Below are 72,089 nucleotides of genomic sequence, written 5' to 3'. Positions count from 1 at the left end.
GTTAGGTTTGTGTTAGGTCTGGTATTTGCAATCATCTGGCTCATACTTTCGCATTTTTCGCATACAAGTTGGCCAGATCCTGGGTTTTTTATGGTTTGGATCACGTAGTAATGTGGTACCATACCGAAACAGTCGCTTTAACCTGGTTGCGATTAATATTTTAAAGGATAACGGCGGTTATGTCTGGGTTAGGACTGGTATTTGCAATCATCTGACTCATAATTTCGCATTTTTCGCATACTTGAAAGGCCAGATCCTGGGCTTTTTCTGATTTAGATCTCGTAGTAATGTGGCACTACACTGAGACAGACAATTATACCGGGTTCCGATTAATATTTTAGAGGATAACGCCGGTTATGTCTGGCTTAGTTCTAGTATGTGCAATCATCTGTCCCATACTTTCGCATTTTTCGAATACTTGTTGGCCAGATCCTGGGCTTTTTCTGATTTGGATCTCGTCGTAATGTGGTACTACACTGAGACAGACAATTATACCAGGTTCCGATTAATATTTTAGAGGATAACGCCGGTTATGTCTGGGTTAGTTCTAGTATTTGCAATCATCTGGCCCATGCTTTCGCATTTTTCGCATACTTGTTGGCCAGATCCTGGGCTTTTTCTGATTTGGATCACGTAGTAATGGGGTACTACACCGAAACTGTCAATTACACGTGGTTGCGATTAATATTTTAGAGGATACCGCCGGTTATGTCTGGGTTATGTCTGATAATTGCAATCATCATCCTTTTGTTTTAGCATTCTTCGCATACTTGTTGGCCAGATCCTGGTTTTTTTCTGATTTGGATTACGTAGTAATGTGGCACCACACCGAAACTGTCAATTAAACCTGGTTCCGATTAATATTTTTGTGGATATCAACGGTTAGGTCTGGGTTACGTCTGATAATTGCAATCATCATCCTCTTGCTTTCGCATTTCTCGCATACTTGTTGGCCAGATCCTTGGTTTTTTCTGATTTGGATTACGTAGTAATGTGGTACGACACAAAAACAGACAATTAATCCTGGTTGCGATTAATATTTTAGAGGATAACGCCGGTTATGTCTGGGTTAGGTCAGGTATTTGGCATCATCTGCCTCATACTTTCGCATTTTCTGCATACCTGTTGGCCAGATCCTGGTTTTTTTCTGATTTGGATCTCGCAGTAATGTGGTACTACACTGAGACAGACGATTATTCCTGGTTCCGATTAATATTTTAGGGGGTAACGCCGGTTATGTCGGGGTTAGTTCTGGTATTTGCAATCATCTGGCTCATACTTTCGCATTTTTCGCATACTTGTTGGCCAGATCCTGGGCTTTTGCTAACTTGTATCACGTAGTAATGTGGTACCACACTGAAGGGGTCAATTAAACCTGGTTCCGATTAATATTTTAGAGGATACCGCCGGTTATGTCTGGGTTAGTTCTGGTATTTGGAATCATCTGACTCATACTTTCGCATTTTTCGCATACTTCTTGGCCAGATCCTGGGTTTTTTCTGGTTTGGATCACATAGTAATGTGGTACCACACCGAAACAGTCAATTAAACCTGGTTGGTGATTAATATTTTAGACGATAACGCCGGTTATGTCTGTGTTAGATCTGCTATTTGCCATCATCTAGCTCATGCTTTCGCATTTTTCGCATACTTGTTGGCCAGATCCTGTGCTTTTGCTGATTTGGATCACGTAGTAATGTGGTACTACACTGAGACAGACAACTATACCTGGTTCCGAATAATATTTTAGAGGATAACGCCGGTTATGTCTTGGTTAGGTCTGGTATTTGCCATCATCTAGCTCATACTTTCGCATTTTTCGAATACTTGGCCAGATCCTGGGCATTTGTTGATTTGGATCACGTAGTAATGTGGTACCACACCGAAACAGTCGATTAAACCTCGTTGCGATTAATATTTTAGAGGATAACACCGCTTAGGTCTGGGTTACGTCTGATAATGGCAATCATCATTCTTTTGCTTTCGCATTTCTCGCATACTTGTTGGCCTGATCCTGGGTATTTTCTGGTTTGGATCTCGTAGTAATGTGGTACCACACCGAAACTGTCAATTAAACCTTGTTCATATTAATATTTTAGAGGATAACGCCGGTTATATTTGCGTTAGTTCTGGTATTAGCAATCATCTGACTCATACTTTCGCATTTTTCGCATACTTCTTGGCCAGATCCTGGGTTTTTTCTGGTTTGGATCACATAGTAATGTGGTACTACACCGAAACAGTCGATTAAACCTCGTTGCGATTAATATTTTGGAGGATAACACCGCGTAGGTCGGGGTTACGTCTGATAATTGCTATCATCATCCTTCTGCTTTAGCATTTCTCGCATACTTGTTGGCCAGATCCTGGGGTTTTTCTAGTTTGGATCACGTAGTAATGTGGCACCACACCGAAACAGTCAATTAAACCTGTTTCCGGTTATTATTTTAGAGGATATCTGCTGTTACGTCTGGGTTAGGTCTGGTATTTGCATTCATCTGAATCATACTTTCGCATTTTCGCATATTTGAATGGTCAGAACCTGGGCTTTTCCTAGTTTGGATCACGTAGTAATGTGGCACCACACCGAAACAGTCAATTAAACCTGGTTCCGATTAATATTTTAGAGGATAACGGCGGTTTCGTCCGGGCTAGGTCTGGTATTCGCATTCATCTGAATCATACTTTCGCATTTTCGCATACTTCTTGGCCAGATCCTGGGTTTTTTCTGGTTTGAATCACATAGTAATGTGGTACCACACCGAAACAGTCAAGTAAACCTGGTTGCAATTAATATTTTAGGGGATAACGCCGGTTATGTCTGGGTTAGGTCTGCTATTTGCCATCATGTAGCTCATACTTTCGCATTTTTCGCATACTTGTTGGCCAAATCCTGGGCTTTTTCTGATTTGGATCTCGTAGTAATGTGGTACTACAGTGAGACAGACAACTATACCTGGTTCCGATTAATATTTTAGAGGATAACGCCGGTTATGTCTGGCTTAGTTCTAATATTTGCAATCATCTGTCCCATACTTTCGCATTTTTCGAATACTTGTTGGCCAGATCCTGGGCTTTTTCTGATTTGCGTCTCGTAGTAATGTGGTACTACACTGAGACAGACAATTATACCTGGTTCCGATTAATATTTTAGAGGATAACGGCGGTTACGTCTGGGTTAGGTCTGGTATTTGCATTCATCTTAATCGTACTTTCGCATTCTTCGCATACTTGTTGGCCAGATCCTGCGCTTTTTCTGATTTGGATCACGTAGTAATGGGGTACTACACCGAAACTGTCAATTAAACCTGGTTGCGGTTAATATTTTAGAGGATACCGCCGGTTATGTCTGGGTTATGTCTGGTATTTGCCATCATCTGACTCATACTTTCGCATTCTTCGCATACTTGTTGGCCAGATCCTGGTTTTTTTCTGATTTGGATTACGTAGTAATGTGGCACCACATTGAAACAGTCTATTAAACCTGGTTCCGATTAATATTTTAGAGGATATCACCGGTTAGGTCTGGCTTAGTTCTAGTATTTGCAATCATCTGTCCCATACTTTCGCATTCTTCGCTTACTTGTTGGCCAGATCCTGGGATTTTTCCGGTTTGGATTACGTACAAATGTGGTACCACACCGAAACTGTCAATTAAACCTGGTTCCGATTAATATTTTAGAGGTTAACGCCGGTTATGTCGGGGTTGGTTCTGGTATTTGCAATCATCTGGCTCATACTTTCGCATTTTTCGCATAGTTGTTGGCCAGATCCTGGGTTTGTTATGGTTTGGATCACGTAATAATGTGGTACCACACCAAAACAGTCAATTAAACCTGGTTCCGATTAATATTTTGAAGGATAACGGTGGTTATGGCTGGGTTAGGTCTGGTATTTGCAATCATCTGACTCATAATTTCGCATTTTTCGCATACTTGAATGGCCAGATCCAGGGCTTTTTCTGATTTGGATCTCGTAGTAATGTGGTACTACACTGAGACAGACTATTATTCCTGGTACCGATTAATATTTTAGAGGATAGCGCCGGTTATATCTGGGTTAGGTCTGGTATTTGCCATCATCTGACTCATACTTTCGCATTCTTCGCATACTTGTTGGCCAGATCCTGGGTCTTTTCCAGTTTGGATTACGTAGAAATGTGGTACCACACCGAAACTGTCAATTAAACCTGGTTGCGATTAATATTTTAGAGGATCGTTATTTGGCCAGATCCTGGTTTTTTTCTGATTTGGATCTCGTAGTAATGTGGTACTACACTGAGACAGACAATTATTCCTGGTTCCGATTAATATTTTAGAGGGTAACGCCGGTTATGTCGGGGTTAGTTCTGGAATTTGCAATCATCTGGCACATACTTTCGCATTTTTCGCATACATGTTGGCCAGATCCTGTGTTTTTTATGGTTTGGATCACGTAGTAATGTGGTACCATACCGAAACAGTCGTTTTAACCTGGTTGCGATTAATATTTTAGAGGATAACACCGGTAATGTCTGGGTTAGGTCTGGTATTTGCCATCATCTGACTCACACTTTCGCATTCTTCGCATTCCTGTTGGCTCGTTCCTGGGTTTTTTCTGGTTTGATTATTTAGTAATGTGGTACCACACCGAAACAGTCAATTAAACCTGGCTGCGATTAATATTTTAGAGGATAACGCCGGTTATTTCAATTAAACCTGGTTCCGATTAATATTTTAAAGGATAACGGCGGTTATGTCTGGGTTACGACTGGTATTTGCCATAATCTGACTCATACTTTCGCATTCTTCGCATACTTGTTGGCCAGGTCCTTGGTTTTTTCTGATTTGGATCTCGTAGTAATGTGGTACTACACTGAGACAGACAATTATTCCTGGTTCTGATTAATATTTTAGAGGGTAACGTCGGTTATGTCGGGGTTAGTTCTGGTATTTGCAATCATCTGGCTCATACTTTCGCATTTTTCGCATACATGTTGGCCAGATCCTGTGTTTTTTATGGTTTGGATCACGTAGTAATGTGGTACCATACCGAAACAGTCGCTTTAACCAGGTTGCGATTAATATTTTAGAGGATAACACCGCTTAGGTCTGGGTTACGTCTGATAATGGCAATCATCATCCTCTTGCGTTCGCATTTCTCGCATACTTGTTGGCCAGATCCTTGGTTTTTTCTGATTTGGATTACGTAGTAATGTGGTACCACACAAAAACAGTCAATTAAACCTGGTTCCGATTAATATTTTAGAGGATACCGCCGGTTATGTCTGGGTTATCTCTGGTATTTGGAATCATCTGACTCATACTTTCGCATTTTTCGCATACTTCTTGGCCAGATCCTGCGTTTTTTCTGGTTTGGATTACGTAGTAATGTGGTACCACACCGAAACAGTCAATTAAACCTGGTTCCGATTAATATTTTGGAGGATATCAGCGGTTAGGTCTGGGTTACGTCTGATAATTGCAATCATCATCCTCTTGCTTTCGCATTTCTCGCATACCTGTTGGCCAGACCTTGGGTTTTTTCTGGTTTGATCACATAGCAATGTGGTACCACACCGAAACACTCGATTAAACCTCGTTGCGCTTAATATTTTAGAGGATAACACCGTTTAGGTCTGGGTTACGTCTGATAATTGCAATCATCATCCTTTTGTTTTAGCATTTCTCGCATACTTGTTGGCCAGCTCCTGTTTTTTTTCTGATTTGGATTACGTAGTAATGTGGTACCACAGCGAAACAGTCAATTAAACCTGTTTCCGATTAATATTTCAGAGGATAACGCTGGTTATGTCTGGGTTATTTCTGGTATTTGCAATCATCTGGCTCATACTTTCGCATTTTTCGCTTACAAGTTGGCCAGATCCTGGGTTTTTTATGGTTTGGAGCACGTAGTAATGTGGTACCATACCGAAACAGTCGCTTTAACCTGGTTGCGATTATTATTTTAAAGGATAACGGCGGTTATGTCTGGGTTAGGACTGGTATTTGCAATCATCTGACTCATAATTTCGCATTTTTCGCATACTTGAATGGCCAGAGCCTGGGCTTTTTCTGATTTGGATCTCGTAGTAATGTGGTACTACACTGAGACAGACAATTATTCCTGGTTCCGATTAATATTTTAGAGGGTAACGCCGGTTATGTCGGGGTTAGTTCTGGTATTTGCAATCATCTGGCTCATACTTTCGCATTTTTCGCATACTTGTTGGCCAGATCCTGGGCTTTTGCAAATTTGTATCACGTAGTAATGTGGTTCCACACTGAAGGGGTCAATTAAACCTGGTTCCGATTAATATTTTAGGGGATACTGCCGGTTATGTCTGGGTTAGGTCTGGTAATTGCAATCATCATCCTCTTGCTTTCGCATTTCTCGCATACTTGTTGGCCAGATCCTTGGTTTTTTCTGATTTGCATTACGTAGTAATGTGGTACCACACAGAAACAGTCAATTAAACCTGGTTGCGATTAATATTTTAGAGGATAACGCCGGTATTGTCTGGGTTAGGTCTGGTATTTGCCATCATCTGACTCACACTTTCGCATTCTTCGTATTCCTGTTGGCTCGTTCCTGGGTTTTTTCTGGTTTGATTATTTAGTAATGTGGTACCACACCGAAACAGTCAATTAAACCTGGCTGCGATTAATATTTTAGAGGATAACGCCGGTTATTTCAATTAAACCTGGTTCCGATTAATATTTTAAAGGATAACGGCGGTTATGTCTGGGTTAGGACTGGTATTTGCCATGATCTGACTCATACTTTCGCATTCTTCGCATACTTGTTGGCCAGGTCCTTGGTTTTTTCTGATTTGGATCTCGTAGTAATGTGGTACTACACTGAGACAGACAATTATTCCTGGTTCTGATTAATATTTTAGAGGGTAACGTCGGTTATGTCGGGGTTAGTTCTGGTATTTGCAATCATCTGGCTCATACTTTCGCATTTCTCGCATACATGTTGGCCAGATCCTGGGTTTTTTATGGGTTGGATCACGTAGTAATGTGGTACCATACCGAAACAGTCGCTTTAACCTGGTTGCGATTAATATTTTAGAGGATAACACCGCTTAGGTCTGGGTTACGTCTGATAATGGCAATCATCGTACTTTTGTTTTAGCAGTTCTCGCATACTTGTTGGCCAGATCCTGGTTTTTTTCTGATTTGGATTACGTAGTAATGTGGCACCACACCGAAACAGTCAATTAAACCTGGTTCCGATTAATATTTTAGAGGATATCACCGGTTAGGTCTGGGTTACGTCTGATAATTGCAATCATCATCCTCTTGCGTTCGCATTTTTCGCATACTTCTTGGCCAGATCCTGGGTTTTTTCTGGTTTGGATTACGTAGTAATGTGGTACCACACCGAAACAGTCAATTAAACCTGGTTCCGATTAATATTTTTGAGGATATCACCGGTTAGGTCTGGGTTACGTCTGATAATTGCAATCATCATCCTCTTGCTTTCGCATTTCTCGCATACCTGTTGGCCAGACCTTGGGTTTTTTCTGGTTTGATCACATAGCATTGTGGTACCACACCGAAACACTCGATTAAACCTCGTTGCGCTTAATATTTTAGAGGATAACACCGTTTAGGTCTGGGTTACGTCTGATAATTGCAATCATCATCCTTTTGTTTCAGCATTTCTCGCATACTTGTTGGCCAGCGCCTGTTTTTTTTCTGATTTGGATTACGTAGTAATGTGGTACCACACCGAAACAGTCAATTAAACCTGTTTCTGATTAATATTTCAGAGGATAACGCTGGTTATGTCTGGGTTATTTCTGGTATTTGCAATCATCTGGCTCATACTTTCGCATTTTTCGCTTACAAGTTGGCCAGATCCTGGGTTTTTTATGGTTTGGAGCACGTAGTAATGTGGTACCATACCGAAACAGTCGCTTTAACCTGGTTGCGATTATTATTTTAAAGGATAACGGCGGTTATGTCTGGGTTAGGACTGGTATTTGCAATCATCTGACTCATAATTTCGCATTTTTCGCATACTTGAATGGCCAGAGCCTGGGCTTTTTCCGATTTGGATATCGTAGTAATGTGGTACTACACTGAGACAGACAATTATTCCTGGTTCCGATTAATATTTTAGAGGATAACGCTGGTTATGTCTGGGTTAGGTCTGGTATTTACATTCATCTGAATCATACTCTCGCATTTTTCGCATACTTCTTGGCCAGATCTTGGTTTTTTCTGGTTTGGATCACATAGTAATGTGGTACCACTCCGAAACTGTCAAGTAAACCTGGTTGCGATTAATATTTTGGGGGATAACGCCGGTTATGTTTGGGTTAGGTCTGCTATTTGCCATCATGTAGCTCATACTTTCGCATTTTTCGCATACTTGTTGGCCAGATCCTGGGCTTTTTCTGATTTGGATCTCGTAGTAATGTGGCACTACACTGAGACAGACAATTATACCAGGTTCCGATTAATATTTTAGAGGATAACGCCGGTTATGTCTGGTTTAGTTCTAGTATGTGCAATCATCTGTCCCATACTTTCGCATTTTTCGAATACTTGTTGGCCAGATCCTGGTCTTTTTCTGATTTGGATCTCGTAGTAAGGTGGTACTACACTGAGACAGACAATTATACCAGGTTCCGATTAATATTTTAGAGGATAACGCCGGTTATGTCTGGGTTAGTTCTAGTATTTGCAATCATCTGGCCCATGCTTTCGCATTTTTCGCATACTTGTTGGCCAGATCCTGGGCTTTTTCTGATTTGGATCACGTAGTAATGGGGTACTACACCGAAACTGTCAATTACACCTGGTTGCGATTAATATTTTAGAGGATACCGCCGGTTATGTCTGGGTTATGTCTGGTATTTGCCATCATCTGACTCATACTTTCGCATTCTTCGCATACTTGTTGGCCAGATCCTGGGTTTTTTCTGGTTTGGATCACATAGCAATGTGGTACCACACCGAAGCAGTCAATTAAACCTGGTTGGCGATTAATATTTAAGAGGATAACGCCGGTTATGTCTGGGTTAGGTCTGGTATTTGCCATCGTCTAGATCATACTTTCGCATTTTTTGAATACTTGGCCTGATCCTGGGCTTTTGTTGATTTGGATCACGTAGTAATGTGGTACCACACCGAAACAGTCGATTAAACCTCGTTGCGATTAATATTTTAGAGGATAACACCGCTTAAATCTGGGTTACGTCTGATAATGGCAATCATCATCCTTCAGATTTCGCATTTCTCGCATACTTGTTGGCCAGCTCCTGGGTCTTTTCTGGTTTGGATGACGTAGTAATGTGGTGCCACACCGAAACTGTCAATAAACCTTGTTCATATTAATATTTTAGAGGATAGCGCCGGTTATATTTGCGTTAGTTCTGATATTAGCAATCATCTGACTCATACTTTCGCATTTTTCGCATACTTCTTGGCCAGATCCTGGGTTTTTTCTGGTTTGGATCACATAGTAATGTCGTACCACACCGAAACTTCGATTAAACCTCGTTGCGCTTAATATTTTAGAGGATAACACCGTTTTGGTCTGGGTTACGTCTGATAATTGCAATCATCATCCTTTTGCTTTAGCATTTCTCGCATACTTGTTGGCCAGATCCTGGGTTTTTTCTGATTTGGATTACGTAGTAATGTGGTACCACACCGAAACAGTCAATTAAACCTGGTTCCGATTAATATTTCAGAGGATAACGCTGGTTATGTCTGGGTTATTTCTGGTATTTGCTATCATCTGGCTCATACATTCGCATTTTTCGCATACCTGTTGGCCAGACCTTGGGTTTTTTCTTGCTTGATCACGTAGTAATGTGACACCACACCGAAGCAGTCAATTAAACCTGGTTCCGATTAATATTTTAGAGGATATCACCGGTTAGGTCTGGGTTACGTCTGATAATTGCAATCATCATCCTCTTGCTTTCGCATTTCTCGCATATTTGTTGGCCAGATCCTTGGTTTTTTCTGATCTGGATTACGTAGTGATGTGGTACTACACTGAGACAGACAATTATTCCTGGTTCTGATTAATATTTCAGAGGGTAACGTCGGTTATGTCGGGGTTAGTTCTGGTATTTGCAATCATCTGGCTCATACTTTCGCATTTTTCGCATACATGTTGGCCAGATCCTGGGTTTTTTATGGTTTGGATCACGTAGTAATGTGGTACCATACCGAAACAGTCGCTTTAACCTGGTTGCGATTAATATTTTAGAGGATATCACCGGTTAGGTCTGGGTTACGTCTGATAATTGCAATCATCATCCTCTTGCTTTCGCATTTCTCGCACATTTGTTGTCCAGATCCTTGGTATTTTCTGATTTGGATCTCGTAGTAATGTGGTACTACACTGAGACAGACAATTATTCCTGGTTCCGATTAATATTTTAGAGCGTAACGTCGGTTATGTCGGGGTTAGTTCTGGTATTTGCAATCATCTGGCTCATACTTTCGCATTTTTCGCATACTTCTTGGACAGATCCTCGGTTCTTTCTGGTTTGGATCACATAGTAATGTGGTACCACACCGGAACAGTCAATTAAACCTGGTTCCGATTAATATTTTAGATGATATCACCGGTTAGGTCTGGGTTAGGTCTGGTGTTTGGAATCATCTGACTCATGCTTTCGGATTTTTCGCATACTTCCTGGCCAGATCCTGTGCTTTTGCTGATTTGGATCACGTAGCAATGTGGTACCACACTGACACAGTCAATTAATCCTGGTACCGATTAATATTTTACAGGATAACGCCGGTTTTGTCTGGGTTAAGTCTGGTAATTGCCATCATCTAGCTCATACTTTCGCATTTTTCGCATACTTCAATGGCCAGGACATGGGCTTTTTCTAGTTTGGATCACGTAGTAATGTGGCACCACACCGGAACAGTCAATTAAACCAGGTTCCGATTAATATTTTAGAGGATAACGCCGGTTATGTCTGGGTTAGGTCTGGTATTTGCCATCATCTAGCCCATACTTCCGCATTTTTCGAATACTTGGCCAGATCCTGGGCTTTTGTTGATTTGGATCACGTAGTAATGTGGTACCACACCGAAGCAGTCAATTAGACTTGGTTACGATTAATATTTTAGAGAACAACGCTGGTTAGGTTTGTGTTAGGTCTGGTATTTGCAATCATCTGGCTCATACTTTCGCATTTTTCGTATACAAGTTGGCCAGATCCTGGGCTTTTTATGGTTTGGATCACGTAGTAATGTGGTACCACACCGAAGCAGTCAATTAGACTTGGTGACGATTAATATTTTAGAGAACAACGCCGGCTAGGTTTGTGTTAGGTCTGGTATTTGCAATCATCTGGCTCATACTTTCGCATTTTTCGCATACTTGTTGGCCAGATCCCGGGTTTTTTATGGTTTGCATCACGTAGTAATGTGGTACCATACCGAAACAGACGCTTTAACCTGGTTCCGAGTAATATTTTAGAGGATAACGCCGGTTATGTCTGGGTTAGGTCTGGTAATTGCTATCATCTATCACATACTTTCGCATTTTTCGCATACTTGAATGGCCAGAACCTGGGCTTTTTCTAGTTTGGATCACGTAGTAATGTGGCACCACACCGTAAAAGTCAATTAAACCTGGTTGCGATTAGTATTTTAGAAGATATCGCCGGTTATGGCTGGGTTACGTCTGATAATGGCAATCATCATCCATTTGCTTTCGCATTTCTCGTATACTTGTTGGCCAGATCCCTGGTTTTTTCAGGTTTGGATCACGTAGTAACGTGGTACCACAGCGAAGCAGTCAATTATACTTGGTTACGGTTAATATTTTAGAGAACAACGCCGGTTATATTTGCGTTAGTTCTGGTATTAGCAATCATCTGACTCATACTTTCGCATTTTTCCCATACTTCTTGGCCATATCCTGGGTTTTTTCTGGTTTGGATCACGTAGTAATGTGGTACCACACCGAAACTGTCAATTAAACCTCGTTGCGCTTAATATTTTAGGGGATAACACCGGTTAGGTCTGGGTTACGTCTGATAATTGCAATCATCATCCTTTTGCTTTAGCATTTTTCGAATACTTGGCCAGATCCTGGGCTTTTGTTGATTTGGATCACGTAGTAATGTGGTACCACACCGAAACAGTCGATTAAACCTCGTTGCGATTAATATTTTAGAGGATAACACCGCTTAGGTCTGGGTTACGTCTGATAATGGCAATCATCATTCTTTTGCTTTCGCATTTCTCGCATACTTGTTGGCCAGATCCTGGGTATTTTCTGGTTTGGATCTTGTAGTAATGTGGTACCACACCGAAACTGTCAATTAAACCTTGTTCATATTAATATTTTAGAGGATAACGCCGGTTATATTTGCGTTAGTTCTGGTATTAGCAATCATCTGACTCATACTTTCGCATTTTTCGCTTACTTCTTGGCCAGATCCTGGGTTTTTTCTGGTTTGGATCACATAGTAATGTGGTACCACACCGAAACAGTCGATTAAACCTCGTTGCGATTGATATTTTAGAGGATAACGCCGGTTTTGTCTGGCTTAAGTCTGGTAATTGCCATCATCTAGCTCATACTTTCGCATTTTTCGCATAGTTGAATGGTCAGGACATGGGCTTTTTCTAGTTTGGATCACGTAGTAATGTGGCACCACACCGAAACAGTCAATTAAACCTGGTTCCGATTAATATTTTAGAGGATAACGGCTGTTACGTCTGGGTTAGGTCTGTTATTTGCATTCATCTGAATCGTACTTTCGCATTCTTCGCATACTTGTTGGCCAGATCATGGGTTTTTTCCGGTTTGGATTACGTAGAAATGTGGTACCATACCGAAACTGTCAATTAAACCTGGTTACGATTAATATTTTAGACGATAACGGCGGTTACGTCTGTGTTAGGTCTGGTATTTGCATTCATCTGAATCATACTTTCGCATTTTTCGCATACTTGAATGGTCAGGACATGGGCTTTTTCTAGTTTGGATCGCGTAGTAATGTGGCACCACACCGAAACAGTCAATTAAACCTGGTTCCGATTAATATTTTAGAGGATAACGCCGGTTATGTCTGGCTTAAGTCTGGTAATTGCCATCATCTAGCTCATACTTTCGCATTTTTCGCATACTTGAATGGTCAGGACATGGGCTTTTTCTAGTTTGGATCACGTAGTAATGTGGCACCACACCGAAACAGTCAATTAAACCTGGTTCATATTAATATTTTAGAGGATAACGCCGGTTATATTTGCGTTAGTTCTGGTATTAGCAATCATCTGAGTCATACTTTCGCATTTTTCGCATACTTATTGGCCAGATCCTGGGTTTTTTCTGGTTTGGATCACATACTAATGTGGTACCACACCGACACAGTCGATTAAACCTCGTTGCGCTTAATATTTTAGAGGATAACACCGGTTAGGTCTGGGTTACGTCTGATAATTGCAATCATCATCCTTTTGCTTTAGCATTTCTCGCATACTTGAAAGGCCAGAACCTGGGCTTTTTCTAGTTTGGATCACGTAGTAATGTGGCACCACACCGAAACAGTCAATTAAACCTGGTTTCGATTAATATTTTAGAGGTTAACGGCTGTTACGTCTGGGTTAGGTCTGGTATTTGCATTCATCTGAATCATACTTTCGCGTTTTCGCATACTTGAATGGTCAGAACCTGGGCTTTTTCTAGTTTGGATCACGTAGTAATGTGGCACCACACCGAAACAGTCAATTAAACCTGGTTCCGATTAATATTTTAGAGGATAACGGCGGTTACGTCTGGGTTACGTCTGGTATTTGCATTCATCTGAATCATACTTTCGCATTTTCGCATACTTCTTGGCCTGATCCTGGGACTTTCTGGTTTGGATCACACAGTAATGTAGTACCACACCGAAATAGTCAAGTAAACCTGGTGGCGATTAATATTTTAGGGGATAACGCCGGTTATGTCTGGGTTAGGTCTGTTATTTGCCATCATGTAGCTCATACTTTCGCATTTTTCGCATACTTGTTCGCCAGATCCTGGGCTTTTTCTGATTTGGATCTCGTAGTAATGTGGTACTACACTGAGACAGACAATTATACCTGGTTCCGATTAATATTTTAGAGGATAACGCCGGTTATGTCTGGGTTAGTTCTAGTATTTGCAATCATCTGGCCCATACTTTCGCATTTTTCGAATACTTGTTGGCCAGATCCTAGGCTTTTTCTGATTTTGATCTCGTAGTAATGTGGTGTCACACTGGAACAGTCAATTGATCCAGGTTCCGATTAATATTTTAGAGGATAACGCCGGTTATGTCTGGGTTAGGTCTGCTATTTACCATCATCTAGCTCATACTTTCGCATTCTTCGCATACTTGTTGGCCAGATCCTGGGTCTTTTCCGGTTCGGATCACGTAGTAATGTGGTACCACACTGGAACAGTCAATTAAACCTGGTTCCGACTAATATTTTAGAGGATAACGCCGGTTATATTTGCGTTAGTTCTGGTATTAGCAATCATCTGGCTCATACTTTCGCATTTTTCGCATACTTGTTGCCTAGATCCTGGTTTTTTTCTGGTTTCGATCACATAGTAATGTGGTACCACACCGAAACAGTCAATTAAATCTCTTTGCGATTAATAATTTAGAGGATAACACCGGTTAGGTCTGGGTTACGTCTGATAATTGTAATCATCATCCTTTTGCTTTCGCATTTCTCGCATACTTGTTGGCCAGAACCTGTGTTTTTTCTGATTTGGATTACGTAGTAATGTGGTACCACACCGAAGCAGGCAATTAAACCTGGTTCCGATTAATATTTCAGAGGATGACGCTGGTTATGTCTGGGTTATTTCTGGTATTTGCTATTATCTGGCCCATACATTCGCATTTTTCGCATACCTGTTGTCTAGACCTTGGGTTTTTTCTGGTTTGATTACATAGTAATGTGGTACCACACCGGAACAGTCAATTAAACCTGTTTCCGATTAATATTTTAGAGGATAACGCCGGTTATGTCTGGGTTAGCTCTGCTATTTGCCATCATCTAGCTCATACTTTCGCATTTTTCCCACACTTGTTGACGTGATCCTGGGCTTTTGCTGATTTGGATCACGTAGTAATGTGGTACCACACTGAAGGGGTCAATTAAACCTGGTACCGATTAATATTTTAGGGGATAACGCCGGTTATGTCTGGGTTAGGTCTGGTAATTGCCATCATCTAGCTCATACTTTGGCATTTTTCGCATTGTTAGAAACTAAGGGTTCTAACCGGGGTCCGGACGAGGGAAATACTAGGGAAAGTGATTGATAAGTTTTTATTTGTAATTTTCGCTTGTCGCTTTGCGACAAGCCTTTTATTTATATTTAACAAAAAATGAAAAAAAAAAAAAAATATAAAATTACAAAAAGAGAATTAGTTTTTTATAATCCAGCGGGGGGTGTGGCTTCACCGGCGTTGCCGTGGTTGGGATGGACCTTGGTTGCTGTAACAAAGGTTCGTTCAGATTAAATACGTGCGTACACGTATCGTAAACACGCTCGTCAGCTGTTCGCCTCGCTCTCCTAGCGACTAGCGGTGCGCTGGGAGGGGGGAATCAGCTGTCGTTTAAGGTGAATCAGTGGACTGTAAATTTGTACTTGTACGCTGATAATTATTTATTGAAATTATCAGCGATACTTTTGCCCTGAACAGAATAGAATTCACTCGTATCTGTCGGGGGCGACTTAGCCACGGACGGGTCACCAAATGGAGGTCGTAAAGCTCCAAATGGGTGGATCCCGTGAGCACGCTCTCCGTGCGGGTGACGTAGGTACGTCGCGGCAACGACTGCAACGTACAATCCTTCCTAGCGAAGGCGGTCGCGTCACGCGCAGCGTGTATTACGACCTCCCTTTTGTCGCAGGTAGATTGTTCTGGGAAACTCTAACCGCAGCAACGGAGAGAATTCTTTGTTATACAAGTCCGAATATTATGTGAGTCCGTACTTGAGGAGCGAGATCTTCTGGGATCCGCTCCCGTTGGCAGTCGGCTGGTGAATAATTGCGAATATCGTCGCGGATCGACAGACGAAGACTCGGTCGCGCCTTGTCGCCACGACGCGGCGCTGCCGAATTCAGCTGTCGATCTCTTTTCAATATATTATACGGTTCTCTCTCTCGACGCTGACGTCACGATACCGTTTAAACCGGTGCGAAGCGAATCTTCGCGTGAGGTCGGCGTACAAAAACACGTAAACGGCCGCGGTTTTAAATCGTCCGAACGTTCAACGAACTTGTCGAACGCTTAACCTTCCGCAGTGTCACGTACACAAACGGATACGGGAATCGCAGCCGAGAATTTAATATTTCAGACTAACGCGATTTTAAATAGTTTTTTAACATATTTAAACACGCATACTTGAATGACCAGAACCTGGGCTTTTTCTAGTCTGGATCACGTAGTAATGTGGCACCACATCGAAACAGTCAATTAAACCTGGTTCCGATTAATATTTTACAGGATAACGGCGGTTATGTCTGGGTTAGGTCTGGTAGTTACAATCATCTGACTCATACTTTCCCATTCTTCGCATACTTGTTGGCCAGATCCTGGGTATTTTCCCGTTAGGATTACGTAGTAATATGGTACCACACCGAAACTGTCAATTAAACCTGGTTCCGATTAATATTTTAGAGGATAACGCCGGTTATGTCTAGGTTAGGTCTGGTATTTGACATCATCTGACTCATACTTTCGCATTCTTCGCATACTTGTTGGCCAGATCCTGGGTTTTTTCCGGTTTGGGGTACGTAGAAATGTGGTACCACACCGAAACTGTCAATTAAACTTGGTTACGATTAATATTTTACAGGAGAACTCCGGTTATGTCGGGGTTAGTTCTAGTATTTGCAATCATCTGGCTCATACTTTCGCATTTTTCGCATACTTGTTGGACAGATCCTGGGCTCGTGCTGATTTGTATCGCGTAGTAATGTGGTACCAAACTGAAACAGTCAATTAACGCTGGTTTCGATCAATATTTTAGGGGGCAACACCGGTTATGTCTGGGTTAGGTCTGGTATTTGCAATCATATGCCTCATACTTTCGCATTTTTTGCATTCTTGTTGGCCAGATCCTGGGTTTGTTACTGGTTAGGATCACGTACTAATGAGGTGCCACAATGAAATAGTCAATTCAACCTGTATTCTATCAACATTTTAGGGGATAACACCGGTTAGTTCTGGGCTCCGTCTGGTAATTGCAATTATCTTCCTCTTGCTTTTGCATTTTTCGCATACTTGAATGGCCAGAGCCTGGGCTTTTTCCGATTTGGATATCGTAGTAATGTGGTACTACACTGAGACAGACAATTATTCCTGGTTCCGATTAATATTTTAGAGGATAACGCTGGTTATGTCTGGGTTAGGTCTGGTATTTACATTCATCTGAATCATACTCTCGCATTTTTCGCATACTTCTTGGCCAGATCTTGGTTTTTTCTGGTTTGGATCACATAGTAATGTGGTACCACACCGAAACTGTCAAGTAAACCTGGTTGCGATTAATATTTTGGGGGATAACGCCGGTTATGTTTGGGTTAGGTCTGCTATTTGCCATCATGTAGCTCATACTTTCGCATTTTTCGCATACTTGTTGGCCAGATCCTGGGCTTTTTCTGATTTGGATCTCGTAGTAATGTGGCACTACACTGAGACAGACAATTATACCAGGTTCCGATTAATATTTTAGAGGATAACGCCGGTTATGTCTGGTTTAGTTCTAGTATGTGCAATCATCTGTCCCATACTTTCGCATTTTTCGAATACTTGTTGGCCAGATCCTGGTCTTTTTCTGATTTGGATCTCGTAGTAAGGTGGTACTACACTGAGACAGACAATTATACCAGGTTCCGATTAATATTTTAGAGGATAACGCCGGTTATGTCTGGGTTAGTTCTAGTATTTGCAATCATCTGGCCCATGCTTTCGCATTTTTCGCATACTTGTTGGCCAGATCCTGGGCTTTTTCTGATTTGGATCACGTAGTAATGGGGTACTACACCGAAACTGTCAATTACACCTGGTTGCGATTAATATTTTAGAGGATACCGCCGGTTATGTCTGGGTTATGTCTGGTATTTGCCATCATCTGACTCATACTTTCGCATTCTTCGCATACTTGTTGGCCAGATCCTGGGTTTTTTCTGGTTTGGATCACATAGCAATGTGGTACCACACCGAAGCAGTCAATTAAACCTGGTTGGCGATTAATATTTAAGAGGATAACGCCGGTTATGTCTGGGTTAGGTCTGGTATTTGCCATCGTCTAGATCATACTTTCGCATTTTTTGAATACTTGGCCTGATCCTGGGCTTTTGTTGATTTGGATCACGTAGTAATGTGGTACCACACCGAAACAGTCGATTAAACCTCGTTGCGATTAATATTTTAGAGGATAACACCGCTTAAATCTGGGTTACGTCTGATAATGGCAATCATCATCCTTCAGATTTCGCATTTCTCGCATACTTGTTGGCCAGCTCCTGGGTCTTTTCTGGTTTGGATGACGTAGTAATGTGGTGCCACACCGAAACTGTCAATAAACCTTGTTCATATTAATATTTTAGAGGATAGCGCCGGTTATATTTGCGTTAGTTCTGATATTAGCAATCATCTGACTCATACTTTCGCATTTTTCGCATACTTCTTGGCCAGATCCTGGGTTTTTTCTGGTTTGGATCACATAGTAATGTCGTACCACACCGAAACTTCGATTAAACCTCGTTGCGCTTAATATTTTAGAGGATAACACCGTTTTGGTCTGGGTTACGTCTGATAATTGCAATCATCATCCTTTTGCTTTAGCATTTCTCGCATACTTGTTGGCCAGATCCTGGGTTTTTTCTGATTTGGATTACGTAGTAATGTGGTACCACACCGAAACAGTCAATTAAACCTGGTTCCGATTAATATTTCAGAGGATAACGCTGGTTATGTCTGGGTTATTTCTGGTATTTGCTATCATCTGGCTCATACATTCGCATTTTTCGCATACCTGTTGGCCAGACCTTGGGTTTTTTCTTGCTTGATCACGTAGTAATGTGACACCACACCGAAGCAGTCAATTAAACCTGGTTCCGATTAATATTTTAGAGGATATCACCGGTTAGGTCTGGGTTACGTCTGATAATTGCAATCATCATCCTCTTGCTTTCGCATTTCTCGCATATTTGTTGGCCAGATCCTTGGTTTTTTCTGATCTGGATTACGTAGTAATGTGGTACTACACTGAGACAGACAATTATTCCTGGTTCTGATTAATATTTCAGAGGGTAACGTCGGTTATGTCGGGGTTAGTTCTGGTATTTGCAATCATCTGGCTCATACTTTCGCATTTTTCGCATACATGTTGGCCAGATCCTGGGTTTTTTATGGTTTGGATCACGTAGTAATGTGGTACCATACCGAAACAGTCGCTTTAACCTGGTTGCGATTAATATTTTAGAGGATATCACCGGTTAGGTCTGGGTTACGTCTGATAATTGCAATCATCATCCTCTTGCTTTCGCATTTCTCGCACATTTGTTGTCCAGATCCTTGGTATTTTCTGATTTGGATCTCGTAGTAATGTGGTACTACACTGAGACAGACAATTATTCCTGGTTCCGATTAATATTTTAGAGCGTAACGTCGGTTATGTCGGGGTTAGTTCTGGTATTTGCAATCATCTGGCTCATACTTTCGCATTTTTCGCATACTTCTTGGACAGATCCTCGGTTCTTTCTGGTTTGGATCACATAGTAATGTGGTACCACACCGGAACAGTCAATTAAACCTGGTTCCGATTAATATTTTAGATGATATCACCGGTTAGGTCTGGGTTAGGTCTGGTGTTTGGAATCATCTGACTCATGCTTTCGGATTTTTCGCATACTTCCTGGCCAGATCCTGTGCTTTTGCTGATTTGGATCACGTAGTAATGTGGTACCACACTGACACAGTCAATTAATCCTGGTACCGATTAATATTTTACAGGATAACGCCGGTTTTGTCTGGGTTAAGTCTGGTAATTGCCATCATCTAGCTCATACTTTCGCATTTTTCGCATACTTCAATGGCCAGGACATGGGCTTTTTCTAGTTTGGATCACGTAGTAATGTGGCACCACACCGGAACAGTCAATTAAACCTGGTTCCGATTAATATTTTAGAGGATAACGCCGGTTATGTCTGGGTTAGGTCTGGTATTTGCCATCATCTAGCCCATACTTCCGCATTTTTCGAATACTTGGCCAGATCCTGGGCTTTTGTTGATTTGGATCACGTAGTAATGTGGTACCACACCGAAGCAGTCAATTAGACTTGGTTTCGATTAATATTTTAGAGAACAACGCTGGTTAGGTTTGTGTTAGGTCTGGTATTTGCAATCATCTGGCTCATACTTTCGCATTTTTCGTATACAAGTTGGCCAGATCCTGGGCTTTTTATGGTTTGGATCACGTAGTAATGTGGTACCACACCGAAGCAGTCAATTAGACTTGGTGACGATTAATATTTTAGAGAACAACGCCGGCTAGGTTTGTGTTAGGTCTGGTATTTGCAATCATCTGGCTCATACTTTCGCATTTTTCGCATACTTGTTGGCCAGATCCCGGGTTTTTTATGGTTTGCATCACGTAGTAATGTGGTACCATACCGAAACAGACGCTTTAACCTGGTTCCGAGTAATATTTTAGAGGATAACGCCGGTTATGTCTGGGTTAGGTCTGGTAATTGCCATCATCTATCACATACTTTCGCATTTTTCGCATACTTGAATGGCCAGAACCTGGGCTTTTTCTAGTTTGGATCACGTAGTAATGTGGCACCACACCGTAAAAGTCAATTAAACCTGGTTGCGATTAGTATTTTAGAAGATATCGCCGGTTATGGCTGGGTTACGTCTGATAATGGCAATCATCATCCATTTGCTTTCGCATTTCTCGTATACTTGTTGGCCAGATCCCTGGTTTTTTCAGGTTTGGATCACGTAGTAACGTGGTACCACAGCGAAGCAGTCAATTATACTTGGTTACGGTTAATATTTTAGAGAACAACGCCGGTTATATTTGCGTTAGTTCTGGTATTAGCAATCATCTGACTCATACTTTCGCATTTTTCCCATACTTCTTGGCCAGATCCTGGGTTTTTTCTGGTTTGGATCACGTAGTAATGTGGTACCACACCGAAACTGTCAATTAAACCTCGTTGCGCTTAATATTTTAGGGGATAACACCGGTTAGGTCTGGGTTACGTCTGATAATTGCAATCATCATCCTTTTGCTTTAGCATTTTTCGAATACTTGGCCAGATCCTGGGCTTTTGTTGATTTGGATCACGTAGTAATGTGGTACCACACCGAAACAGTCGATTAAACCTCGTTGCGATTAATATTTTAGAGGATAACACCGCTTAGGTCTGGGTTACGTCTGATAATGGCAATCATCATTCTCTTGCTTTCGCATTTCTCGCATACTTGTTGGCCAGATCCTGGGTATTTTCTGGTTTGGATCTTGTAGTAATGTGGTACCACACCGAAACTGTCAATTAAACCTTGTTCATATTAATATTTTAGAGGATAACGCCGGTTATATTTGCGTTAGTTCTGGTATTAGCAATCATCTGACTCATACTTTCGCATTTTTCGCTTACTTCTTGGCCAGGTCCTGGGTTTTTTCTGGTTTGGATCACATAGTAATGTGGTACCACACCGAAACTGTCAATTAAACTTGGTTACGATTAATATTTTACAGGAGAACTCCGGTTATGTCGGGGTTAGTTCTAGTATTTGCAATCATCTGGCTCATACTTTCGCATTTTTCGCATACTTGTTGGACAGATCCTGGGCTCGTGCTGATTTGTATCGCGTAGTAATGTGGTACCAAACTGAAACAGTCAATTAACGCTGGTTTCGATCAATATTTTAGGGGGCAACACCGGTTATGTCTGGGTTAGGTCTGGTATTTGCAATCATATGCCTCATACTTTCGCATTTTTTGCATTCTTGTTGGCCAGATCCTGGGTTTGTTACTGGTTAGGATCACGTACTAATGAGGTGCCACAATGAAATAGTCAATTCAACCTGTATTCTATCAACATTTTAGGGGATAACACCGGTTAGTTCTGGGCTCCGTCTGGTAATTGCAATTATCTTCCTCTTGCTTTTGCATTTTTCGCATACTTGTTGGCCAGATCCTGGGCTTTTTCTGATTTGGATCACGTAGTAATGTGGCACCACACCGAAACTGTCGATTAAACCTCGTTGTGATTAATATTTTAGAGGATAACACCGGTTAGGTATGGGTTGCGTCTGATAATGGCAATCATCATCCATTTGCTTTCGCATTTCTCGTATACTTGTTGGCCAGATCCCTGGTTTTTTCAGGTTTGGATCACGTAGTAACGTGGTACCACAGCGAAGCAGTCAATTATACCTGGTTCCGATTAATATTTTAGAGGATAACGCCGGTTATATTTGCGTTAGTTCTGGTATTTGCCATCATCTAGCTCTACTTTCGCATTTTTCGAATACTTGTTGGCCAGATCCTGGGTTTTTGCAGATTTGCATCACGTAGTAATGTGGTACCCCACTGATGGGGTCAATTAAACCTGGTTCCGATTCATATTTTAGAGGATAACGCCGGTTATGTCTGGGTTAGGTCTGGTATTTGCCATCATCTGACTCATACTTTCGCATTTTTCGCATACCTGATGGCCAGATCCTGGGCTCTTGTTAATTTGGATCAGGTAGTAATGTGGTACCAAACCGAAACAGTCAATTAAAGCTGGTTTCGATCAATATTATAGGGGGAGACACCGGTTGTGTCTGGGTTAGGCCTGGTACTTGTAATAATCTGTCTCATACCTTCGCATTTTTCGCATACTTGTTGGCCAGATCCTGGGTTTTTTCTGGTTTGGATCACGTAGTAATGGGGAGCCACAACGAAACAGTCAATTAAACCTGGTTCCGATTAATATTTTATAGGATAACGCCGGTTATGTCTGGGTTAGGTCTGGTATTTGCCATCATCTAGCTCATACTTTCGTATTTTTCGAATACTTCTTGGCCAGATCCTGGGCTTTTGCTGATTTGGATCACGTAGTAATGTGGCACCACACCGAAACTGTCGATTAAACCTCGTTGTGATTAATATTTTAGAGGATAACACCGGTTAGGTATGGGTTGCGTCTGATAACTGCAATCATCATCCTCTTGCTTTCGCATTTCTCGCATACTTGTTGGCCAGATCCTTGGTTTTTTCTGATTTGGATAACGTAATAACGTGGTACCACACCGAAACAGTCAATTAAACCTGGTTACGATTAATATTTTAGGGGGAAACACCGGTTATGTCTGGGTTAGGTCTGGTATTTGCCATCATCTGACTCATACTTTCGCATTCTTCGCATACTTGTTGTCTAGATCCTGGGTTTATTACTGGTTAGGATCACGTACTAATGTGGTGCCACAATGAAATAGTCAATTCAACCTGTATTCTATCAACATTTTAGGGGATAACACCGGTTAGTTCTGGGCTCCGTCTGGTAATTGGAATTATCTTCCTCTTGCTTTCGCATTTCTCGCATACTTGTTGGCCAGATCCTTGGTTTTTTCTGATTTGGATAACGTAATAACGTGGTACCACACCGAAACAGTCAATTAAACCTGGTTACGATTAATATTTTAGGGGGAAACACCGGTTATGTCTGGGTTAGGTCTGGTATTTGCCATCATCTGACTCATACTTTCGCATTCTTCGCATACTTGTTGTCTAGATCCTGGGTTTATTACTGGTTTGGATCACGTAGTAATGGGGAGCCACAACGAAACAGTCAGTTAAACCTGGTTCCGATTAATATTTTATAGGATAACGCCGGTTATGTCTGGGTTAGGTCTGGTATTTGCCATCATCTAGCTCATACTTTCGTATTTTTCGAATACTTCTTGGCCAGATCCTGGGCTTTTTCTGATTTGGATCACGTAGTAATGTGGCACCTCACCGAAACAGTCAATTAAACCGGGTTCCGATTAATATTTTAGAGGATAACGGCGGTTATGTCTGGGTTAGTTCTCGTATTTGCAATCATCTGACTCATACTTTCGCTTTCTTCACGTACTTTTTGGGCAGATCCTGGGCTTTTCTGGTTTGGATCACGTAGTAATGTGGTACCAAACCGAAACTGTCAATTAAACCTGGTTCCGATTAATATTTTAGAGGATAACGCCGGTTATATTTGCGTTAGTTCCGGTATTAGCAATTATCTGGCTCATAGTTTCGCATTTTTCGCATACTTGTTGGCCAGATCCTGGGTTTTTTCTGGTTTGGATCACGTAGTAACGTGGTACCACACCGAAGCAGTCAATTAAACTTGGTTACGATTAGTATCTTAGAGGAGAACTCCGGTTACGTCGGGGTTAGTTCTGGTATTTGCAATCATCTGGCTCATACCTTCGTATTTTTCGCATACTCGAATGGCCAGAACCTGAGCTTTTTCTAGATTGGATCACGTAGTAATGTGGCACCAAACCGAAACAGTCAATTAAACCTGGTTCCGATTAATATTTTAGAGGATAATGCTGGTTATGTCTGGGTTAGTTCTCGTATTTGCAATCATCTAGTTCATACTTTCGCATTTTTCGCATACTTGTTGGCCAGATCCTGGGCTTTTGCTGATTTGGATCGGGTACTAATGTGGTGCCACACTGAAGGAGTCAATTAAACCTGGTTTCGATTAAAATTTTAGAGGATATCACCGGTTAGGTCTGGGTTACGTCTGATAATTGCAATCATCATCCTCTTGCTTTCGCATTTCTCGCATACTTCTTGGCCAGATCCTTGGTTTTTTCTGATTTGGAATACGTAATAATGTGGTACCACACCGAAACAGTCAATTAAACCTGGTTCCGATTAATATTTTAGAGGATATCGCCGGTTATGTCTGTGTTAGTTCCAGTATTTGCGATCATCTGGCTCATACTTTCGGATTTTTCGCATACTTCTTGGCCAGATCCTGGGGTTTTCCGGTTTGGATTACGTAATAATGTGGTACCACACTGGAACAGTCAATTGAACCTGGTTCCGATTAACATTTTAGAGGATAACGCCGGTTATGTCTGGGTCAGTTCTCGTATTTGCAATCATCTAGTTCATACTTTCTCATTTTTCGCATACTTGTTGGCCACATCCTGGGCTTTTTCTGATTTGGATCACGTAGTAATGTGGTGCCACACTGATGGGGTCAATTAACCCTGGTTCCGATTAACATTTTAGAGTATATCACCGGTTAGGTCTGGGTTACGTCTGATAATTGCAATCATCATCCTCTTGCTTTCGCATTTCACGCATACTTGTTGGCCAGATCCATGGTTTTTTCTGATTTGGATTACGTAGTAATATGGTACTACACTGAGACAGACAATTATACCTGGTTCCGATTAATAATTTAGAGGGTATCGCCGGTTATGTCTGTGCTAGTTCTAGTATTTGCAATCATCTAGCTCATACTTTCGCATTTTTCGAATACTTGTTGGCCAGATCCTGGGCTTTTGCTGATTTGGATCACGTAGTAATGTGGCACCACACCGAAACAGTCAATTAATCCTGGTTCCGATTAATATTTTAGAGGATAACGCCGGTTATGTCTGGGTTAGGTCTGGTATTTGCCATCATCTAGCTCATACTTTCGCATTTTTCGAATACTTGTTGGCCAGATCCTGGGCTTTTGCTGATTTGGATCACGTAGTAATGTGGTACCACACCGAAACTGTCGATTAAACCTCGTTGCGATTAATATTTTAGAGGTTTACACCGGTTAGGTCTGGGTTACGTCTGATAATTGCAATCATTATCCATTTGCTTTCGCTTTTCTCGCATACTTGTTGGCCAGATCCTGGGTTTTTTCTGATTGGGATTACGTAGTAATGTGGTACCACACCGAAACAGTCAATTAAACCAGGTTCCGATTAATATTTTAGAGGATAACGCTGGTTATGTCTGTGCTAGTTCTAGTATTTGCAATCGTCTGGCTCATACTTTCGCATTTTTCGAATACTTGTTGGCCAGATCCTGGGTTTTTGCAGATTTGCGTCACGAAGTAATGTGGTACCGCACTGAAGGGGTCAATTAAACCAGGTTCCGATTAATATTTTAGAGGATAACGCCGGTTATGTCTGGGTTAGGTCTGGTATTTGCCATCATCTGACTCATACTTTCGCATTTTTCGCATACCTGTTGGCCAGATCCTAGGCTCTTGCTAATTTGGATCACGTAGTAATGTGGCACCACACCGAATCTGTCGATTAAACCTCGTTGCGATTAATATTTTAGAGGTTAACACCGGTTAGGTCTGGGTTACGTCTGATAATTGCAAACATCATCCATTTGCTTTCGCATTTCTCGCATACTTGTTGTCCAGATCCTGGGTTTTTTCTGATTGGGATTACGTAGTAATGTGGTACCACACCGAAACAGTAAATTAAACCTGGTTCCGATTAATATTTTAGAGGATAACGCCGGTTATGTCTGGGTTAGGTCTGGTATTTGCCATCATCTAGCTCATACTTTCGCATTTTGCGAATACTTGTTGGCCAGATCCTGGGCTTTTGCTGATTTGGATCACGTAGTAATGTGGCACCACACCGAAACAGTCAATTAAACCTGGTTCCGATTAATATTTTAGAGGATAACGCCGGTTATGTCTGGGTTAGGTCTGGTATTTGCCATCATCTAGCTCATACTTTCGCATTTTTCGAATATTTGTTGGCCAGATCCTGGGCTTTTGCTGATTTGGATCACGTAGTAATGTGGTACCACACCGAAACTGTCGATTAAACCTCGTTGCGATTAATATTTTAGAGGTTTACACCGGTTAGGTCTGGGTTACGTCTGATAATTGCAATCATTATCCATTTGCTTTCGCTTTTCTCGCATACTTGTTGGCCAGATCCTGGGTTTTTTCTGATTGGGATTACGTAGTAATGTGGTACCACACCGAAACAGTCAATTAAACCTGATTCCGATTAATATTTTAGAGGATAACGCCGGTTATGTCTGGGTTAGGTCTGGTATTTGCAATCATCTGGCTCATACTTTCGCATTTTTCGCATACTTCTTGGCCAGATCCTGGGTTTTTTCCGTTTTGGATTACGTAATAATATGGTACCACACCGGAAAAGTCAATTATACCTGGTTCCGATTAATATTTTAGAGGATAACGCCGGTTATGTCTGGGTTAGTTCCAGTATTTGCAATCATCTGGCTCATACTTTCGCGTTTTTCGCATACTTCTTGGCCAGATCCTGGGTTTTTTCCGTTTTGGATTATGTAGTAATAAGGTACCACACCGAAAAAGTCAATTATACCTGATTCCGATTAATAGTTTGGAGGATAACGCCGGTTATATTTGCGTTAGTTCTAGTATTTGCAATCATCTGGCCCATACTTTCGCATTTTTCCCATACTTGTTGGCCAGATCCTGGGCTTTTGCTGATTTGGATCACGTAGTAATGTGGTACCACACCGAAACAGTCAATTAAACCTGGTTGTGATTAATATTTTAGAGGATAACGCTGGTTATGTCTGGGTTATTTCTGATATTTGCAATCCCCTGGCTCATACCTTCGCATTTTTCGCATACTTGTTGGCCAGATCCTGGGTTTTTTCTGGTTTGGATCACGTAGTAATGGGGTGCCACAACGAAACAGTCAATTAAACCTGGTTCCGATTAATATTTTAGAGGATAACGCCGGTTATGTCTGGGTTAGGTCTGGTATTTGCCATCATCTAGCTCATACTTTCGTATTTTTCGAATACTTGTTGGCCAGATCCTGGGCTTTTGCTGATTTGGATCACGTAGTAATGTGGCACCACACCGAATCTGTCGATTAAACCTCGTTGCGATTAATATTTTAGAGGATAACACCGGTTAGGTCTGGGTTACGTCTGATAATTGCAATCATCATCCTTTTGCTTTCGCATTTCTCGCATACTTGTTGGCCAGATCCTGGGTTTTGTCTAGTTTGGATCACGTAGTAATGTGGTACCACACTGAAACAGTCAATTAAACCTGGTTCCGATTAACATTTTACAGAACAACGCCGGTTATGTTTGTGTTAGATCTGGTATTTGCAATCATCTGCCTCATACTTTCGCATTTTTCGCATACTTGTTGGCCAGATCCTGGGCTCGTGCTGATTTGGATCACGTAGTAATGTGGTACCAAACCGAAACAGTCAATTAACGCTGGTTTCGATCAATATTATAGGGGGCAACACCGGTTATGTCAGGGTTAGGTCTGGTATTTGCAATCATCTGGCCCATACTTTCGCATTTTTTACATACCTGTTGGCCAGACCCTGGGTTTTTTCTGGTTTGGATTACATAGTAATGTGGTACCACACCGAAACAGTCAATTAAACCTGGTTGCGATTAATATGTTAGAGGAGAACGCCGGTTATGTCTGGGTTAGGTCTGGTGTTTGCCATCATGTGCCTCATACTTTCGCATATGTTGCATTCTTGTTGGCCAGATCCTGGGTTTTTTCTGATTGGGATTACGTAGTAATGTGGTACCACACCGAAACAGTCAATTAAACCTGATTCCGATTAATATTTTAGAGGATAACGCTGGTTATGTCTGGGTTATTTCCGATATTTGCTATCATCTGGCTCATACATTCGCATTTTTTACATACCTGTTGGCCAGACCCTGGGTTTATTCTGGTTTGATTACATAGTAATGTGGTGCCATACCGGAACAGTCAATTAAACCTGGTTCCGATTAATATTTTAGAGGATAACACCGGTTAGGTTTGGGTTACGTCTGAAAATTGCAATCATCATCCTTTTGGTTTCGCATTTCTCGCATACCTGTTGGCAAGACCCTGGGTTTATTCTGGTTGGATTACATAGTAATGTGGTGCCACACCGGAACAGTCAATTAAACCTGATTCCGATTAATATTTTAGAGGATAACGCCGGTTATGTCTGGGTTAGTTCCAGTATTTGCAATCATCTGGCTCATACTTTCGCATTTTTCGCATACTTCTTGGCCAGATCCTGGGTTTTCCGTTTTGGATTACGTAGTAATATGGTACCACACCGAAAAAGTCAATTATACCTGGTTCCGATTAATATTTTTGAGGATAAGCCCGGTTATGTCAGGGTTAGTTCCAGTATTTGCAATCATCTGGCTCATACTTTCGCATTTTTCGCATACTTCTTGGCCAGATCCTGGGGTTTTCCCGTTTTGGATTATGTAGTAATATGGTACCACACCGAAAAAGTCAATTATACCTGGTTCCGATTATTAGTTTGGAGGATAACGCCGGTTATATTTGCGTTTGTTCTGGTATTTGCCATCATCTAGCTCATACTTTCGCATTTTTCGCATACTTGTTGGCCAGATCCTGGGCTCGTGCTGATTTGGATCACGTAGTAATGTGGTACCAAACCGAAACAGTCAATTAACGCTGGTTTCGATCAATATTATAGGGGGAAACACCGGTTGTGTCTGGGTTAGGCCTGGTACTTGTAATAATCTGTCTCATACCTTCGCATTTTTCGCATACTTGTTGGCCAGATTCTGGGTTTTTTCTGGTTTGGATAACGTAGTAATGGGGTGCCACAACGAAACAGTCAATTAAACCTGGTTCCGATTAATATTTTAGAGGATAACGCCGGTTATGTCTGGGTCAAGACTGGTATTTGCCATCATCTAGCTCATACTTTCGTATTTTTCGAATACTTGTTGGCCAGATCCTGGACTTTTGCTGATTTGGATCACGTAGTAATGTGGCACCACACCGAAACTGTCGATTAAACCTCGTTGCGATTAATATTTTAGAGGATAACACCGGTTAGGTCTGGGTTACGTCTAATAATTGCAATCATCATCCTCTTGCTTTCGCATTTCTCGCATACTTGTTGGCCAGATCCTTGGTTTTTTTCTGATTTGGATTAGGTAGTAATGTGGTACCATACCGAAACAGTCAATTAAACCTGGTTCCGATTAATATTTTAGAGGATAACGCCGGTTATGCCTGGGTTAGGCCTGGTATTTGCAATCATCTAGTTCATACTTTCGCACTTTTCGCATACTTGTTGGCCAGATCCTGGGCTCTTGCTGATTTGGATCAGGTAGTAATGTGGTACCAAACCGAAACAGTCAATTAAAGCTGGTTTCGATCAATATTTTAGGGGGAAACACCGGTTATGTCTGGGTTAGGTCTGGTACTTGCCATCATCTGACTCATACTTTCGCATTCTTCGCATACTTGTTGTCTAGATCCCGGGTTTTTTCTGGTTTGGATTACATAGTAATGTGGTACCACACCGAAACAGTCAATTAAACCTGGTTGCGATTAATATGTTAGAGGAGAACGCCGGTTATGTCTGGGTTAGGTCTGGTATTTGCCATCATGTGCCTCATACTTTCGCATATGTTGCATTCTTGTTGGCCAGATCCTGGGTTTTCTCCGGTTTGGATCACGTAGTAATGTGGTACCACACTGAAACAGTCAATTAAACCTGGTTCCGATTAATATTTTAGAGAACAACGCCGGTTAGGTTTGTGTTAGGTCTGGTATTTGCAATCATCTGCCTCATACTTTCGCATTTTTTGCATTCTTGCTGGCCAGATCCTGGGTTTATTACTGGTTAGGATCACGTACTAATGTGGTGCCACAATGAAATAGTCAATTCAACCTGTATTCTATCAACATTTTAGGGGATAACACCGGTTAGTTCTGGGCTCCGTCTGGTAATTGCAATTATCTTCCTCTTGCTTTTGCATTTTTCGCAATCTTGTTGGCCAGATCCTGGGCTTTTTCTGATTTGGATCACTTAGTAATGTGGTACCAAACCGAAACTGTCAATTAAACCTGGTTCCGATTAATATTTTAGAGGATAACGCCGGTTATATTTGCGTTAGTTCCGGTAATAGCAATTATCTGGTTCATAGTTTCGCATTTTTCGCATACTTGTTGGCCAGATCCTGGGGTTTTTCCGGTTCGGATTACGTAATAATGTGGTACCACACTGGAACAGTCAATTAAGCCTGGTTCCGATTAATATTTTAGAGGATAACGCCGGTTATGTCTGGGTTAGTTCTCGTATTTGTAATCATCTAGTTCATACTTTTGCATTTTTCGCATACTTGTTGGCCAGATCCTGGGCTTTTGCTGATTTGGATCACGTAGTAATGTGGTGCCACACTGAAGATGTCAATTAAACCTGGTTTCGATTAATATTTTAGAGGATATCACCGGTTAGGTCTGGGTTACGTATGATAATTGCAATCATCATCCTCTTGCTTTCGCATTTCTCGCATACTTGTTGGCCAGATCCTTGGTTTTTTCTGATTTGTATTATGTAATAATGTGGTACCACACCGAAACAGTCAATTAAACCTGGTTTCGATTAATATTTTAGAGGATAACGCCGGTTATGTCTGGATTAGGTCTGGTATTTGCAATCATCTGAATCATAATTTCGCATTTTTCGCATACTTCTTGGCCAGATCCTGGGCTTTTTCTGATTTGGATCTCGTAGTAATGTGGTACTACACTGAGACAGACAATTATACTTGGTTCCGATTAATATTTTAGAGGATAACGCCGGTTATGTCTGTGTTAGTTCTAGTATTTGCAATCATCTGGCCCATACTTTCGCATTTTTCCCATACTTGTTGGCCAGATCCTGGGCTTTTGCTGATTTGGATCACGTAGTAATGTGGTACCACACCGAAACTGTCAACTAAACCTGGTTCCGATTAATATTTTAGAGGATAACGCCGGTTATGTCTGGGTTAGGTCAGGTATTTGCCATCATCTAGCTCATACTTTCGCATTTTTCGAATACTTGTTGGCCAGATCCTGGGCTTTTGCTGATTTGGATCACGTAGTAATGTGGTACCACACCGAAACTGTCAATTAAACCTGGTTCCGATTAATATTTTAGAGGATAACGCCGGTTATGTCTGGGTTAGGTCAGGTATTTGCCATCATCTAGCTCATGCCTTCGTATTTTTCGCATACTCGAATAGCCAGAACCTGGGCTTTTTCTAGTTTGGATCACGCAGTAATGTGGTACCACACCGAAACTGTCGATTAAACCTCGTTGCGATTAATATTTTAGAGGTTAACACCGGTTAGGCCTGGGTTACGTCTGATAATTGCAAACATCATCCATTTGCTTTCGCATTTCTCGGATACTTGTTGACCAGATCCAGGGTTTTTTCTGATTGGGATTACGTAGTAATGTGGTACCACACCGAAACAGTCAGTTAAACCAGGTTCCGATTAATATTTTAGAGGATAACGCTGGTTATGTCTGGGTTATTTCTGGGATTTGCTATTATCTGGCTCATACATTCGCATTTTTCGCATACCTGTTGGCCAGACCCTGGGTTTATTCTGGTTTGATTACATAGTAATGTGGTGCCACACCGGAACAGTCAATTAATCCTGGTTCCGATTAATATTTTAGAGGATAACGCCGGTTATGGCTGGGTTAGGTCTCGTATTAGCAATCATCTGTCTCATACTTTCGCATTTTTCGCATACTTGAATGGCCAGAACCTGGGCTTTTTCTAGTATGGATCACGTAGTAATGTGGCACCACACCGAAACAGTCAATTAAACCTGGTTCCGATTAATATTTTAGAGGATAACGCCGGTTATGTCTGGGTTAGTTCCAGTATTTGCGATCATCTGGCTCATACTTTCGGATTTTTCGCATACTTCTTGGCCAGATCCTGGGTTCTTCCGGTTTGGATTACGTAATAATGTGGTACCACACCAAAACAGTCAATTAAACCTGGTTCCGATTAACATTTTAGAGTATATCACCGGTTAGGTCTGGGTTACGTCTGATAATTGCAATCATCATCCTCTTGCTTTCGCATTTCTCGCATACTTGTTGGCCAGATCCTTGGTTTTTTCAGATTTGGATTACGTAGTAATATGGTACTACACTGAGACAGACAATTATACCTGGTTCCGATTAATAATTTAGAGGATAACGCCGGTTATGTCTGGGTTAGTTCTAGTATTTGCAATCATCTGGCCCATACTTTCGCATTTTTCCCATACTTGTTGCCAGATCCTGGGCTTTTGCTGATTTGGATCACGTAGTAATGTGGTACCACACCGATACAGTAAATTAAACCTGGTTCCGATTAATATTTTAGAGAATAACGCCGGTTATGTCTGGGTTAGGTCTGGTATTTGCCATCATCTAGCTCATACTTTCGTATTTTTCGCATACTCGAATGGCCAGAACCTGGGCTTTTTCTAGTTTGGATCACGTAGTAATGTGGCACCACACCGAAACAGTCAATTAAACCTGGTTGCGACTAATATTTTAGAGGATAACGCCTGTTATGTCTGGGTTAGGTCTGGTGTTTGCCATCATCTAGCTCATTCTTTCGCATTTTTAGCATACTTGAATGGCCAGATCCTGGGCTATTCCTGATTTGGATCACGCAGTAATGTGGTACTACACTGAAACTGACTATTAAACCTGGTTCCGATTAATATTTTAGAGGATAACGCCAGTTATGTCTGCGCTAGGTCTGGTATTTGCCATCATCTGACTCATACTTTCGCATTTTTCGCATACCTGTTGGCCAGATCCTGAGCTCTTGCTGATTTGCATCACGTAGTAATGTGGTACCACACCCAAATAGTCGATTAAATCTGGTTTCGATCAATATTATCGGGGGAAACACCGGTTGTGTCAGGGTTAGGCCTGGTATTTGCCATCATCTAGCTCATACTTTCGCATTTTTCGCATACCTGTTGGCCAGATCCTGGGCTTATGCTGCTTTGGATCACGTAGTAATGTGCTACCACACTGAAGGGTTCAATTAAACCTGGTTCCGATTAATATTTTGGAGGATAACGCCGGTTATGTCTGGGTTAGGTCTGGTATTTGCAATCATCTGAATCATACTTCCTCATTTTTCGCATACTTGAATGGCCAGATCCTGGGCTCTCGCTGATTTGGATCACGTAGTAATGTGGTACCAAACCGAAACAATCAATTAATGCTGGTTTCGATCAATATTTTAGGGGGAAACACCGGTTATGTCTGGATTAGGTCTGGTACTTGCCATCATCTGACTCATACTTTCGCATTCTTCGCATACTTGTTGTCTAGATCCCGGGTTTTTTCTGGTTTGGATTACATAGTAATGTGGTACCACACCGAAACAGTCAATTAAACCTGGTTGCGATTAATATGTTAGAGGAGAACGCCGGTTATGTCTGGGTTAGGTCTGGTATTTGCCATCATGTGCCTCATACTTTCGCATATGTTGCATTCTTGTTGGCCAGATCCTGGGTTTTCTCCGGTTTGGATCACGTAGTAATGTGGTACCACACTGAAACAGTCAATTAAACCTGGTTCCGATTAATATTTTAGAGAACAACGCCGGTTAGGTTTGTGCTAGGTCTGGTATTTGCAATCATCTGCCTCATACTTTCGCATTTTTTGCATTCTTGCTGGCCAGATCCTGGGTTTATTACTGGTTAGGATCATGTACTAATGTGGTGCCACAATGAAATAGTCAATTCAACCTGTATTCTATCAACATTTTAGGGGATAACACCGGTTAGTTCTGGGCTCCGTCTGGTAATTGCAATTATCTTCCTCTTGCTTTTGCATTTTTCGCAATCTTGTTGGCCAGATCCTGGGCTTTTTCTGATTTGGATCACTTAGTAATGTGGTACCAAACCGAAACAGTCAATTAAACCTGGTTGTGATTAATATTTTAGAGGATAACGCTGGTTATGTCTGGGTTATTTCTGATATTTGCAATCCCCTGGCTCATACCTTCGCATTTTTCGCATACTTGTTGGCCAGATCCTGGGTTTTTTCTGGTTTGGATCACGTAGTAATGGGGTGCCACAACGAAACAGTCAATTAAACCTGGTTCCGATTAATATTTTAGAGGATAACGCCGGTTATGTCTGGGTTAGGTCTGGTATTTGCCATCATCTAGCTCATACTTTCGTATTTTTCGAATACTTGTTGGCCAGATCCTGGGCTTTTGCTGATTTGGATCACGTAGTAATGTGGCACCACACCGAATCTGTCGATTAAACCTCGTTGCGATTAATATTTTAGAGGATAACACCGGTTAGGTCTGGGTTACGTCTGATAATTGCAATCATCATCCTTTTGCTTTCGCATTTCTCGCATACTTGTTGGCCAGATCCTGGGTTTTTTCCGTTTTGGATTATGTAGTAATAAGGTACCACACCGAAAAAGTCAATTATACCTGATTCCGATTAATAGTTTGGAGGATAACGCCGGTTATATTTGCGTTAGTTCTAGTATTTGCAATCATCTGGCCCATACTTTCGCATTTTTCCCATACTTGTTGGCCAGATCCTGGGCTTTTGCTGATTTGGATCACGTAGTAATGTGGTACCACACCGAAACAGTCAATTAAACCTGGTTGTGATTAATATTTTAGAGGATAACGCTGGTTATGTCTGGGTTATTTCTGATATTTGCAATCCCCTGGCTCATACCTTCGCATTTTTCGCATACTTGTTGGCCAGATCCTGGGTTTTTTCTGGTTTGGATCACGTAGTAATGGGGTGCCACAACGAAACAGTCAATTAAACCTGGTTCCGATTAATATTTTAGAGGATAACGCCGGTTATGTCTGGGTTAGGTCTGGTATTTGCCATCATCTAGCTCATACTTTCGTATTTTTCGAATACTTGTTGGCCAGATCCTGGGCTTTTGCTGATTTGGATCACGTAGTAATGTGGCACCACACCGAATCTGTCGATTAAACCTCGTTGCGATTAATATTTTAGAGGATAACACCGGTTAGGTCTGGGTTACGTCTGATAATTGCAATCATCATCCTTGTGCTTTCGCATTTCTCGCATACTTGTTGGCCAGATCCTGGGTTTTGTCTAGTTTGGATCACGTAGTAATGTGGTACCACACTGAAACAGTCAATTAAACCTGGTTCCGATTAACATTTTACAGAACAACGCCGGTTATGTTTGTGTTAGATCTGGTATTTGCAATCATCTGCCTCATACTTTCGCATTTTTCGCATACTTGTTGGCCAGATCCTGGGCTCGTGCTGATTTGGATCACGTAGTAATGTGGTACCAAACCGAAACAGTCAATTAACGCTGGTTTCGATCAATATTATAGGGGGCAACACCGGTTATGTCTGGGTTAGGTCTGGTATTTGCAATCATCTGGCCCATACTTTCGCATTTTTCCCATACTTGTTGGCCAGATCCTGGGCTTTTGCTGATTTGGATCACGTAGTAATGTGGTACCACACCGAATCTGTCGATTATACCTCGTTGCGATTAATATATTAGAGGTTAACACCCGTTAGGTCTGGGTTACGTCTGATAATTGCAATCATCATCCATTTGCTTTCGCATTTCTCGCATACTTGATGGCCAGATCCTGGGTTTTTTCTGATTGGGATTACGTAGTAATGTGGTACCACACCGAAACAGTCAATTAAACCTGGTTCCGATTAATATTTTAGAGGATAACGCTGGTTATGTCTGGGTTATTTCCGATATTTGCTATCATCTGGCTCATACATTCGCATTTTTTACATACCTGTTGGCCAGACCCCGGGTTTATTCTGGTTTGATTACATAGTAATGTGGTGCCATACCGGAACAGTCAATTAAACCTGGTTCCGATTAATATTTTAGAGGATAACACCGGTTAGGTTTGGGTTACGTCTGAAAATTGCAATCATCATCCTTTTGGTTTCGCATTTCTCGCATACCTGTTGGCAAGACCCTGGGTTTATTCTGGTTGGATTACATAGTAATGTGGTGCCACACCGGAACAGTCAATTAAACCTGATTCCGATTAATATTTTAGAGGATAACGCCGGTTATGTCTGGGTTAGTTCCAGTATTTGCAATCATCTGGCTCATACTTTCGCATTTTTCGCATACTTCTTGGCCAGATCCTGGGTTTTCCGTTTTGGATTACGTAGTAATATGGTACCACACCGAAAAAGTCAATTATACCTGGTTCCGATTAATATTTTTGAGGATAAGCCCGGTTATGTCAGGGTTAGTTCCAGTATTTGCAATCATCTGGCTCATACTTTCGCATTTTTCGCATACTTCTTGGCCAGATCCTGGGTTTTTCCCGTTTTGGATTATGTAGTAATATGGTACCACACCGAAAAAGTCAATTATACCTGGTTCCGATTATTAGTTTGGAGGATAACGCCGGTTATATTTGCGTTTGTTCTGGTATTTGCCATCATCTAGCTCATACTTTCGCATTTTTCGCATACTTGTTGGCCAGATCCTGGGCTCGTGCTGATTTGGATCACGTAGTAATGTGGTACCAAACCGAAACAGTCAATTAACGCCGGTTTCGATCAATATTATAGGGGGAAACACCGGTTGTGTCTGGGTTAGGCCTGGTACTTGTAATAATCTGTCTCATACCTTCGCATTTTTCGCATACTTGTTGGCCAGATTCTGGGTTTTTTCTGGTTTGGATAACGTAGTAATGGGGTGCCACAACGAAACAGTCAATTAAACCTGGTTCCGATTAATATTTTAGAGGATAACGCCGGTTATGTCTGGGTCAAGACTGGTATTTGCCATCATCTAGCTCATACTTTCGTATTTTTCGAATACTTGTTGGCCAGATCCTGGACTTTTGCTGATTTGGATCACGTAGTAATGTGGCACCACACCGAAACTGTCGATTAAACCTGGTTCCGATTAATATTTTAGAGGATAACGCCGGTTATGCCTGGGTTAGGCCTGGTATTTGCAATCATCTAGTTCATACTTTCGCACTTTCCGCATACTTGTTGGCCAGATCCTGGGCTCTTGCTGATTTGGATCAGGTAGTAATGTGGTACCAAACCGAAACAGTCAATTAAAGCTGGTTTCGATCAATATTTTAGGGGGAAACACCGGTTATGTCTGGGTTAGGTCTGGTACTTGCCATCATCTGACTCATACTTTCGCATTCTTCGCATACTTGTTGTCTAGATCCCGGGTCTTTTCTGCTTTGGATTACATAGTAATGTGGTACCACACCGAAACAGTCAATTAAACCTGGTTGCGATTAATATGTTAGAGGAGAACGCCGGTTATGTCTGGGTTAGGTCTGGTATTTGCATCATGTGCCTCATACTTTCGCATATGTTGCATTCTTGTTGGCCAGATCCTGGGTTTTCTCCGGTTTGGATCACGTAGTAATGTGGTACCACACTGAAACAGTCAATTAAACCTGGTTCCGATTAATATTTTAGAGAACAACGCCGGTTAGGTTTGTGTTAGGTCTGGTATTTGCAATCATCTGCCTCATACTTTCGCATTTTTTGCATTCTTGCTGGCCAGATCCTGGGTTTATTACTGGTTAGGATCACGTACTAATGTGGTGCCACAATGAAATAGTCAATTCAACCTGTATTCTATCAACATTTTAGGGGATAACACCGGTTAGTTCTGGGCTCCGTCTGGTAATTGCAATTATCTTCCTCTTGCTTTTGCATTTTTCGCAATCTTGTTGGCCAGATCCTGGGCTTTTTCTGATTTGGATCACTTAGTAATGTGGTACCAAACCGAAACTGTCAATTAAACCTGGTTCCGATTAATATTTTAGAGGATAACGCCGGTTATATTTGCGTTAGTTCCGGTAATAGCAATTATCTGGTTCATAGTTTCGCATTTTTCGCATACTTGTTGGCCAGATCCTGGGGTTTTTCCGGTTCGGATTACGTAATAATGTGGTACCACACTGGAACAGTCAATTAAGCCTGGTTCCGATTAATATTTTAGAGGATAACGCCGGTTATGTCTGGATTAGGTCTGGTATTTGCAATCATCTGAATCATAATTTCGCATTTTTCGCATACTTCTTGGCCAGATCCTGGGCTTTTTCTGATTTGGATCTCGTAGTAATGTGGTACTACACTGAGACAGACAATTATACTTGGTTCCGATTAATATTTTAGAGGATAACGCCGGTTATGTCTGTGTTAGTTCTAGTATTTGCAATCATCTGGCCCATACTTTCGCATTTTTCCCATACTTGTTGGCCAGATCCTGGGCTTTTGCTGATTTGGATCACGTAGTAATGTGGTACCACACCGAAACTGTCAACTAAACCTGGTTCCGATTAATATTTTAGAGGATAACGCCGGTTATGTCTGGGTTAGGTCAGGTATTTGCCATCATCTAGCTCATACTTTCGCATTTTTCGAATACTTGTTGGCCAGATCCTGGGCTTTTGCTGATTTGGATCACGTAGTAATGTGGTACCACACCGAAACTGTCAATTAAACCTGGTTCCGATTAATATTTTAGAGGATAACGCCGGTTATGTCTGGGTTAGGTCAGGTATTTGCCATCATCTAGCTCATGCCTTCGTATTTTTCGCATACTCGAATAGACAGAACCTGGGCTTTTTCTAGTTTGGATCACGCAGTAATGTGGTACCACACCGAAACTGTCGATTAAACCTCGTTGCGATTAATATTTTAGAGGTTAACACCGGTTAGGCCTGGGTTACGTCTGATAATTGCAATCATCATCCATTTGCTTTCGCATTTCTCGGATACTTGTTGACCAGATCCAGGGTTTTTTCTGATTTGGATCACGTAGTAATGTGGTACCACACCGAAACAGTAAATTAAACCTGGTTCCGATTAATATTTTAGAGAATAACGCCGGTTATGTCTGGGTTAGGTCTGGTATTTGCCATCATCTAGCTCATACTTTCGTATTTTTCGCATACTCGAATGGCCAGAACCTGGGCTTTTTCTAGTTTGGATCACGTAGTAATGTGGCACCACACCGAAACAGTCAATTAAACCTGGTTGCGACTAATATTTTAGAGGATAACGCCTGTTATGTCTGGGTTAGGTCTGGTGTTTGCCGTCATCTAGCTCATTCTTTCGCATTTTTAGCATACTTGAATGGCCAGATCCTGGGCTATTCCTGATTTGGATCACGCAGTAATGTGGTACTACACTGAAACTGACTATTAAACCTGGTTCCGATTAATATTTTAGAGGATAACGCCAGTTATGTCTGCGCTAGGTCTGGTATTTGCCATCATCTGACTCATACTTTCGCATTTTTCGCATACCTGTTGGCCAGATCCTGAGCTCTTGCTGATTTGCATCACGTAGTAATGTGGTACCACACCCAAATAGTCGATTAAATCTGGTTTCGATCAATATTATCGGGGGAAACACCGGTTGTGTCAGGGTTAGGCCTGGTATTTGCCATCATCTAGCTCATACTTTCGCATTTTTCGCATACCTGTTGGCCAGATCCTGGGCTTATGCTGCTTTGGATCACGTAGTAATGTGCTACCACACTGTAGGGTTCAATTAAACCTGGTTCCGATTAATATTTTGGAGGATAACGGCGGTTATGTCTGGGTTAGGTCTGGTATTTGCAATCATCTGAATCATACTTCCTCATTTTTCGCATACTTGAATGGCCAGATCCTGGGCTCTCGCTGATTTGGATCACGTAGTAATGTGGTACCAAACCGAAACAATCAATTAATGCTGGTTTCGATCAATATTTTAGGGGGAAACACCGGTTAGGTCTGGATTAGGTCTGGTATTTGCCATCATCTACCTCATACTTTCGCATTTTATGCATTCCTGTTGGCCAGATCCTTGGTACTTTCTAGTTTGGATCACATAGTAATGTGGTACCACACCCAAATAGTCAATTAAAGCTGGTTTCGATCAATATTATGGGGGGAAACACCGGTTGTGTCTGGGTTAGGCCTGATACTTGTAATCATCTGTCTCATACTTTCGCATTTTTCGCATACTTGTTGGCCAGATACTGGGTTTGTCTGGTATGGATCACGTAGTATTGTGGTACCACACCGAAAAAGTCAATGAAACCTGGTTCCGATTAATATTTTAGAGGATAACGACAGTTATGTCTGGGTTAGGTCTGGTATTTGCCCTCATCTAGCTCTCACTTTCGTATTTTTCGAATACTTCTTGGCCAGATCCTGGGCTTTTGCTGATTTGGATCACGTAGTAATGTGGCACCACACCGAAACTGTCGATTAAACCTCGTTGTGATTAATATTTTAGAGGATAACACCGGTTAGGTATGGGTTGCGTCTGATAACTGCAATCATCATCCTCTTGCTTTCGCATTTCTCGCATACTTGTTGGCCAGATCCTTGGTTTTTTCTGATTTGGATAACGTAATAACGTGGTACCACACCGAAACAGTCAATTAAACCTGGTTACGATTAATATTTTAGGGGGAAACACCGGTTATGTCTGGGTTAGGTCTGGTATTTGCCATCATCTGACTCATACTTTCGCATTCTTCGCATACATGTTGTCTAGATCCTGGGTTTATTACTGGTTAGGATCACGTACTAATGTGGTGCCACAATGAAATAGTCAATTCAACCTGTATTCTATCAACATTTTAGGGGATAACACCGGTTAGTTCTGGGCTCCGTCTGGTAATTGCAATTATCTTCCTCTTGCTTTTGCATTTTTCGCATACTTGTTGGCCAGATCCTGGGCTTTTTCTGATTTGGATCACGTAGTAATGTGGCACCTCACCGAAACAGTCAATTAAACCGGGTTCCGATTAATATTTTAGAGGATAACGGCGGTTATGTCTGGGTTAGTTCTCGTATTTGCAATCATCTGACTCATACTTTCGCTTTCTTCACGTACTTTTTGGGCAGATCCTGGGCTTTTCTGGTTTGGATCACGTAGAAATGTGGTACCAAACCGAAACTGTCAATTGAACCTGGTTCCGATTAATATTTTAGAGGATAACGCCGGTTATATTTGCGTTAGTTCCGGTATTAGCAATTATCTGGCTCATAGTTTCGCATTTTTCGCATACTTGTTGGCCAGATCCTGGGTTTTTTCTGGTTTGGATCACGTAGTAACGTGGTACCACACCGAAGCAGTCAATTAAACTTGGTTACGATTAGTATTTTAGAGGAGAACTCCGGTTACGTCGGGGTTAGTTCTGGTATTTGCAATCATCTGGCTCATACCTTCGTATTTTTCGCATACTCGAATGGCCAGAACCTGAGCTTTTTCTAGTTTGGATCACGTAGTAATGTGGCACCAAACCGAAACAGTCAATTAAACCTGGTTCCGATTAATATTTTAGAGGATAATGCTGGTTATGTCTGGGTTAGTTCTCGTATTTGCAATCATCTAGTTCATACTTTCGCATTTTTCGCATACTTGTTGGCCAGATCCTGGGCTTTTGCTGATTTGGATCGGGTACTAATGTGGTGTCACACTGAAGGAGTCAATTAAACCTGGTTTCGATTAAAATTTTAGAGGATATCACCGGTTAGGTCTGGGTTACGTCTGATAATTGCAATCATCATCCTCTTGCTTTCGCATTTCTCGCATACTTCTTGGCCAGATCCTTGGTTTTTTCTGATTTGGAATACGTAATAATGTGGTACCACACCGAAACAGTCAATTAAACCTGGTTCCGATTAATATTTTAGAGGATATCGCCGGTTATGTCTGTGTTAGTTCCAGTATTTGCGATCATCTGGCTCATACTTTCGGATTTTTCGCATACTTCTTGGCCAGATCCTGGGGTTTTCCGGCTTGGATTACGTAATAATGTGGTACCACACTGGAACAGTCAATTGAACCTGGTTCCGATTAACATTTTAGAGGATAACGCCGGTTATGTCTGGGTCAGTTCTCGTATTTGCAATCATCTAGTTCATACTTTCTCATTTTTCGCATACTTGTTGGCCACATCCTGGGCTTTTTCTGATTTGGATCACGTAGTAATGTGGTGCCACACTGAAGGGGTCAATTAACCCTGGTTCCGATTAACATTTTAGAGTATATCACCGGTTAGGTGTGGGTTACGTCTGATAATTGCAATCATCATCCTCTTGCTTTCGCATTTCACGCATACTTGTTGGCCAGATCCATGGTTTTTTCTGATTTGGATTACGTAGTAATATGGTACTACACTGAGACAGACAATTATACCTGGTTCCGATTAATAATTTAGAGGGTATCGCCGGTTATGTCTGTGCTGGTTCTAGTATTTGCAATCATCTAGCTCATACTTTCGCATTTTTCGAATACTTGTTGGCCAGATCCTGGGCTTTTGCTGATTTGGATCACGTAGTAATGTGGCACCACACCGAAACAGTCAATTAAACCTGGTTCCGATTAATATTTTAGAGGATAACGCCGGTTATGTCTGGGTTAGGTCTGGTATTTGCCATCATCTAGCTCATACTTTCGCATTTTTCGAATACTTGTTGGCCAGATCCTGGGCTTTTGCTGATTTGGATCACGTAGTAATGTGGTACCACACCGAAACTGTCGATTAAACCTCGTTGCGATTAATATTTTAGAGGTTTACACCGGTTAGGTCTGGGTTACGTCTGATAATTGCAATCATTATCCATTTGCTTTCGCTTTTCTCGCATACTTGTTGGCCAGATCCTGGGTTTTTTCTGATTGGGATTACGTAGTAATGTGGTACCACACCGAAACAGTCAATTAAACCAGGTTCCGATTAATATTTTAGAGGATAACGCTGGTTATGTCTGTGCTAGTTCTAGTATTTGCAATCATCTGGCTCATACTTTCGCATTTTTCGAATACTTGTTGGCCAGATCCTGGGCTTTTGCTGATTTGGATCACGTAGTAATGTGGCACCACACCGAAACAGTCAATTAAACCTGGTTCCGATTAATATTTTAGAGGATAACGCCGGTTATGTCTGGGTTAGGTCTGGTATTTGCCATCATCTGGCTCATACTTTCGCATTTTTCGAATACTTGTTGGCCAGATCCTGGGTTTTTGCAGATTTGCGTCACGAAGTAATGTGGTACCGCACTGAAGGGGTCAATTAAACCAGGTTCCGATTAATATTTTAGAGGATAACGCCGGTTATGTCTGGGTTAGGTCTGGTATTTGCCATCATCTGACTCATACTTTCGCATTTTTCGCATACCTGTTGGCCAGATCCTATGCTCTTGCTAATTTGGATCACGTAGTAATGTGGCACCACACCGAATCTGTCGATTAAACCTCGTTGCGATTAATATTTTAGAGGTTAACACCGGTTAGGTCTGGGTTACGTCTGATAATTGCAAACATCATCCATTTGCTTTCGCATTTCTCGCATACTTGTTGTCCAGATCCTGGGTTTTTTCTGATTGGGATTACGTAGTAATGTGGTACCACACCGAAACAGTAAATTAAACCTGGTTCCGATTAATATTTTAGAGGATAACGCCGGTTATGTCTGGGTTAGGTCTGGTATTTGCCATCATCTAGCTCATACTTTCGCATTTTGCGAATACTTGTTGGCCAGATCCTGGGCTTTTGCTGATTTGGATCACGTAGTAATGTGGCACCACACCGAAACAGTCAATTAAACCTGGTTCCGATTAATATTTTAGAGGATAACGCCGGTTATGTCTGGGTTAGGTCTGGTATTTGCCATCATCTAGCTCATACTTTCGCATTTTTCGAATATTTGTTGGCCAGATCCTGGGCTTTTGCTGATTTGGATCACGTAGTAATGTGGTACCACACCGAAACTGTCGATTAAACCTCGTTGCGATTAATATTTTAGAGGTTTACACCGGTTAGGTCTGGGTTACGTCTGATAATTGCAATCATTATCCATTTGCTTTCGCTTTTCTCGCATACTTGTTGGCCAGATCCTGGGTTTTTTCTGATTGGGATTACGTAGTAATGTGGTACCACACCGAAACAGTCAATTAAACCTGATTCCGATTAATATTTTAGAGGATAACGCCGGTTATGTCTGGGTTAGTTCCAGTATTTGCAATCATCTGGCTCATACTTTCGCATTTTTCGCATACTTCTTGGCCAGATCCTGGGTTTTTTCCGTTTTGGATTACGTAGTAATATGGTACCACACCGGAAAAGTCAATTATACCTGGTTCCGATTAATATTTTAGAGGATAACGCCGGTTATGTCTGGGTTAGTTCCAGTATCTGCAATCATCTGGCTCATACTTTCGCGTTTTTCGCATACTTCTTGGCCAGATCCTGGGTTTTTTCCGTTTTGGATTATGTAGTAATAAGGTACCACACCGAAAAAGTCAATTATACCTGATTCCGATTAATAGTTTGGAGGATAACGCCGGTTATATTTGCGTTAGTTCTAGTATTTGCAATCATCTGGCCCATACTTTCGCATTTTTCCCATACTTGTTGGCCAGATCCTGGGCTTTTGCTGATTTGGATCACGTAGTAATGTGGTACCACACCGAAACAGTCAATTAAACCTGGTTCCGATTAATATTTTAGAGGATAACACCCGTTAGGTCTGGGTTACGTCTGATAATTGCAATCATCATCCATTTGCTTTCGCATTTCTCGCATACTTGATGGCCAGATCCTGGGTTTTTTCTGATTGGGATTACGTAGTAATGTGGTACCACACCGAAACAGTCAATTAAACCTGGTTCCGATTAATATTTTAGAGGATAACGCTGGTTATGTCTGGGTTATTTCCGATATTTGCTATCATCTGGCTCATACATTCGCATTTTTTACATACCTGTTGGCCAGACCCTGGGTTTATTCTGGTTTGATTACATAGTAATGTGGTGCCATACCGGAACAGTCAATTAAACCTGGTTCCGATTAATATTTTAGAGGATAACACCGGTTAGGTTTGGGTTACGTCTGAAAATTGCAATCATCATCCTTTTGGTTTCGCATTTCTCGCATACCTGTTGGCAAGACCCTGGGTTTATTCTGGTTGGATTACATAGTAATGTGGTGCCACACCGGAACAGTCAATTAAACCTGATTCCGATTAATATTTTAGAGGATAACGCCGGTTATGTCTGGGTTAGTTCCAGTATTTGCAATCATCTGGCTCATACTTTCGCATTTTTCGCATACTTCTTGGCCAGATCCTGGGTTTTTCCCGTTTTGTATTATGTAGTAATATGGTACCACACCGAAAAAGTCAATTATACCTGGTTCCGATTATTAGTTTGGAGGATAACGCCGGTTATATTTGCGTTTGTTCTGGTATTTGCCATCATCTAGCTCATACTTTCGCATTTTTCGCATACTTGTTGGCCAGATCCTGGGCTCGTGCTGATTTGGATCACGTAGTAATGTGGTACCAAACCGAAACAGTCAATTAACGCTGGTTTCGATCAATATTATAGGGGGAAACACCGGTTGTGTCTGGGTTAGGCCTGGTACTTGTAATAATCTGTCTCATACCTTCGCATTTTTCGCATACTTGTTGGCCAGATTCTGGGTTTTTTCTGGTTTGGATAACGTAGTAATGGGGTGCCACAACGAAACAGTCAATTAAACCTGGTTCCGATTAATATTTTAGAGGATAACGCCGGTTATGTCTGGGTCAAGACTGGTATTTGCCATCATCTAGCTCATACTTTCGTATTTTTCGAATACTTGTTGGCCAGATCCTGGACTTTTGCTGATTTGGATCACGTAGTAATGTGGCACCACACCGAAACTGTCGATTAAACCTCGTTGCGATTAATATTTTAGAGGATAACACCGGTTAGGTCTGGGTTACGTCTAATAATTGCAATCATCATCCTCTTGCTTTCGCATTTCTCGCATACTTGTTGGCCAGATCCTTGGTTTTTTTCTGATTTGGATTAGGTAGTAATGTGGTACCATACCGAAACAGTCAATTAAACCTGGTTCCGATTAATATTTTAGAGGATAACGCCGGTTATGCCTGGGTTAGGCCTGGTATTTGCAATCATCTGACTCATACTTTCGCATTTTTCGCATACCTGTTGGCCAGATCCTATGCTCTTGCTAATGTGGATCACGTAGTAATGTGGCACCACACCGAATCTGTCGATTAAACCTCGTTGCGATTAATATTTTAGAGGTTAACACCGGTTAGGTCTGGGTTACGTCTGATAATTGCAAACATCATCCATTTGCTTTCGCATTTCTCGCATACTTGTTGTCCAGATCCTGGGTTTTTTCTGATTGGGATTACGTAGTAATGTGGTACCACACCGAAACAGTAAATTAAACCTGGTTCCGAATAATATTTTAGAGGATAACGCCGGTTATGTCTGGGTTAGGTCTGGTATTTGCCATCATCTAGCTCATACTTTCGCATTTTGCGAATACTTGTTGGCCAGATCCTGGGCTTTTGCTGATTTGGATCACGTAGTAATGTGGCACCACACCGAAACAGTCAATTAAACCTGGTTCCGATTAATATTTTAGAGGATAACGCCGGTTATGTCTGGGTTAGGTCTGGTATTTGCCATCATCTGGCTCATACTTTCGCATTTTTCGAATACTTGTTGGCCAGATCCTGGGTTTTTGCAGATTTGCGTCACGAAGTAATGTGGTACCGCACTGAAGGGGTCAATTAAACCAGGTTCCGATTAATATTTTAGAGGATAACGCCGGTTATGTCTGGGTTAGGTCTGGTATTTGCCATCATCTGACTCATACTTTCGCATTTTTCGCATACCTGTTGGCCAGATCCTATGCTCTTGCTAATTTGGATCACGTAGTAATGTGGCACCACACCGAATCTGTCGATTAAACCTCGTTGCGATTAATATTTTAGAGGTTAACACCGGTTAGGTCTGGGTTACGTCTGATAATTGCAAACATCATCCATTTGCTTTCGCATTTCTCGCATACTTGTTGTCCAGATCCTGGGTTTTTTCTGATTGGGATTACGTAGTAATGTGGTACCACACCGAAACAGTAAATTAAACCTGGTTCCGATTAATATTTTAGAGGATAACGCCGGTTATGTCTGGGTTAGGTCTGGTATTTGCCATCATCTAGCTCATACTTTCGCATTTTGCGAATACTTGTTGGCCAGATCCTGGGCTTTTGCTGATTTGGATCACGTAGTAATGTGGCACCACACCGAAACAGTCAATTAAACCTGGTTCCGATTAATATTTTAGAGGATAACGCCGGTTATGTCTGGGTTAGGTCTGGTATTTGCCATCATCTAGCTCATACTTTCGCATTTTTCGAATATTTGTTGGCCAGATCCTGGGCTTTTGCTGATTTGGATCACGTAGTAATGTGGTACCACACCGAAACTGTCGATTAAACCTCGTTGCGATTAATATTTTAGAGGTTTACACCGGTTAGGTCTGGGTTACGTCTGATAATTGCAATCATTATCCATTTGCTTTCGCTTTTCTCGCATACTTGTTGGCCAGATCCTGGGTTTTTTCTGATTGGGATTACGTAGTAATGTGGTACCACACCGAAACAGTCAATTAAACCTGATTCCGATTAATATTTTAGAGGATAACGCCGGTTATGTCTGGGTTAGTTCCAGTATTTGCAATCATCTGGCTCATACTTTCGCATTTTTCGCATACTTCTTGGCCAGATCCTGGGTTTTTTCCGTTTTGGATTACGTAGTAATATGGTACCACACCGGAAAAGTCAATTATACCTGGTTCCGATTAATATTTTAGAGGATAACGCCGGTTATGTCTGGGTTAGTTCCAGTATCTGCAATCATCTGGCTCATACTTTCGCGTTTTTCGCATACTTCTTGGCCAGATCCTGGGTTTTTTCCGTTTTGGATTATGTAGTAATAAGGTACCACACCGAAAAAGTCAATTATACCTGATTCCGATTAATAGTTTGGAGGATAACGCCGGTTATATTTGCGTTAGTTCTAGTATTTGCAATCATCTGGCCCATACTTTCGCATTTTTCCCATACTTGTTGGCCAGATCCTGGGCTTTTGCTGATTTGGATCACGTAGTAATGTGGTACCACACCGAAACAGTCAATTAAACCTGGTTGTGATTAATATTTTAGAGGATAACGCTGGTTATGTCTGGGTTATTTCTGATATTTGCAATCCCCTGGCTCATACCTTCGCATTTTTCGCATACTTGTCGGCCAGATCCTGGGTTTTTTCTGGTTTGGATCACGTAGTAATGGGGTGCCACAACGAAACAGTCAATTAAACCTGGTTCCGATTAATATTTTAGAGGATAACGCCGGTTATGTCTGGGTTAGGTCTGGTATTTGCCATCATCTAGCTCATACTTTCGTATTTTTCGAATACTTGTTGGCCAGATCCTGGGCTTTTGCTGATTTGGATCACGTAGTAATGTGGCACCACACCGAATCTGTCGATTAAACCTCGTTGCGATTAATATTTTAGAGGATAACACCGGTTAGGTCTGGGTTACGTCTGATAATTGCAATCATCATCCATTTGCTTTCGCATTTCTCGCATACTTGTTGGCCAGATCCTGGGTTTTGTCTAGTTTGGATCACGTAGTAATGTGGTACCACACTGAAACAGTCAATTAAACCTGGTTCCGATTAACATTTTACAGAACAACGCCGGTTAGGTTTGTGTTAGATCTGGTATTTGCAATCATCTGCCTCATACTTTCGCATTTTTCGCATACTTGTTGGCCAGATCCTGGGCTCGTGCTGATTTGGATCACGTAGTAATGTGGTACCAAACCGAAACAGTCAATTAACGCTGGTTTCGATCAATATTATAGGGGGCAACACCGGTTATGTCTGGGTTAGGTCTGGTATTTGCAATCATCTGGCCCATACTTTCGCATTTTTCCCATACTTGTTGGCCAGATCCTGGGCTTTTGCTGATTTGGATCACGTAGTAATGTGGTACCACACCGAATCTGTCGATTATACCTCGTTGCGATTAATATATTAGAGGTTAACACCCGTTAGGTCTGGGTTACGTCTGATAATTGCAATCATCATCCATTTGCTTTCGCATTTCTCGCATACTTGATGGCCAGATCCTGGGTTTATTCTGGTTTGATTACATAGTAATGTGGTGCCATACCGGAACAGTCAATTAAACCTGGTTCCGATTAATATTTTAGAGGATAACACCGGTTAGGTTTGGGTTACCTCTGAAAATTGCAATCATCATCCTTTTGGTTTCGCATTTCTCGCATACCTGTTGGCAAGACCCTGGGTTTATTCTGGTTGGATTACATAGTAATGTGGTGCCACACCGGAACAGTCAATTAAACCTGATTCCGATTAATATTTTAGAGGATAACGCCGGTTATGTCTGGGTTAGTTCCAGTATTTGCAATCATCTGGCTCATACTTTCGCATTTTTCGCATACTTCTTGGCCAGATCCTGGGTTTTCCGTTTTGGATTACGTAGTAATATGGTACCACACCGAAAAAGTCTATTATACCTGGTTCCGATTAATATTTTTGAGGATAAGCCCGGTTATGTCAGGGTTAGTTCCAGTATTTGCAATCATCTGGCTCATACTTTCGCATTTTTCGCATACTTCTTGGCCAGATCCTGGGTTTTTCCCGTTTTGGATTATGTAGTAATATGGTACCACACCGAAAAAGTCAATTATACCTGGTTCCGATTATTAGTTTGGAGGATAACGCCGGTTATATTTGCGTTTGTTCTGGTATTTGCCATCATCTAGCTCATACTTTCGCATTTTTCGCATACTTGTTGGCCAGATCCTGGGCTCGTGCTGATTTGGATCACGTAGTAATGTGGTACCAAACCGAAACAGTCAATTAACGCTGGTTTCGATCAATATTATAGGGGGAAACACCGGTTGTGTCTGGGTTAGGCCTGGTACTTGTAATAATCTGTCTCATACCTTCGCATTTTTCGCATACTTGTTGGCCAGATTCTGGGTTTTTTCTGGTTTGGATAACGTAGTAATGGGGTGCCACAACGAAACAGTCAATTAAACCTGGTTCCGATTAATATTTTAGAGGATAACGCCGGTTATGTCTGGGTCAAGACTGGTATTTGCCATCATCTAGCTCATACTTTCGTATTTTTCGAATACTTGTTGGCCAGATCCTGGACTTTTGCTGATTTGGATCACGTAGTAATGTGGCACCACACCGAAACTGTCGATTAAACCTCGTTGCGATTAATATTTTAGAGGATAACACCGGTTAGGTCTGGGTTACGTCTAATAATTGCAATCATCATCCTCTTGCTTTCGCATTTCTCGCATACTTGTTGGCCAGATCCTTGGTTTTTTTCTGATTTGGATTAGGTAGTAATGTGGTACCATACCGAAACAGTCAATTAAACCTGGTTCCGATTAATATTTTAGAGGATAACGCCGGTTATGCCTGGGTTAGGCCTGGTATTTGCAATCATCTAGTTCATACTTTCGCATTTTTCGCATACTTGTTGGCCAGATCCTGGGCTCTTGCTGATTTGGATCAGGTAGTAATGTGGTACCAAACCGAAACAGTCAATTAAAGCTGGTTTCGATCAATATTTTAGGGGGAAACTCCGGTTATGTCTGGGTTAGGTCTGGTACTTGCCATCATCTGACTCATACTTTCGCATTCTTCGCATACTTGTTGTCTAGATCCCGGGTTTTTTCTGGTTTGGATTACGTAGTAATGTGGTACCACACCGAAACAGTAAATTAAACCTGGTTCCGATTAATATTTTAGAGGATAACGCCGGTTATGTCTGGGTTTGGTCTGGTATTTGCCATCATCTAGCTCATACTTTCGCATTTTGCGAATACTTGTTGGCCAGATCCTGGGCTTTTGCTGATTTGGATCACGTAGTAATGTGGCACCACACCGAAACAGTCAATTAAACCTGGTTCCGATTAATATTTTAGAGGATAACGCCGGTTATGTCTGGGTTAGGTCTGGTATTTGCCATCATCTGGCTCATACTTTCGCATTTTTCGAATACTTGTTGGCCAGATCCTGGGTTTTTGCAGATTTGCGTCACGAAGTAATGTGGTACCGCACTGAAGGGGTCAATTAAACCAGGTTCCGATTAATATTTTAGAGGATAACGCCGGTTATGTCTGGGTTAGGTCTGGTATTTGCCATCATCTGACTCATACTTTCGCATTTTTCGCATACCTGTTGGCCAGATCCTATGCTCTTGCTAATTTGGATCACGTAGTAATGTGGCACCACACCGAATCTGTCGATTAAACCTCGTTGCGATTAATATTTTAGAGGTTAACACCGGTTAGGTCTGGGTTACGTCTGATAATTGCAAACATCATCCATTTGCTTTCGCATTTCTCGCATACTTGTTGTCCAGATCCTGGGTTTTTTCTGATTGGGATTACGTGGTAATGTGGTACCACACCGAAACAGTAAATTAAACCTGGTTCCGATTAATATTTTAGAGGATAACGCCGGTTATGTCTGGGTTAGGTCTGGTATTTGCCACCATCTAGCTCATACTTTCGCATTTTGCGAATACTTGTTGGCCAGATCCTGGGCTTTTGCTGATTTGGATCACGTAGTAATGTGGCACCACACCGAAACAGTCAATTAAACCTGGTTCCGATTAATATTTTAGAGGATAACGCCGGTTATGTCTGGGTTAGGTCTGGTATTTGCCATCATCTAGCTCATACTTTCGCATTTTTCGAATATTTGTTGGCCAGATCCTGGGCTTTTGCTGATTTGCATCACGTAGTAATGTGGCACCACACCGAATCTGTCGATTAAACCTCGTTGCGATTAATATTTTAGAGGTTAACACCGGTTAGGTCTGGGTTACGTCTGATAATTGCAAACATCATCCATTTGCTTTCGCATTTCTCGCATACTTGTTGGCCAGATCCTGGGTTTTTTCTGATTGGGATTACGTAGTAATGTGGTACCACACCGAAACAGTCAATTAAACCTGATTCCGATTAATATTTTAGAGGATAACGCCGGTTATGTCTGGGTTAGTTCCAGTATTTGCAATCATCTGGCTCATACTTTCGCATTTTTCGCATACTTCTTGGCCAGATCCTGGGTTTTTTCCGTTTTGGATTACGTAGTAATATGGTACCACACCGGAAAAGTCAATTATACCTGGTTCCGATTAATATTTTAGAGGATAACGCCGGTTATGTCTGGGTTAGTTCCAGTATCTGCAATCATCTGGCTCATACTTTCGCGTTTTTCGCATACTTCTTGGCCAGATCCTGGGTTTTTTCCGTTTTGGATTATGTAGTAATAAGGTACCACACCGAAAAAGTCAATTATACCTGATTCCGATTAATAGTTTGGAGGATAACGCCGGTTATATTTGCGTTAGTTCTAGTATTTGCAATCATCTGGCCCATACTTTCGCATTTTTCCCATACTTGTTGGCCAGATCCTGGGCTTTTGCTGATTTGGATCACGTAGTAATGTGGTACCACACCGAAACAGTCAATTAAACCTGGTTCCGATTAATATTTTAGAGGATAACACCCGTTAGGTCTGGGTTACGTCTGATAATTGCAATCATCATCCATTTGCTTTCGCATTTCTCGCATACTTGATGGCCAGATCCTGGGTTTTTTCTGATTGGGATTACGTAGTAATGTGGTACCACACCGAAACAGTCAATTAAACCTGGTTCCGATTAATATTTTAGAGGATAACGCTGGTTATGTCTGGGTTATTTCCGATATTTGCTATCATCTGGCTCATACATTCGCATTTTTTACATACCTGTTGGCCAGACCCTGGGTTTATTCTGGTTTGATTACATAGTAATGTGGTGCCATACCGGAACAGTCAATTAAACCTGGTTCCGATTAATATTTTAGAGGATAACACCGGTTAGGTTTGGGTTACGTCTGAAAATTGCAATCATCATCCTTTTGGTTTCGCATTTCTCGCATACCTGTTGGCAAGACCCTGGGTTTATTCTGGTTGGATTACATAGTAATGTGGTGCCACACCGGAACAGTCAATTAAACCTGATTCCGATTAATATTTTAGAGGATAACGCCGGTTATGTCTGGGTTAGTTCCAGTATTTGCAATCATCTGGCTCATACTTTCGCATTTTTCGCATACTTCTTGGCCAGATCCTGGGTTTTTCCCGTTTTGTATTATGTAGTAATATGGTACCACACCGAAAAAGTCAATTATACCTGGTTCCGATTATTAGTTTGGAGGATAACGCCGGTTATATTTGCGTTTGTTCTGGTATTTGCCATCATCTAGCTCATACTTTCGCATTTTTCGCATACTTGTTGGCCAGATCCTGGGCTCGTGCTGATTTGGATCACGTAGTAATGTGGTACCAAACCGAAACAGTCAATTAACGCTGGTTTCGATCAATATTATAGGGGGAAACACCGGTTGTGTCTGGGTTAGGCCTGGTACTTGTAATAATCTGTCTCATACCTTCGCATTTTTCGCATACTTGTTGGCCAGATTCTGGGTTTTTTCTGGTTTGGATAACGTAGTAATGGGGTGCCACAACGAAACAGTCAATTAAACCTGGTTCCGATTAATATTTTAGAGGATAACGCCGGTTATGTCTGGGTCAAGACTGGTATTTGCCATCATCTAGCTCATACTTTCGTATTTTTCGAATACTTGTTGGCCAGATCCTGGACTTTTGCTGATTTGGATCACGTAGTAATGTGGCACCACACCGAAACTGTCGATTAAACCTCGTTGCGATTAATATTTTAGAGGATAACACCGGTTAGGTCTGGGTTACGTCTAATAATTGCAATCATCATCCTCTTGCTTTCGCATTTCTCGCATACTTGTTGGCCAGATCCTTGGTTTTTTTCTGATTTGGATTAGGTAGTAATGTGGTACCATACCGAAACAGTCAATTAAACCTGGTTCCGATTAATATTTTAGAGGATAACGCCGGTTATGCCTGGGTTAGGCCTGGTATTTGCAATCATCTGACTCATACTTTCGCATTTTTCGCATACCTGTTGGCCAGATCCTATGCTCTTGCTAATGTGGATCACGTAGTAATGTGGCACCACACCGAATCTGTCGATTAAACCTCGTTGCGATTAATATTTTAGAGGTTAACACCGGTTAGGTCTGGGTTACGTCTGATAATTGCAAACATCATCCATTTGCTTTCGCATTTCTCGCATACTTGTTGTCCAGATCCTGGGTTTTTTCTGATTGGGATTACGTAGTAATGTGGTACCACACCGAAACAGTAAATTAAACCTGGTTCCGAATAATATTTTAGAGGATAACGCCGGTTATGTCTGGGTTAGGTCTGGTATTTGCCATCATCTAGCTCATACTTTCGCATTTTGCGAATACTTGTTGGCCAGATCCTGGGCTTTTGCTGATTTGGATCACGTAGTAATGTGGCACCACACCGAAACAGTCAATTAAACCTGGTTCCGATTAATATTTTAGAGGATAACGCCGGTTATGTCTGGGTTAGGTCTGGTATTTGCCATCATCTGGCTCATACTTTCGCATTTTTCGAATACTTGTTGGCCAGATCCTGGGTTTTTGCAGATTTGCGTCACGAAGTAATGTGGTACCGCACTGAAGGGGTCAATTAAACCAGGTTCCGATTAATATTTTAGAGGATAACGCCGGTTATGTCTGGGTTAGGTCTGGTATTTGCCATCATCTGACTCATACTTTCGCATTTTTCGCATACCTGTTGGCCAGATCCTATGCTCTTGCTAATTTGGATCACGTAGTAATGTGGCACCACACCGAATCTGTCGATTAAACCTCGTTGCGATTAATATTTTAGAGGTTAACACCGGTTAGGTCTGGGTTACGTCTGATAATTGCAAACATCATCCATTTGCTTTCGCATTTCTCGCATACTTGTTGTCCAGATCCTGGGTTTTTTCTGATTGGGATTACGTAGTAATGTGGTACCACACCGAAACAGTAAATTAAACCTGGTTCCGAATAATATTTTAGAGGATAACGCCGGTTATGTCTGGGTTAGGTCTGGTATTTGCCATCATCTAGCTCATACTTTCGCATTTTGCGAATACTTGTTGGCCAGATCCTGGGCTTTTGCTGATTTGGATCACGTAGTAATGTGGCACCACACCGAAACAGTCAATTAAACCTGGTTCCGATTAATATTTTAGAGGATAACGCCGGTTATGTCTGGGTTAGGTCTGGTATTTGCCATCATCTAGCTCATACTTTCGCATTTTTCGAATATTTGTTGGCCAGATCCTGGGCTTTTGCTGATTTGGATCACGTAGTAATGTGGTACCACACCGAAACTGTCGATTAAACCTCGTTGCGATTAATATTTTAGAGGTTTACACCGGTTAGGTCTGGGTTACGTCTGATAATTGCAATCATTATCCATTTGCTTTCGCTTTTCTCGCATACTTGTTGGCCAGATCCTGGGTTTTTTCTGATTGGGATTACGTAGTAATGTGGTACCACACCGAAACAGTCAATTAAACCTGATTCCGATTAATATTTTAGAGGATAACGCCGGTTATGTCTGGGTTAGTTCCAGTATTTGCAATCATCTGGCTCATACTTTCGCATTTTTCGCATACTTCTTGGCCAGATCCTGGGTTTTTTCCGTTTTGGATTACGTAGTAATATGGTACCACACCGGAAAAGTCAATTATACCTGGTTCCGATTAATATTTTAGAGGATAACGCCGGTTATGTCTGGGTTAGTTCCAGTATCTGCAATCATCTGGCTCATACTTTCGCGTTTTTCGCATACTTCTTGGCCAGATCCTGGGTTTTTTCCGTTTTGGATTATGTAGTAATAAGGTACCACACCGAAAAAGTCAATTATACCTGATTCCGATTAATAGTTTGGAGGATAACGCCGGTTATATTTGCGTTAGTTCTAGTATTTGCAATCATCTGGCCCATACTTTCGCATTTTTCCCATACTTGTTGGCCAGATCCTGGGCTTTTGCTGATTTGGATCACGTAGTAATGTGGTACCACACCGAAACAGTCAATTAAACCTGGTTGTGATTAATATTTTAGAGGATAACGCTGGTTATGTCTGGGTTATTTCTGATATTTGCAATCCCCTGGCTCATACCTTCGCATTTTTCGCATACTTGTCGGCCAGATCCTGGGTTTTTTCTGGTTTGGATCACGTAGTAATGGGGTGCCACAACGAAACAGTCAATTAAACCTGGTTCCGATTAATATTTTAGAGGATAACGCCGGTTATGTCTGGGTTAGGTCTGGTATTTGCCATCATCTAGCTCATACTTTCGTATTTTTCGAATACTTGTTGGCCAGATCCTGGGCTTTTGCTGATTTGGATCACGTAGTAATGTGGCACCACACCGAATCTGTCGATTAAACCTCGTTGCGATTAATATTTTAGAGGATAACACCGGTTAGGTCTGGGTTACGTCTGATAATTGCAATCATCATCCATTTGCTTTCGCATTTCTCGCATACTTGTTGGCCAGATCCTGGGTTTTGTCTAGTTTGGATCACGTAGTAATGTGGTACCACACTGAAACAGTCAATTAAACCTGGTTCCGATTAACATTTTACAGAACAACGCCGGTTAGGTTTGTGTTAGATCTGGTATTTGCAATCATCTGCCTCATACTTTCGCATTTTTCGCATACTTGTTGGCCAGATCCTGGGCTCGTGCTGATTTGGATCACGTAGTAATGTGGTACCAAACCGAAACAGTCAATTAACGCTGGTTTCGATCAATATTATAGGGGGCAACACCGGTTATGTCTGGGTTAGGTCTGGTATTTGCAATCATCTGGCCCATACTTTCGCATTTTTCCCATACTTGTTGGCCAGATCCTGGGCTTTTGCTGATTTGGATCACGTAGTAATGTGGTACCACACCGAATCTGTCGATTATACCTCGTTGCGATTAATATATTAGAGGTTAACACCCGTTAGGTCTGGGTTACGTCTGATAATTGCAATCATCATCCATTTGCTTTCGCATTTCTCGCATACTTGATGGCCAGATCCTGGGTTTATTCTGGTTTGATTACATAGTAATGTGGTGCCATACCGGAACAGTCAATTAAACCTGGTTCCGATTAATATTTTAGAGGATAACACCGGTTAGGTTTGGGTTACGTCTGAAAATTGCAATCATCATCCTTTTGGTTTCGCATTTCTCGCATACCTGTTGGCAAGACCCTGGGTTTATTCTGGTTGGATTACATAGTAATGTGGTGCCACACCGGAACAGTCAATTAAACCTGATTCCGATTAATATTTTAGAGGATAACGCCGGTTATGTCTGGGTTAGTTCCAGTATTTGCAATCATCTGGCTCATACTTTCGCATTTTTCGCATACTTCTTGGCCAGATCCTGGGTTTTCCGTTTTGGATTACGTAGTAATATGGTACCACACCGAAAAAGTCTATTATACCTGGTTCCGATTAATATTTTTGAGGATAAGCCCGGTTATGTCAGGGTTAGTTCCAGTATTTGCAATCATCTGGCTCATACTTTCGCATTTTTCGCATACTTCTTGGCCAGATCCTGGGTTTTTCCCGTTTTGGATTATGTAGTAATATGGTACCACACCGAAAAAGTCAATTATACCTGGTTCCGATTATTAGTTTGGAGGATAACGCCGGTTATATTTGCGTTTGTTCTGGTATTTGCCATCATCTAGCTCATACTTTCGCATTTTTCGCATACTTGTTGGCCAGATCCTGGGCTCGTGCTGATTTGGATCACGTAGTAATGTGGTACCAAACCGAAACAGTCAATTAACGCTGGTTTCGATCAATATTATAGGGGGAAACACCGGTTGTGTCTGGGTTAGGCCTGGTACTTGTAATAATCTGTCTCATACCTTCGCATTTTTCGCATACTTGTTGGCCAGATTCTGGGTTTTTTCTGGTTTGGATAACGTAGTAATGGGGTGCCACAACGAAACAGTCAATTAAACCTGGTTCCGATTAATATTTTAGAGGATAACGCCGGTTATGTCTGGGTCAAGACTGGTATTTGCCATCATCTAGCTCATACTTTCGTATTTTTCGAATACTTGTTGGCCAGATCCTGGACTTTTGCTGATTTGGATCACGTAGTAATGTGGCACCACACCGAAACTGTCGATTAAACCTCGTTGCGATTAATATTTTAGAGGATAACACCGGTTAGGTCTGGGTTACGTCTAATAATTGCAATCATCATCCTCTTGCTTTCGCATTTCTCGCATACTTGTTGGCCAGATCCTTGGTTTTTTTCTGATTTGGATTAGGTAGTAATGTGGTACCATACCGAAACAGTCAATTAAACCTGGTTCCGATTAATATTTTAGAGGATAACGCCGGTTATGCCTGGGTTAGGCCTGGTATTTGCAATCATCTAGTTCATACTTTCGCATTTTTCGCATACTTGTTGGCCAGATCCTGGGCTCTTGCTGATTTGGATCAGGTAGTAATGTGGTACCAAACCGAAACAGTCAATTAAAGCTGGTTTCGATCAATATTTTAGGGGGAAACTCCGGTTATGTCTGGGTTAGGTCTGGTACTTGCCATCATCTGACTCATACTTTCGCATTCTTCGCATACTTGTTGTCTAGATCCCGGGTTTTTTCTGGTTTGGATTACGTAGTAATGTGGTACCACACCGAAACAGTAAATTAAACCTGGTTCCGATTAATATTTTAGAGGATAACGCCGGTTATGTCTGGGTTTGGTCTGGTATTTGCCATCATCTAGCTCATACTTTCGCATTTTGCGAATACTTGTTGGCCAGATCCTGGGCTTTTGCTGATTTGGATCACGTAGTAATGTGGCACCACACCGAAACAGTCAATTAAACCTGGTTCCGATTAATATTTTAGAGGATAACGCCGGTTATGTCTGGGTTAGGTCTGGTATTTGCCATCATCTGGCTCATACTTTCGCATTTTTCGAATACTTGTTGGCCAGATCCTGGGTTTTTGCAGATTTGCGTCACGAAGTAATGTGGTACCGCACTGAAGGGGTCAATTAAACCAGGTTCCGATTAATATTTTAGAGGATAACGCCGGTTATGTCTGGGTTAGGTCTGGTATTTGCCATCATCTGACTCATACTTTCGCATTTTTCGCATACCTGTTGGCCAGATCCTATGCTCTTGCTAATTTGGATCACGTAGTAATGTGGCACCACACCGAATCTGTCGATTAAACCTCGTTGCGATTAATATTTTAGAGGTTAACACCGGTTAGGTCTGGGTTACGTCTGATAATTGCAAACATCATCCATTTGCTTTCGCATTTCTCGCATACTTGTTGTCCAGATCCTGGGTTTTTTCTGATTGGGATTACGTGGTAATGTGGTACCACACCGAAACAGTAAATTAAACCTGGTTCCGATTAATATTTTAGAGGATAACGCCGGTTATGTCTGGGTTAGGTCTGGTATTTGCCATCATCTAGCTCATACTTTCGCATTTTGCGAATACTTGTTGGCCAGATCCTGGGCTTTTGCTGATTTGGATCACGTAGTAATGTGGCACCACACCGAAACAGTCAATTAAACCTGGTTCCGATTAATATTTTAGAGGATAACGCCGGTTATGTCTGGGTTAGGTCTGGTATTTGCCATCATCTAGCTCATACTTTCGCATTTTTCGAATATTTGTTGGCCAGATCCTGGGCTTTTGCTGATTTGGATCACGTAGTAATGTGGTACCACACCGAAACTGTCGATTAAACCTCGTTGCGATTAATATTTTAGAGGTTTACACCGGTTAGGTCTGGGTTACGTCTGATAATTGCAATCATTATCCATTTGCTTTCGCTTTTCTCGCATACTTGTTGGCCAGATCCTGGGTTTTTTCTGATTGGGATTACGTAGTAATGTGGTACCACACCGAAACAGTCAATTAAACCTGATTCCGATTAATATTTTAGAGGATAACGCCGGTTATGTCTGGGTTAGTTCCAGTATTTGCAATCATCTGGCTCATACTTTCGCATTTTTCGCATACTTCTTGGCCAGATCCTGGGTTTTTTCCGTTTTGGATTACGTAGTAATATGGTACCACACCGGAAAAGTCAATTATACCTGGTTCCGATTAATATTTTAGAGGATAACGCCGGTTATGTCTGGGTTAGTTCCAGTATCTGCAATCATCTGGCTCATACTTTCGCGTTTTTCGCATACTTCTTGGCCAGATCCTGGGTTTTTTCCGTTTTGGATTATGTAGTAATAAGGTACCACACCGAAAAAGTCAATTATACCTGATTCCGATTAATAGTTTGGAGGATAACGCCGGTTATATTTGCGTTAGTTCTAGTATTTGCAATCATCTGGCCCATACTTTCGCATTTTTCCCATACTTGTTGGCCAGATCCTGGGCTTTTGCTGATTTGGATCACGTAGTAATGTGGTACCACACCGAAACAGTCAATTAAACCTGGTTGTGATTAATATTTTAGAGGATAACGCTGGTTATGTCTGGGTTATTTCTGATATTTGCAATCCCCTGGCTCATACCTTCGCATTTTTCGCATACTTGTCGGCCAGATCCTGGGTTTTTTCTGGTTTGGATCACGTAGTAATGGGGTGCCACAACGAAACAGTCAATTAAACCTGGTTCCGATTAATATTTTAGAGGATAACGCCGGTTATGTCTGGGTTAGGTCTGGTATTTGCCATCATCTAGCTCATACTTTCGTATTTTTCGAATACTTGTTGGCCAGATCCTGGGCTTTTGCTGATTTGGATCACGTAGTAATGTGGCACCACACCGAATCTGTCGATTAAACCTCGTTGCGATTAATATTTTAGAGGATAACACCGGTTAGGTCTGGGTTACGTCTGATAATTGCAATCATCATCCTTTTGCTTTCGCATTTCTCGCATACTTGTTGGCCAGATCCTGGGTTTTGTCTAGTTTGGATCACGTAGTAATGTGGTACCACACTGAAACAGTCAATTAAACCTGGTTCCGATTAACATTTTACAGAACAACGCCGGTTAGGTTTGTGTTAGATCTGGTATTTGCAATCATCTGCCTCATACTTTCGCATTTTTCGCATACTTGTTGGCCAGATCCTGGGCTCGTGCTGATTTGGATCACGTAGTAATGTGGTAACAAACCGAAACAGTCAATTAACGCTGGTTTCGATCAATATTATAGGGGGCAACACCGGTTATGTCTGGGTTAGGTCTGGTATTTGCAATCATCTGGCCCATACTTTCGCATTTTTCCCATACTTGTTGGCCAGATCCTGGGCTTTTGCTGATTTGGATCACGTAGTAATGTGGTACCACACCGAATCTGTCGATTATACCTCGTTGCGATTAATATATTAGAGGTTAACACCCGTTAGGTCTGGGTTACGTCTGATAATTGCAATCATCATCCATTTGCTTTCGCATTTCTCGCATACTTGATGGCCAGATCCTGGGTTTTTTCTGATTGGGATTACGTAGTAATGTGGTACCACACCGAAACAGTCAATTAAACCTGGTTCCGATTAATATTTTAGAGGATAACGCTGGTTATGTCTGGGTTATTTCCGATATTTGCTATCATCTGGCTCATACATTCGCATTTTTTACATACCTGTTGGCCAGACCCTGGGTTTATTCTGGTTTGATTACATAGTAATGTGGTGCCATACCGGAACAGTCAATTAAACCTGGTTCCGATTAATATTTTAGAGGATAACACCGGTTAGGTTTGGGTTACGTCTGAAAATTGCAATCATCATCCTTTTGGTTTCGCATTTCTCGCATACCTGTTGGCAAGACCCTGGGTTTATTCTGGTTGGATTACATAGTAATGTGGTGCCACACCGGAACAGTCAATTAAACCTGATTCCGATTAATATTTTAGAGGATAACGCCGGTTATGTCTGGGTTAGTTCCAGTATTTGCAATCATCTGGCTCATACTTTCGCATTTTTCGCATACTTCTTGGCCAGATCCTGGGTTTTCCGTTTTGGATTACGTAGTAATATGGTACCACACCGAAAAAGTCTATTATACCTGGTTCCGATTAATATTTTTGAGGATAAGCCCGGTTATGTCAGGGTTAGTTCCAGTATTTGCAATCATCTGGCTCATACAATCGCATTTTAAGCATACTTCTTGGCCAGATCCTGGGTTTTTCCCGTTTTGGATTATGTAGTAATATGGTACCACACCGAAAAAGTCAATTATACCTGGTTCCGATTATTAGTTTGGAGGATAACGCCGGTTATATTTGCGTTTGTTCTGGTATTTGCCATCATCTAGCTCATACTTTCGCATTTTTCGCATACTTGTTGGCCAGATCCTGGGCTCGTGCTGATTTGGATCACGTAGTAATGTGGTACCAAACCGAAACAGTCAATTAACGCTGGTTTCGATCAATATTATAGGGGGAAACACCGGTTGTGTCTGGGTTAGGCCTGGTACTTGTAATAATCTGTCTCATACCTTCGCATTTTTCGCATACTTGTTGGCCAGATTCTGGGTTTTTTCTGGTTTGGATAACGTAGTAATGGGGTGCCACAACGAAACAGTCAATTAAACCTGGTTCCGATTAATATTTTAGAGGATAACGCCGGTTATGTCTGGGTCAAGACTGGTATTTGCCATCATCTAGCTCATACTTTCGTATTTTTCGAATACTTGTTGGCCAGATCCTGGACTTTTGCTGATTTGGATCACGTAGTAATGTGGCACCACACCGAAACTGTCGATTAAACCTCGTTGCGATTAATATTTTAGAGGATAACACCGGTTAGGTCTGGGTTACGTCTAATAATTGCAATCATCATCCTCTTGCTTTCGCATTTCTCGCATACTTGTTGGCCAGATCCTTGGTTTTTTTCTGATTTGGATTAGGTAGTAATGTGGTACCATACCGAAACAGTCAATTAAACCTCGTTCCGATTAATATTTTAGAGGATAACGCCGGTTATGCCTGGGTTAGGCCTGGTATTTGCAATCATCTAGTTCATACTTTCGCATTTTTCGCATACTTGTTGGCCAGATCCTGGGCTCTTGCTGATTTGGATCAGGTAGTAATGTGGTACCAAACCGAAACAGTCAATTAAAGCTGGGTTCGATCAATATTTTAGGGGGAAACACCGGTTATGTCTGGGTTAGGTCTGGTACTTGCCATCATCTGACTCATACTTTCGCATTCTTCGCATACTTGTTGTCTAGATCCTGGACTTTTGCTGATTTGGATCACGTAGTAATGTGGCACCACACCGAAACTGTCGATTAAACCTCGTTGCGATTAATATTTTAGAGGATAACGCCAGTTATGTCTGCGCTAGGTCTGGTATTTGCCATCATCTGACTCATACTTTCGCATTTTTCGCATACCTGTTGGCCAGATCCTGAGCTCTTGCTGATTTGCATCACGTAGTAATGTGGTACCACACCCAAATAGTCGATTAAATCTGGTTTCGATCAATATTATCGGGGGAAACACCGGTTGTGTCAGGGTTAGGCCTGGTATTTGCCATCATCTAGCTCATACTTTCGCATTTTTCGCATACCTGTTGGCCAGATCCTGGGCTTATGCTGCTTTGGAACACGTAGTAATGTGCTACCACACTGAAGGGTTCAATTAAACCTGGTTCCGATTAATATTTTGGAGGATAACGCCGGTTATGTCTGGGTTAGGTCTGGTATTTGCAATCATCTGAATCATACTTCCTCATTTTCCGCATACTTGAATGGCCAGATCCTGGGCTCTCGCTGATTTGGATCACGTAGTAATGTGGTACCAAACCGAAACAATCAATTAATGCTGGTTTCGATCAATATTTTAGGGGGAAACACCGGTTATGTCTGGATTAGGTCTGGTATTTGCCATCATCTACCTCATACTTTCGCATTTTATGCATTCCTGTTGGCCAGATCCTGGGTACTTTCTAGTTTGGATCACATAGTAATGTGGTACCACACCCAAATAGTCAATTAAAGCTGGTTTCGATCAATATTATAGGGGGAAACACCGGTTGTGTCTGGGTTAGGCCTGGTACTTGTAATCATCTGTCTCATACTTTCGCATTTTTCGCATACTTGTTGGCCAGATACTGGGTTTGTCTGGTATGGATCACGTAGTATTGTGGTACCACACCGAAAAAGTCAATGAAACCTGGTTCCGATTAATATTTTAGAGGATAACGGCGGTTATGTCTGGGTTAGGTCTGGTATTTGCCATCATCTAGCTCACACTTTCGCATTTTTCGCATACACGAATGGCCAGAACCTGGGCTTTTGTTGATTTGGATCACGTAGTAATGTGGTACCACACCGAAACAGTCAATTAAACCTGGTTCCGATTAATATTTTAGAGGATAACGGCGGATATGTCTGGGTTAGGTCTGGTAATTGCAATCATCTGACTCATACTTTCGCATTTTTCGCATACATGAATGGCCAGCTCCTGGGCTTTTTTTAGAATGCATCACGTAGTAATGTGGCACCACACCGAAACAGTCAATTAAACCTGGTTCCGATTAATATTTTAGAGGATAACGGCGGTTATGTCTGGGTTAGGTCTGGTATTTGCAATCAGCTGACTCATACTTTCGCATTTTTCGCATATTTGTTGTCTAGATCCTGGGTTTTTTCTGGTTTGGATTACATAGTAATGTGGTACCACACCGAAACAGTCAATTAAACCTGCTTGCGATTAATATTTTAAAGGATAACGCCGGTTATGTCTGGGTTAGGTCTGGTATTTGCCATCATTTACCTCATACTTTCGCATTTTATGCATACTTGTTGGCCAGATCCTGGGTTTTTTCTGGTTTGGATCACATAGTGATGTGGTACCACAGCGAAACTGTCAATTAAACCTGGTTGCGATTTATATTTTAGAGGATAACGGCGGTTATGTCAGGGTTAGGTCTGATATTTGCCATCATCTAGCTCATACTTTCGCACTTTTCGCATACTTGTTGGCCAGATTCCGGGCTTTTCCACATTTGGATCACGTAGTAATGTGGTACCACACCGAAACTGTCAATTAAACCTGGTTTCGATTAATATTTTAGAGGATAACGGCGGTTATGTCTGGGTTAGGTCTGGTATTTGCAATTATCTTGTTCATACTTTCGTATTCTTCACATACTTGTTGGGCAGATGCTGGGTTTTTTCTGGTTTGGATCACGTAGTAATGTGGTACCACACCGAAACAGACAATTAAACCTGGTTCCGATTAATATTTTAGAGGATAACGCCGGTTATATCTGCGTTAGTTCTGGTATTGGCAATCAACTGTCTCATACTTTCGCATTTTTCGCATACTTGTTGGCCGGATCCTGGGCTTTTGTTGATTTGGATCACGTAGTAATGTGGTACCAAACCGAAACAGTCAATTAAAGCTGGTTTCGATCAATATTTTAGGGGGAAACACCGGTTATGTCTGGGTGAGGTCTGGTATTTGCCAACATCTTACGCATAGTTTTGAAATCTTCGCATACTTGTTGGCCAGATCCTTGGTTTTTTCTGGTATGGATCACGTAGTAACGTGATACCACACCGGAGCAGTCAATTAAACGTGGTTGCGATTAATATTTTAGAGGATAATGGCGATTATGTCTGGGTTAGTTCTGGTATTTGCAATCATCTGGCTCATACTTTCGCATTTCCCCATACTTGAATGGCCAGATCCTGGGCTTTTGTTGATTTGGATCACGTAGTAATGTGGTACCACACCGAAACAGTCGATTAAACCTCGTTACGATTAATATTTTAGAGGATAACACCGGTTAGGTCTGGGTTATGTCTGATAATTGCAATCATCATCGTTTTGCTTTCGCATTTCTCGCATACTTGTTGGCCAGATCCTGGGTTTTTTCTGATTCGGATTACGTAGTAATGTGGTACCACACCGAAACAGCCAATTAAACCTGGTTGCGATTAATATTTCAGAGGATACCGCTGGTTATGACTGGGTTATTTCTGGAATTTGCCATCATCTAGCTCATACTAACGAATTTTTCGCATACTCGTTGGCCAGATCCTGGGCTTTTGCTGATTTGGATCACGAAGTAATGTGGTACCACACTGGAGCAGTCAATTAAACCTGGTTTCGATTAATATTTTAGAGGATAACGGCGGTTATGTCTGGGTTAGGTCTGGTATTTGCAATTATCTTGTTCATACTTTCGTATTCTTCACATACTTGTTGGGCAGATGCTGGGTTTTTTCTGGTTTGGATCACGTAGTAATGTGGTACCACACCGAAACAGACAATTAAACCTGGTTCCGATTAATATTTTAGATGATAACGCCGGTTATATCTGCGTTAGTTCTGGTATTGGCAATCAACTGTCTCATACTTTCGCATTTTTAGCATACTTGTTGGCCAGATCCTGGGTTTTGTCTGGTTTGGATCACGTACTAATGTGGTGCCACAATGAAATCGTCAATTAATCCCGGTACCGATTAATATTTTAGAGGATGACGCCGGTTATGTCTGGGTTAGGTCTGGTATTCGCCATCATCTGACTCATACTTTCGCATTTTTCGCATACTTGTTGGCCAGATTCTGGGCTCTTGCTGATTTGGATCACGTAGTAATGTGGTGCCTCACCGAAATAGTCAATTAAAGCTGGTTTCGATCAATATTATAGGGTGAAACACCGGTTGTGTCTGGGTTAGGCCTGGTACTTGTAATCATCTGTCTCATACTTTCGCATCTTTCGCATACATGTTGGCCAGATCCTGGGTTTTGTCTGGTTTGGATCACGTTGTATTGTGGTACCACACCGAAAAAGTCAATTAAACCTGGCTCCGATTAATATTTTAGAGGATAACGGCGGTTATGTCTGGGTTAGGTCTGGTATTTCCCATCATCTAGCTCATACTTTCGCATTTTTCGCATATTTGTTGTCTAGATCCTGGGTTTTTTCTGGTTTGGATTAGACAGTAATGTGGTTCCACACCGTAACAGTCAATTAAACCTGGTTGCGATTAATATTTTAGAGGATAACGCCGGTTACGTCTGGGTTAGGTCTGGTATTTGCAATCATCTGGCTCATACTTACGCATTTTTCGCATACATGTTGGCCAGATCCTGGTCTATTGCTGATTTGGATCACGTAGTAATGTGGTACCACACTGACGGGGTCAATTAAACCTGGTTCCGATTAATATTTTAAATGATAACGCCGGTTTTGTCTGGGTTAGGTCTGGTATTTGCAATCATCTGACTCATACTTTCGCATTTTGCGCATACTTGTTGGCCTGATTCTGGGCTCTTGCTGATTTGGATCACGTAGTAATGTGGTACCAAACCGAAACAGTCAATTAATGCTGGTTTCGATCAATATTTTAGAGGATAACGGCGGTTATGTCTGGGTTAGGTCTGTTATTTGCCATCATCTAGCTCATACTTTCGCATTTTTCGCATACTTGTTGGACAGTTCCTGTGCTTTTGCTGATTTGGATCATGTAGTAATGTAGTATCACACTGAAGGGGTCAATTGAACCTGGTTCCGATTAATATTTTAGAGGATAACGCCGGTTATGTCTGGGTTAGTTCTCGTATTTGCAATCATCTGGCTCATACTTTCGCATTTTTCGCATACTTGTTGGACAGTTCCTGTGCTTTTGCTGATTTGGATCACGTAGTAATGTAGTATCACACTGAAGGGGTCAATTGAACCTGGTTCCGATTAATATTTTAGAGGATAACGCCGGTTATGTCTGTGTTAGTTCTCGTATTTGCAATCATCTGGCTCATTCTTTCGCATATTTCTCATACTTGATGGCTAGATCCTGGGCTTTTTCTGGATTGCATAACGTAGTAATGAAGTACAGCACTGAAACAGTCAATTAAACCTGGTTTCGATCAATATTTTTGAGGATAACTCATGTTAGGTCATGGTTAGGCCTGGGATTTGCACTCATCAGACTCATACTTTCGCATATTTCTCGTACCTGTTTCCCAGATCCTGGGTTTTTTTCTGGTCTGGATCACGTAGTAATGTGGTACCACACTGAAACAGTCCATTAAACCTGGTTTCGATCAATATTTTAGATGATAACGCATGTTAGGCCTGGGATTTGCCCTCATCACACTCATACTTTCGCATTCTTCACATACTTGTTGAACAGATCCTGGGATATTTCTGGTTTGGATCAGGTAGTAATGTGGTACCACACTGAAACAGTCGATTAAACCTGGACACGATCAACATTTTAGAGGATAACGCCGGTTAGGACTTGGTTAGGTGTGGGATTTGCCCTCATCTGGCTCGAGCTTTCGCATTTTTCGCATACTTGTTGGCCAGATCCTGGCCCCTTCCCGGCTTGAACCACGTAGTAATGTGGTACCACACCGAAACAGTCAGTTGAACCTGGTTGCGATTAATATTTTAGAGGATAACGCCGGTTATGTCTAGGTTAGGTCTGGTATTTGCAATCAACTGGCTCATACTTTCGCGTTTTTCGCATACTTGTTGGCCAGGTCCTGGGTTTTTTCTGTTTTGGATCCCGTAGTAATGCGGTACCACACCGAAACAGTCAATTAAAACTGGTTGCGATTAATATTTTGGAGGATAACGCAGGTTATGTCTCGGTTAGTTCTGGGATTTCCCATAATCTGGCTCGTACTCTCGCACTTTTCGCATACTTGTTGTTCAGATCCTGGCCTTTTTCTGGCTGGGACCACGTAGTAATGCGGTACCACACCGAAACAGTCAATCAAACCTGGTTGCGATTAATATTTTAGAGGATAACGCCGGTTATGTCTCGGTTAGGTCTGGCATTTGCAATCATCTGGCTCGTACTTTCGCATTTTTGGCATACTTGTAGGCCAGATCCTGGCCATTTTCTGGTTTGGATCACGTAGTAATGCGGTACCATAACAGAAACGGTCAATTAAACCTGGTTGCGATTAATATTTTAGAGGATAACGCCGGTTATGTCTGGGTTTGGTCTGGTATTTGCCCTCATCTGGCGCGTGCTTTCGCATTTTTCGCATACTTGTTGGCCAGATCCTGGCCTTTTTCTGGCTTGGACCACGTAGTAATGTGGTACCACACTGTCAATAAAAGCAGGTTCCGATTAGTATTTTAGAGGATAACGCTGGTTATGTCTGGGTTAGTTCTGGTATTTGCTATCATCTGGCTCATACTTTCTCGTTTTTCGCATACTTGTTGGGCAGATCTTGGCCTCCTTCTGGCTTGGACCACGTAGTAATGTGGTACCACACTGAAACAGTCATTAAAAGCATGTTCCGATGCGTATTTTAGAGGATAATGCTGGTTATGCCAGGGTTAGTTCTGGTATTTGCAAACATCTGGCTCATACTTTCGCATTTTTCTCATACTTGTTGGCCAGATCCTGGGCTTCTTCTGGCTTGGATCCCGTAGTAATGCGGAACCACAGCGAAACAGTCAATTAAACTTGGTTGCGATTAATAGTTTAGGGGATAACGCCGGTTACGTCTGTGTTAGGTCTGGTATTTGCCCTCATCTGGCTCGTACTTTCGCATTTTTCGCATACATGTTAGGCAGATCCTGGCCTTTTTCTGGCTTGGACCACGTAGTAATGTGGTACCACACTGTCAATAAAAGCTGGTTCCGATTAGTATTATAGAGGATAACGCTGGTTATGTCTGGCTTAGTTCTGGTAGTTGCAATCATCTGGCTCATACTTTCGCGTTTTTCGCATACTTGTTGGCCATATCCTGGGTTTTTTCTGGTTTGGATCACGTAGTAATGTGGTTCCACACCGAAACAGTCAATTAAACCTGGTTGCGATTAATATTTTGGAGGATAAAGCTGGTTATGTTTGGGTTAGTTCTGGTATTTGCAATCGCCAGGCACATACTTTCGCATTTTTGGCATACTTGTTGGCCAGATCCTGGGATATTTCTGGTTAGGATCAGGTAGTAATGCGGTACCACACCGAAACAGTCAACTAAACCTTTTTGCGATTAATATTTTAGAGCATAACGCCGGTTACGTCTTGGTTAGGTCTGGTATTTGCCCTCATCTGGCTCGAGCTTTCGCATTTTTCGCATACTTGTTGGCCAGATCCTGGCCCCTTCCCGGCTTGAACCACGTAGTAATGTGGTACCACACCGAAACAGTCAGTTGAACCTGGTTGCGATTAATATTTTAGAGGATAACGCCGGTTATGTCTAGGTTAGGTCTGGTATTTGCAATCAACTGGCTCATACTTTCGCGTTTTTCGCATACTTGTTGGCCAGGTCCTGGGTTTTTTCTGTTTTGGATCCCGTAGTAATGCGGTACCACACCGAAACGGTCAATTAAAACTGGTTGCGATTAATATTTTGGAGGATAACGCAGGTTATGTCTCGGTTAGTTCTGGGATTTCCCATAATCTGGCTCGTACTCTCGCACTTTTCGCATACTTGTTGTTCAGATCCTGGCCTTTTTCTGGCTGGGACCACGTAGTAATGCGGTACCACACCGAAACAGTCAATCAAACCTGGTTGCGATTAATATTTTAGAGGATAACGCCGGTTATGTCTCGGTTAGGTCTGGCATTTGCAATCATCTGGCTCGTACTTTCGCATTTTTGGCATACTTGTTGGCCAGATCCTGGCCATTTTCTGGTTTGGATCACGTAGTAATGCGGTACCATAACAGAAACGGTCAATTAAACCTGGTTGCGATTAATAATTTAGGGGATAACGCCGGTTACGTCTGTGTTAGGTCTGGTATTTGCCCTCATCTGGCTCGTACTTTCGCATTTTTCGCATACTTGTTGTTCAGATCCTGGCCTTTTTCTGGCTGGGACCACGTAGTAATGTGGTACCACACCGAAACAGTCAGTTGAACCTGGTTGCGATTAATATTTTAGAGGATAACGCCGGTTATGTCTAGGTTAGGTCTGGTATTTGCAATCAACTGGCTCATACTTTCGCGTTTTTCGCATACTTGTTGGCCAGGTCCTGGGTTTTTTCTGTTTTGGATCCCGTAGTAATGCGGTACCACACCGAAACGGTCAATTAAAACTGGTTGCGATTAATATTTTGGAGGATAACGCAGGTTATGTCTCGGTTAGTTCTGGGATTTCCCATAATCTGGCTCGTACTCTCGCACTTTTCGCATACTTGTTGTTCAGATCCTGGCCTTTTTCTGGCTTGGATCCCGTAGTAATGCGGTACCATACCGAAACAGTCAATTAAACTTGGTTGCGATTAATAATTTAGGGGATAACGCCGGTTACGTCTGTGTTAGGTCTGGTATTTGCCCTCATCTGGCTCGTACTTTCGCATTTTTCGCATACTTGTTAGGCAGATCCTGGCCTTTTTCTGGCTTGGACCACGTAGTAATGTGGTACCACACTGTCGATAAAAGCAGGTTCCGATTAGTATTTTAGAGGATAACGCTGGTTATGTCTGGGTTAGTTCTGATATTTGCAATCA

The sequence above is a fragment of the Colletes latitarsis genome, unplaced genomic scaffold, assembly GCF_051014445.1.
Source record: "Colletes latitarsis isolate SP2378_abdomen unplaced genomic scaffold, iyColLati1 scaffold0028, whole genome shotgun sequence".
Classification (NCBI taxonomy): domain Eukaryota; kingdom Metazoa; phylum Arthropoda; class Insecta; order Hymenoptera; family Colletidae; genus Colletes; species Colletes latitarsis.
Note: the sequence above shows the minus strand (reverse complement) of the source record.